Consider the following 72,089-nt stretch of genomic DNA (forward strand, 5'->3'; position numbering starts at 1 on the left):
TTGCTACAAGATCGAGAGTTAGGATAATGCAATATAAGCTTCAGTTTCAGACTCTGAAAAAGTGGGGTCTCAGTATGAAAGATTATCTGGGAAAGATGAAAAACCTTATGGATGTTCTGGAGGCATGTGGTCATCTTATTTTGGATGAGTATCAGATTCTCTATGTTATGAGGGGGACTTGGTCTTGAATATGATTCTGTAGTGGTTCATGTTACCTCCCGAGTTGATTCCCTCACTGTTTCTGATATAAGTGCACTTCTAATGGCATGAAGGAAGAATAGAGTCATATTCTGTTCACACGAAACCCACTCCTTTAGTGAATGCTGCTTCTTTTTCGTCTCAGCAAAAATCAGATTCATCTCCTCAAACCCCTCAACCATTTCATTGAAGAAGGGGTCAAGGGCGACATTCTCGAGGGAGAGGTCGTGGTTGGCATTATTCTTCTGGTCGTCCTGTATGTCAAATTTGTGGCTACAATGACATCTAGAAATCAATATCAACAAGGTCCAAATCAGTACCGATCACAATATCCTATTGCAGTCGTAGCATCCACCACAAATGGATCTTCTCCTAGTGATTGGTGGTATCTAGACTCAGGAGCCTCACATCATGTTACTAATGATCTGGGTAATCTCTCACTTTGTTCTGAGTATACTGGACATGGTACGGTTCACATGGGCAATGGAGAAGGTTTGTCTATCTCTCATATTGGTAACTCTAATTTTTTGTGTTCCTCTCGTTCTTTTCTTCTCAAGCATCTGTTACTAGGTCCTCACATCACAAAAAACCTCTTAAGTGTCAGTAAATTTGCTCAGGACAATAATGTTTTATTTGAGTTTCATCCTACGTTTTGATTTGTGAAGGATCGAGTCACCAATGCAGATCTTCTCAAAGGGATTTTGCATGAAGGCTTATACAAATTCATTATAGGAAAGTCATCCCCAACCACTGGTCCCTCTGCCACATGTCTTCATCTCAGTTCCTTTTCAATAAGTTCTTCAACGGACTCAGCTACTCTGTCATCTGCTCTTTTCAACAAATCTCCTAATTTCCTAAATAGTTGGCATCTTAGACTAGGACATCCTAATATGGTTGTTGTTAAGCAAGTTCTCATGCACTGTAATGTTTTTATTCCAAGAAATCAAAAAAATAATTTTTGTTCCTCTTGTCAAATGCGTAAAAGTCATGAACTTCCATTCCCCTCTTCCTCAACAACATTTATTGAACCACTTTAATTAATCTATTCTGGTATATAGGGCTCGTTTCATGTGCAATCTCGAAGTGGTTTTCGGTATTATGTTAGCTTTGTTAATGCATATAGTCGGTACACTTGGATCTACTTTTTTAAATTGAAGTCAAAATTGAGTCGTATATTTCCAATATTTAAGTCTCATGTTGAAAATCAGTTTAATAAGAAAATTCGAAATCTACAAACTGATTCTAGTGGAGAATTTAAAGATCTCTCACCATTTCTTCAACATCATGGGATGTAGTGACCCTTACCTGGATCACCTACTAAACAGAACTTAGGCATGCAATTAACTTAATTAAACAGATAACAGAATAATCTTGCGGAAACCATAAACAAATACAATCCCAAGGAAAGGAATCTGTAATTTATCCGAATAATATACAACCAAATCGAATAGCTGTATCAATCCAAAACAACAGAAATAAAAACCTAGACGAAGCTCCAGCTGGCCAACCACTGACTAGCCCCTCTTGGATCAACCCGCCTCGTCCAATCGCAAACCTGCCCCATGGAATAGGGTGTCCAAAACACAGAGTATGAGACGTGAGCATAAAACGCTCAGTACGAGAGTATGAGTATACATGCATGAAATAGTGAACTCCCTATAAACTCGAGGTCAAGGATCAGATAACAGAGACAGACCGGGCCCTGGTATGTAGCACGCTGTGCCGTCGCTTCAGGAGGTGGCTCCCATACCGAAATACAAGTGGATATGCCGGACCCAAATCGATGGAAGTCCAACCACTAACAGGATAGGAAAAAACCCTACTAACAGACATCTCGAAGGAGATAACTCAGTATGCAAATGAATGCAGCATAAATCAATGACATATAAACCATGCAGTCACATAATACATGCATACTCAGTCAGGATATCTCGAACAGTACTTTCGTACATCAAATCAGTGCAAGCTCTACCAACTCTAGGTCCACGCCTATAGTCTGCTCTACACTGCCAAATGATACTACTATCATTAAAGTGCTCTAAAAGCCTTAACTAAGCTATTGCATACTCCTAAATATTTATAGGAAGCAAAAGTTATACCTTCGTCCGTCGTTAGCCCTTTGATGTCGATGCCTCCAGAACTTGGGCACAACTCCGCTACGACTATTAAACGCCTCGACGACTCCCGAGTCAAGCCTAGGAAGGCTAGAACAACTCGAATACAACTAGAGTAGAGAAGAAATCCGGAATTGGCAATTGAAAATGAATTCTCGGACTTCTATTTATAGACAACGATCGGAGCCTCCGAACCTCGATCGGAACGTCCGAACCTCGATCGGAACGTCCAATCCTGCCATCGGAGCTTCCGAAGATCCTGATCTGGCGCGTGTCAAAATATCACTTGTTGACTTCGGATAGGGGTGATCGGAGCTTCCGATCTTGCCACACGTCATGCCTGACGTAATACCATCGGAGCTTCCGATCCTGCATCGGAGCTTCCGATCCTGTTCGGAGCTTCCGAACTCTACCCAAGTAATTATGATTAATTCCTTAATTATTGATTTTGGTTACGGGCTACTACATTCTCCCCCACTTAAGATATTTCGTCATCGAAATCAGATCTTAAGTACTGAATGTAATACAAAAATCAGAAACATTCTTTATTCAAATCAAATGTTTACAGAGTTTGCAACTGAATACAAATTTAAGAATGAAATCAAAACAACTCAGGATGGTCTTCACGCATCCTGTCCTCAAGCTCCCAAGTAGCTTCCTCAGTGCCTCGGCGTTGCCACTGAACTAAAACCAGAGGAATGACTTTGTTCCGCAAAACCTTATCCTTATAATCCAGGATACGAATAGGTTTCTCAACATAAGTCAAATCCTTGCTCACCTGAACCTCAGACTGCTGCAGAATATGAGACTCATCCGCCACATACCGTCGCAACAGAGATACGTGGAACACGTCGTGAATACTGGAAAGATGTGGTGGCAAAGCTAGTCGATAAGCCAAATCGCCAATGCTCTCCAAGATCTCAAACAGACCGATAAATCTGGGAGACAACTTGCCCTTAAGGCCAAATCTGAGAATCTTGTGGAAAGGTGACACTCTCAGAAACACTTTCTTCCCGACATCGAACTGCAAAGGTCTACGCTTGGTATTAGCATAGCTGGCCTGACGATCCTATGCAGTCTTAATCCGTTTCTTGATCTGATCAACAATGTCTACCGCCTGCTGGATAAGCTCCGGTCCCTCAGCCTGTCTCTCCCCCACTTCTTCCCAGAAGAGTGGAGTACGACAACGTTGCCCGTACAACGCCTCAAAAGGTGTCATCCTAATACTAGTATGATAGCTGTTGTTGTACGCGAACTCGATCAACGACAAATGATTCTGCCAAGCTGAACCAAAATCCATGACGCACGCTCTAAGCATATCCTCCAAAGTACGGATAGTGCGCTCTGACTGACCATCAGTCTCTGGATGATAGGCAGTACTCAAACTGAGAGTAGTACCCATAGCACGCTGAACACTCCCCCAGAATCTAGAAGTAAACCTGGGGTCTCGATCGCTGACAATGCTCACCGGCACTCCATGAAGTGAAACGATCTCCTGAATGTACAACCGAGCCATACGATCCACATTGTACTCCCGGCTATAGGCAATGAAATTCGCTGACTTGGTGAGTCGGTCCACCACAACCCAGATAGCATCACAGTTCCTCGGGGATAGCGGCAAATGGGTCACAAAGTCCATTGTGATAAACTCCCATTTCCATTCAGGAATAGGCAGACTGTGAAGCAATCCTCCAGGTCTTCGGTGCTCTTCCTTGACCTGTTGACACACCAAACATCTCGAAACAAACTGATAAACACTGCGTTTCATTCCCTTCCACCAGAAATGAGTACGTAGATCCTTGTACATCTTGTTGCTCCCAGGATGAATACTCAACTTAGTGCGATGTGCCTGAGACAAAATCTCCTCTCGCAACTCTTCATCCTGCGGAATCACAAGCCTACCAGACAAACACAGAAAGCCATCTGACTGATAATGAAATCCAGATGAGCTACCCTCGTTAGCTAGACGAGCTAAACGCTGGTTCTTCAAATCAGACATTTGAGCATCTCGGATCCGCGAATACAAAGCTGGCTCAGATAATATCGCGAACATCTGGATACTCTGCATAACTTTCTTATGCTTGAAGGTATATCCCGAAGTACAATAGTCACTGATCGCACTAGACATCGAACAAGTCTGAAGTGCGGATAGTCGCACCTTGCAACTCAAGGCATCAGCGGTGAGATTAGCAGCTCCCGGATGGTACTCGGATGGTAGTTAATCTCGCAATCATAGTCCTTAAGCAAGTCCATCCAACGTCTCTGCCTCATGTTCAACTCCGCCTGAGTGAACAAATACTTGAGACTCTTATGGTCGATGAAGATCTCAAATTTCTCGTCATACAGATAATGATGCCAGATCTTCAAAGCGAACACAATGGCTGCTAACTCCAAATCATGGACTGGGTAGTTGTCCTCGTGAAGCTTCAGCTGTCTAGAAGCGTATGCGATCACATGCCCATTCTAAGTCAGAACACAACCTAACCCCTGAAAAGAAGCATCAGTGTATACCACATACCCTCCAGATCCTGATGGTAATGCCAACACCGGCGCAGAAGTCAACCGCCGTCGAAGCTCACAGAAATTTTCCTCACACTCGGAGGACCACTCGAAGTCCACACCCTTGCGGGTAAGCTGCGTCAAAGGTCGAGCTAACTGAGAGAAGTTCAGAATGAAGCGATGATAATACCCTGCTAGACCCAAAAAAACTACGGATCTCAGCAACTGTCATCGGACGCGACCAATTAAGTACCGCTTCAATCTTGCTTGGATCAACAGAAATCCCTTCCCTGGATATGATATGGCCAAGAAAGACCACTCGATCCATCCAGAACTCACACTTGCTCAGCTTGGCGTACAACTGCTCATCCCAAAGAGTCTGCAGTACCAACCACAAGTGAGAAACATGCTCTTCCGTATTACGCGAATACACCAAGATGTCGTCAATGAATACCACGACAAACTTGTCCAAATACTCCCTGAAGACACGGTTCATCAGATCCATGAATATATCCGGCGCATTAGTCAAACCAAATGGCATCACTAGAAACTCGTAATGCCCATAGCGAGTACGGAATGCAGTCTTGGCTACATCCTGATCATGGACTCTCAACTGATGATACCCAGATCTCAAGTCAATCTTGGAGTAAACTGACGTGCCCTGCAGCTGATCAAATAAGTCATCAATACGAGGCAACAGATACTTGTTCTTCACAGTGACTCGATTCAGCTGCCGATAGTCAATGCACAGCCGCATCGACCCATCCTTCTTCTTTACAAAAAGAACAGGAGCTCCCCAAGGAGATACACTAGGACGAATGTACCCCTTGTCCAAAAGATCATGTAGCTGATTCTTCAACTCACGCATCTCTGACAGAGCCAGATGATACGGTGCTCGAGAAATAGGCGAAGTACCCAGCATCAACTCTATGCCAAACTCGACTTCCTTAACAGGAGGAAAACCTGAAATCTCATCAGGAAATATATCTGGGAATTCATCCACAATAGGAATGCTCTCTATCCCAATACTCTCAGTGGACAAATCAACTGCATAGATAAGGTAGCCTTCCCCGCCAGACTCTAGAGCTCGACAGGCTCTCAAAGCTGATACCAAAGGCATCGGGAGTCGCGCTCCCTCACCGTAGAAAAACCAGCTTTCGCTCCTTTCCTAATGAAAGCTTACTAATCTCTAATAGCAGTCCACTGAAGCTCGATAGGTAGTCAACATATCTATTTCCAGAATGCAGTTAAAGTCGTCCATCGCCAGGACCATGAGATTTGCTAACAAAATGTTCCATTCGAACTCTAAAGGGCAACCCATCACTAGACGCTTATCCAAAGCCGATTGGCCCGTCGGAGTAGAAACAGACATCACTACGTCTAGTGAAATGCATGGTAACTTATGCCTCTTAACAAAACGTGCAGAAATGAAGGAATGAGATGCACCAGTGTCAATAAGTACAAGAGCAGGTATACCATAAAGCAGAAATGTACCTACGATGACTTTTTCATTCTCCTCCACTGTCTGATCATGTCTCAGAGCAAACACCTGGCCAGAAGCTCGTGGCCTCAAATGAGAACTCCCAGTAGGCTGTCCCTGCGACCTCTGTTGTACGGTGGCCTGAGAACCAGATCCTGAACCAGAACCAGAACCGCCTCCCCCAGATAGTGGACAATCCCTCCGGATATGACCAGTCTCTCCACAATGGAAACAAGCTCCAGAAGCTCTACGACACTTGTCGGATGGATGGTTCTTTCCACAGTGATCACACTTGTCCTTCTTACCGAAACGGACAACACCAGCAGAGCCAGAGGAAGAAGAAGTAGATCCAGACTTCTTGAAAGATTGGGCATAGGGACCCAAAGAACTAGCAGGCCTCGACTGAGGGAAAGATCTGTTCCGCCGAATGCTGCCCTCCGCCTGGTGACAACGGCTCACCAAACCCTCGTAGGACATGTCGTCGCCAACTGCCACACGGTCATGGATCTCAGGGTTAAGGCCCTGAAGGAACAGATTATACTTCATCCCAGAGCTGTCAGCAATATCGGGGCAATAGGATAGCAGATCAAAGAACTTCTGCTGATACTCATCAATGGACATGGCTCCCTGTTGCAGACTCAGAATCTCACCTGCCTTCGACTGACAGAGTGCAGGAGGAAAATACAGCTTCTGAAAAGCTGTGCAAAACTCGGCCCAGGTGGCCACTCCTCTCGCCGCAACAAAAGGTGCAGAAGTAAACCTCCACCACCTGCGCGCACGTCCATCCAGAAGATAACCCAGGGTCTCCATCTTCTGCTCCTCGGTGCATTGGAAAGTCTGAAAAGTCGTCTCCATGCGGTCTAACCAGTTTTCAGCATCCTCCTGAGACTCACCTCCAACTAAGGGCTTAGGACCCATAGCTAAGAATCTACGCACAGTGAAACGCTCGTCGTCATGATGACGATGACGCCGTTCTCGACGATGCTCTCGGTCGGCATCGCCCCAACGACCGCCTCCACTTCCGTGGCTACTCTCATCATCGTAGTTTGCCATCTACAAAAATACCTCATGATGAGACTAAATCCCAAGAATACTTTTGCATGCTCTGATACCATAAATGTAGTGACCCTTACCTGGATCACCTACTAAATAGAACTTAGGCATGCAATTAACTTAATTAAACAGATAACAGAATAATCTTGCGGAAACCATAAACAAATAAAATCCCAAGGAAAGGAATCTGTAATTTATCCGAATAATATACAACCAAATCGAATAGCTGTATCAACCCAAAACAACAGAAATAAAAACCTAGACGAAGCTCCAGCTGGCCAACCACTGACTAGCCCCTCTTGGATCCACCCGCCTCGTCCAATCGCAAACCTGCCCCATGGAATAAGGTGTCCAGAACACAGAGTACAAGACGTGAGCATAAAATGCTCAGTACGAGAGTATGAGTATACATGCATGCAATAGTGAACTCCCTATAAACTCGAGGTCAAGGATCAGATAACAGAGACAGACCGGGTCTTGGTATGTAGCACGCTGTGCCGTCGCTTCAGGAGGTGGCTCCCATACCGAAATACAAGTGGATATGCCGGACCCAATCGATGGAAGTCCAACCACTAACAGGATAGGAAAAAACCCTACTAACAGACATCTCGAAGGAGATAGCTCAGTATGCAAATGAATGCAGCATAAATCAATGACATATAAACCATGCAGTCACATAATACATGCATACTCAGTCAGGATATCTCGAACAGTACTTTCGTACCTCAAATCAGTGCAAGCTCTACCAACTCTAGGTCCACGCCTATAGTCTGCTCTACACTGCCAAATGATACTACTATCATTAAAGTGCTCTAAAGCCTTAACTAAGCTATTGCATACTCCTAAATATTTATAGGAAGCAAAAGCTATACCTTCGTCCGTCGTTAGCCCTTTGATGTCGATGCCTTCAGAACTTGGGCACAACTCCGCTACGACTATTGAACTCCTCGACGACTCCCGGGTCAAGCCTAGGAAGGCTAGAACAACTCGAATACGACTAGAGTAGAGAGGAAATCCGGAATTGGCAATTGAAAATGAATTCTCGGCCTTTTATTTATAGACAACGATCGGAGCCTCCGAACCTCGATCGAAACGTCCAAACCTCGATCGGAACGTCCGATCCTGCCATCGGAGCCTCCGAAGATCCTGATCTGTCGCGTGTCAAAATATCACTTGTTGACTTCGGATAGGGGTAATCGGAGCTTCCGATCCTGATCGGAGCTTCCGATATTGCCACACGTCATGCCTGACGTAATACCATCGGAGCTTCCGATCCTGTTCGGAGCTTCCGAACTCACCTTCGGAGCTTCCAAACTCTATCCAAGTAATTATGATTAATTCCTTAATTATTGATTTTGGTTACGGGCTACTACATGGGATAAGTCATCATTTTTCATGTCCATACACATCAAAACAAAATGGTGTGATGGAACGTAAGCATCAACATATTGTCGAGATGCAACTTACACTTTTAGCTCATGCGTCTATGCCTCTACGTTTTTGGGAAGATGCATTCTTCACTGCCAATTATCTCATTAATTTGTTACCAACAACATCTCTTTCTGGAGATATTCCATTCACCAAACTATATCACAAAAGTCCTAATTACAACTTCTTAAATTTTTTTTGATGTTTGTGTTTTCCTTGTTTACGTCCTTATAATCGTTACAAGCTTGAGTTTAATTCAACTCCATGTACTTTTTTGGGGTACAGCTGACCGCTAAATTCGGTATCAACTAGCAAGTGAACTAGGTCAATTAATAGTAAGTGTACAATGAGTCCAAGTATCGATCCCACAAGGACTGTAGTCAATTCTCAAGAATTACTTATTTTACTTAATCTAAACAAAAATAATAAAGAATGAAACAACGATTTAAATAAAAATTTAATTACTAAAAATAATAAGAATTAAAATAACTAAAAAATAAATATAATTAAAACGATACAACCAAGACACACGCGGGTACCGAACAAATCATGTAACATGTAACTGATTCCGGACTCAGATTTAATCTTAGATTACGGAAATTCTCCTAACTTGTTCAAAAGTCTATTTCTAGAACAATCAAACCTATTCAAATATTGACGGATTAATCTTTCATAATTCTAATCAAATTTTAATGCATTAAATATTTGTGAAAAATCAGTTATCACCTAAACCGCACACTGAAATCGAATTATATTTCTAGTCGGTTTTACCATGTGTTGATTATCAAAGTGATCGAAATCAATACCTCATCTGTCGACTTGGAATCGATTAACATGCAAGCAAATAGTTGATCAGGCTATTTACAAGACAAATATAAATCTGATAATCAATAAAACAAAATCAAGTCTGAAAAATCCCAAATAAACATCCAAGTTTTCTACATAAATCTGTTCGGCCCAATCACGCCGTCTTGGTTGAATAAAAACTACACAATAATTGAAAACAATAATTCAAAAATAAAAAGAAGAAGAAAAGAAAAGAGAAATATTATCTCCCAAGCCTTGAAGTCGCCTCTCTTGTGTTGTCTGTGTTCTGGAACCCTTTATCTGATGATAAAAGGCCTATTTATATGCCCCAAATCTTCAAAAGATTGCATCCTTTGCGAATAAAAGTTTCGAAAAATAAAAAGTCTGCACGTCGTCTCGCTCGAGCGAGAGATCTTCTGTATTTTTTTTCTATCCATAATTCTCGCTCGAGCGGGCTCAAAGCTCGATCGAGCGAGCAGTTTTCTGCCTGAAAACTCAAAAATTTTGCGACATGCACGGACCCCGTGCCAGGTCCATGCCAGGGTTCGTGCCTATGTTTTTTCCAGCGCGCGGTTTTCTTAAAAAAAATCATATCTCAAGTTTTAGCCGTTGGATCGAGCTAAAATTTGGGTAGCAGCTTCAAAACATCTTGAATTCATTTTGAACGATGGAGATCGGATTTGGATCTCTCTAAAATTAAAATTGAATTTTTTACCAAGGCTGCTCCGTAATTCATTGTTCAAAAATCCATTTTCCTACAAAATTAACCCAGAGAGTAAAATACACACACATGCACTAAAACACATAAAAACAATATGAATGCACATAAAATAGACATAAAAATAGCACAAAATAATTCATACAAAATGCACTCATCAACAGCCCCATACTTAACACTTGCTCGCCCTCGAGCAAGACATGCAAAAACAAAATGCAAACAAAAACATAAGTAAGGACGAGTCATGTAAATTACAGCCTTAGATAAACACCACCTAAAACAAAATCCCACATGCTCATGATTTTCCATAATACACCATCAGTTTAGCGTGAAGTTATGTGTGCCATGTTATTCCAACTACATGCAACTTCAAAAAAATCCGTTCTACGACTGCTTAGCGACCTATGATAAACCAATGCAAGTGTCACAATCCAGTGCTCCTTTCTCCCAACGATCTCTAACAAAAACACGACTCTCTTGAGATAGATTACGCACCTCCGAATTTTGCACCCGGTTTTCTTAAGCCCCAATAATTACCCGCAACTTAGCCATAACTAAGATAGTATTTGAATTTCAATCCCCTCGTCTATAGCCCGGATGGAGCTACAATCTCATTTAACCCGCAAACTTAGCTATGGAAGAATGATTAAAATTTCAATCATTTTCCAAGCCCGGATGAAATTGTTATTTTAAAATTTCAAATGTTTAACCCCATGAAATCCACATACTTAGAGATGAACAGAGGATTAGGATTTTAATCCCTTGCTCGTAACCCGGATGGGGTTAAATTTTCATAAAAATTAATATCAATTAAAAATTTTCAAAAATTTTGGTGCGCCCAAGATCGTATATGCAATGTGAGAAAATCATTGAAACTCAAAAAACACAATCAAGATTAACAAGCACCTATTGTCGTGCAATCGTCAAACAAATACAATCATCATCCAATATATCGCTACATTTCACCGTTCTAACATGCGTGCTTAAAAAAATATTCATTACACAACCTACGGTTCTCATGTCTAATCAAGAGCAAATTTTTTTTTTCAAAAATCCATTTTTTTTAAATCAACTTCATCATCATTGAATATTATGACTCATCTTACTTAACACACATGCAAGACAACACAAACAACAACAAAAACAAACTAAATGCAAACAAACACGAAACATTAGTAATGCAACACAATCATGACATACAATAAAATAAACTAGTCTACCCTCCCATACTTATCCAAAGCATTGCTCTCAATGCTTTAGAAAAATGAACTGAATGCATGAACAAACACACATATACAAGACGAACAAAAACAAAATGAAAACAAAAACAACACTCCCCTGGTTTTTGATTCGTCCTCGTTCTTCTTGACAGTTGACCGCTTAATTCGGTATTTACTAGCTAGTGCACTAGGTCAAGTAATAGTAAAGTGAACAGAGAGTCCAAGTATCGATCTCACAGGGACTGTTGTCAATTCTCAAGAATTAATTATTTTACTTAATCTAGACAAAAATAATAAAGAAGGATGCAACAAATTAAATAAAAATTTAATTACTAAAAATAACAAGAATTAAAATAACTGAAAGATAAATAGAATTAAATTGAGACAACCAAGACACACGCAGGTACCAAACAAATCATGTAACATGTAGCCGATTCAGGACTCAGATTTAATCTTAGATTACGGGAATTCTCCTAACTTGTTCAAAGGTCTATTTCTATAACAATCGAACATATTCAAATATTGACGGATTAATCTTTCGTAATTTTAATCAAATTTGAATGCATTAAATATTTATGAAAATTCAGTTTTTGCTTAAAACCGCACACTGAAACCGAATTCTATTTCTAGTCGGTTTTACAATGTGTTAATTATCAGAGTGATCGAAATCAATACCTCCTATGTCGACTTGGAATCAATTAACATGCAAGCAAACAGTTGATCAGACTATTCACAAGACAAATATAAATCTAACCATCAATAAAATAATTCAAGTCTAAAAAATCCCAAACAAACATCCAAGTTTTCTACATAAATTTTTCCGGCCCAATCACGCCGTATTGGTTGAATAAAAACTACTCAATAATTGAAAACAATAATTCAAAAATTAAAAAAAAAATAAGAAAAGAAAAGAGAAATATTCTCTCCCAAGCCTTGTAGCCGCCTCCCTTGTGTTTTCTACGTTCTGGAACTTCGGAACCCTCAAAAATATGTTATATATTCTATTTATATGGTCCGGATCCCGTACACATTAATTCCTTCCGCAAAAAGTAATTTTCCGAACTCAAAATTCTTCCAAATTCGCGCTCGAGCAAGTAGAAATCTCGCTCGAGCGCACCATGTAAAGCAGGTTTCTGGATACGTAATTCTCGCTCGAGCGAGGGAAATTTTCTGCTCCGCATGATAATTGTGAAAAATTCATATCTCGAGTTCTAGCCGTCGGATCAAGCTAAAATTTGGACATCAGCTTCAAAACATCTTGAAATTTATTCTGAACGGTGAAGATTGTATTTGGATTTTTATAAAATTAAAAATTATTTTTCGACCAAGGCTGCTCCGTAATTCACTCTTCGAAAATCCAGTTTCCTACAAAATCAACCGGGAGAGTGAAATACACACACATGCACTAAAACACATAAAAACACATAAAAACAATATGAATGCACATAAAATAGACATAAAAATATCACAAACTAATGCATAAAAATGCACTTATCAACAGTATCCGCTGGGACGGCAGCAGCAGACTGGGTATATCGACAGGCATGACAAACTGGAATGAGAAATAAGCAAAAAATAAAATAAAATAAAATAAAGATAAAAATAAAACTAAACAAAAAGAAACGAAAAGTCAAGATAAGAACACTAGGTTGCCTCCAGTCAGCGCTAAATTTATAGTCTACAGCTCGACTATGGAGAAGCAACCATCAAAGAACGGCTCCCGCTCATAGTAGAAATCATACGACTCTACATATGGGTTTTGATTTCCTATGCCCTCAAGCTTGGCGTGATATTGGCATTGTAAGATTGTTGGTCCAGCAATACTCGGCATGAACTGATTAGTATAGAAGGAGAATCCGAATCTAGGCTGAAGCTCATAGAGGATGGAATACTGTGGAGTTGACGTTAATGACAAAAAAAGATCTTCAAGTGGTATACATGTAAAGTTCATTGACTAGGTCAAATATTTTACCTTGAATATTTCTTACTCATCCACTATCACTTTTGGCTCCTCTTCACATGAAGATTCTTCAAAAAATATTTCTTCTTGCTCTGGCTCAATTACTGCTTCAAGATCACATGCCCATGATAACTGATCAACACAACTAGCTTCAGTCTTTTGGAGAATCTCAGAAGATGGTTCTAAAATACGTGCAATAAGTTCATACAAAAGACTCAAAGAGTTGATGCGGCTTTTCAAGAACTGATTTATCTCTTTCTGTTGTCGCACAATGTTCTCCAACTGAGCCACATAATGTAGTGACCCTGCAAAGAATCACCTACTAACTGGCAACTAATAACATGCATTAAACTTAATAAATCAAGAATGCTTAACAGAGTAAAACGTGCGGAAACATAATCCATAATTTACACATCATCTTAGTTAAACATATCCAGGCTTATTACTATAGTAAGGCAACCATATCGAAAAGCTTAAATAAAACCGTCTAAACATTTATACAACTAAACAAATCCTGTTGTATAAAATCCCCTGAAAAACTCCGGCTCCCTAGTGCTACCTCGAGCTACCGGCTCCGTCCATCTTGCGATCTGCCCCATGCAATAGGGTGTCCAAGATAACAACTAGGATGTGAGCGCTAACGCCCAGTACATAAACATGAGTTAACGTATATATTTGATGCATGCAACGTGATGACTGGTAAAGGGTCAATTGGAAAGCCATGCTCAGTACCGGCGCCACATGAGTGCTGCCACCGCACGGATCAATCTCTGGGTGCAACCACACTCGTCTAGTACACTAGAGTAGTCAGACATATATGTCCCCGCCGTCGCGGTACTCTCAGTGACAGACTATCGAGTATAGAGCTGAGCGGCTCTATAATCAGGTATAACAAGATATAGGCTCAACGTGTATGTGCACATGATATATGAATATAGAAAGCGGTAAAACATACATCATGCCACATAATAATTCCAAATAAATGCAACATATAAACATGTATACTCGCTGGCAATCTCGGACAAAGTGTATGTATCTCTAGGCTAGTTCAAGTCTTAGTAGGATTCTAGGTTCCAAGCCTATATTCAAAAGTTCACCGTAACACTACTCAAGTTCTATAAGCCTTAACTAAGCTAATAAGTACTCACAAAACTTAAATAGATTTTCGGACCATACCTTCGTCCGTAGTAAGCCCTTTGAAGTCGCTAGTCCCGAAAGACTATAACCACACATTGGTTATTCCAGAAACTCTATAATAACCGATAGGGCCCTCAAGTGTATGTCTTGCACTATATAACTGAAAAAGGAAACTCGGGAATTCGTATCAAATTATGACTCCGAAGAGCCCTATTTATAGCCAAAAATCCATCGGAGTTCGGAGCCTCCGAACTGGGTTCGGACCATCCGAACCTGCATGTACGACACTTGTCAAAAATCGTGGATTAGTCATCTAGCATTGCTGTCTGAGGGAGTTCGGAGCCTCCAAATTGGGTTCGGAGTGTCCTATCCTGACTAGGTTCGGAGCCTCCTAAGAGCGGGGTTCGAATCCTCCAAACTGGGTTCGGATGGTCCGAACTCAGATACCAAGTTCGGACCATCCGAACCCAGTTCGGAGGATTCGAACCCCGCTCTTAGGAGGCTCCGAACCTAGTCAGGAGCGTGGTGCCTCCAAACTTTTCGAGATCCCCGGGACCCTTCCTACCATTTTCGGACGTCCCGGAGCTGATTTTCCACTTATTTTCACCAAATAAGGTCTCCTTAATCATGTTTTGCCACTTTTAAAATTATGTGTCATATCATAACATGTAAAGTGGAACTTGTCTACTATCTTTATATGTAGCGATCCATCTGGTAATTCTGAAGTTCGATTAAGCCCCGGAATTGGTTAATTACTAACCTTTAATCATGATTATCATATTATTATCTTAAAATAAAATCTAGGTTACTACACATAATCTTCAGAACGCCCTAGACACTCTTTTTGATACTCGGGTGGTTGGTTCGCCAAATTTTTGGGAATGAATTCTGGAGGATATTGGTGACTCCAATCCTACAGTGAAGGATCACAATGCCAATGGTAGTCGAAATCCGTCATATAATTTAACAGGTGCATCGCACTGTTATCATCTCTTCTGAACAAGTGACTGTCAGTGGCTAAAGCTCCATAATCCACCCAAATTCTTGTTATCTCATCCAATCCACCATAAAAAATCTGCACTAGAGTGTAATTCAAAAAATTATGGCATCGAAAGTTGTTCACCAAATCATTGAATTTCCCTCAAGCAGCATAGAAAGGCTCCGAGTATTGTTGGCCAAACCTTGTAAACACCTGTCGATGATCCATCTCCAAGTACCTCACAAGTAAGAAACAATAAAATTAAAATAAACAAATGCAAGAAAAAAAAATGTCTAGTCTCAAGCAAATAATCTATCATAATATTAACTAAACAGTCCCCGACAACGATGCCAAAAACTTGACCACTAAATTCGGTATCAACTAGAAAGTGCACTAGGTCAAGTAATAGTAAGTGGACAATGAGTCCAAGTATCGATTCCACAAAGACTGTAGTCAATTCTCAAGAATTACTTATTTTACTTAATCTAGATAAAAATAATAAAGAAGGAAGCAACGGTTTAAATAGAAATTTAATTACTAAAAATAATAAGAATTAAAATAACTGAAAAATAAATATAACTAAAACAAGACAAACAAGACACACGCAGGTACCGAACAAATCATGTAACATGTAGCCGATTCGGGACTCAGATTTAATCTTAGATTACGAAAATTCTCCTAACTTGTTCAAATGTTTATTTCTAGAACAATCAAACTTATACAAATATTGACGGATTAATCTTTCGTAATTCTAATCAAATTTGAATTCATTAAATATTTGTGAAAATTCAGTTATCACCTAAACCGCACACTGAAACCGAATTATATTTCTAGTCGGTTTTACCATGTGTTGATTATCAAAGTGATCGAAATCAATACCTCATCTGTCGACTTGGAATCGATTAACATGCAAGCAAATAGTTGATCAGACTATTCACAAGATAAATATAAATCTGATAATTAATAAAACAAAATCAATCTGAAAAATCTCAAACATTCAAGTTTTCTACATAAATCTGTTCAGCACAATCACGCCGTCTTAATTGAATAAAAACTACTCAATAATTGAAAACAATAATTCAAAAATAAAAAAAAGAAGAAAATAAAAGAGAAATCTTCTCTCCCAAGCCTTGAAGTCGCCTCCCTTGTGTTGCTTGTATTCTGGAACTCTTCATCTGATGATAAAAAGCCTACTTATACGCCCCAAATCTTCAAAAGATTGCATCCTTCGCGAATAAGAGTTTTCAAAAATAAAAAGTCTGCACGCGGTCTCGCTCGAGCGGGCTCAAGGTGCGCTCGAGCGAGAGATCTTCTGTATATTTTTTTTCTGTCCGTAATTCTCGCTCGAGCGAGCAGTTTTCTGCCTCAAAACTAAAAAATTTCGCGACATGCACGGACACCGTGCCTAGGACCGTGCCTATGTTTTTTCCAGCGCGTAGTTTTCTTGAAAAAAAATCATATCTCAAGTTTTAGCCGTCGGATCGAGCTGAAATTTGGACAGAAGCTTCAAAAATCTTGATCATCAATTTGAACGGTAGAGATCAGATTTGAATCTCTCTAAAATTAAAATTGAATTTTTGACCAAGGTTGCTCCGTAATTCATTCTTCAAAAATCTATTTTCCTACAAAATTAACCCGTAGAGTGAAATACACACACATGCACTAAAACATATAAAAACAATATAAATGCACATAAAATAGACATAGAAATAGCACGAAATAATTCATACAAAATGCACTCATCAACAGCCCTCAACACAAAGGATACAAGTGCTTTAGTTCTTCTGGTCGAATATATATCTCGAGATACGTCGCGTTCCATGAGACTTTTTTCCCTTTTGTCTCTTCTTCTCAAAATCAGTCTCTATATTCTGATAATAGTTCAGCATCTTCTCCTCTGTTTCTTTCTCAAAATCCACTCTTAGAACAATCCATTCCACATTTCTCTCCAGCTTCGTCTCCTTCCTCAAGTAGTCCTTCCATTTCCACTGTGTCACCTATTTCTAATCCTTCACCATCCTCTGTTGCCAGTGACGAAGATAGATCTTCTTCCTCTCCTATGAATACTCATTCTATGGTTACTCGGGCAAATCCTGGAATTTTTAAACCGAGAGTCTATGAAGCATCATTGTCTTTTTTTGAACCACAAACTGTAAAAGAATCTCAACAACATCCTGATTGGATCAATGTTATGAAGACATAATATAATTCTTTGATTCAAAACAATACATGGTCTTTAGTTCCAACTCCAGCTAATACATCCATCATTGGATGTAAATGGGTGTTCAAGATCAAGAAAAATCTGGGTCAGTTGCTCGGCACAAGGCCAGATTAGTTGCAAAGGGTTACTCTCAAACTGTAGGTTTGTATTATAATGAAACATTTAGTCCGGTTGTTAAACCAACAACAATTCGGGTGGTTCTAACTCTAGCTGCCTCTCGTGGTTGGCCAATCAAGCAGTTGGATGTCAATAATGCATTTCTCAATGGGGCTCTTACTGAAGTCATATTCATGCAGCCACCATCTGGTTTTGAAGTCCAACATGGTGATGTCCCTCTTGTATGTCGGTTACACAAGGCTATTTATGGTCACAAACAAGCCCCTCATGCCCGGTTTGACTTTTTTGTTTTTATATATATTAGTATTCCACCTGTGCGATGCACAGAATGTTATTTTTATATAATTAATGGTAATAATTAGTAAATATGAGTGTTTAAATAAATAATTAAAATATAAATAAATTAAGGTTGTGTTTGAATGGATGAAACTATTTGAAATCTATGGATTTAAATATTGTATCTTCAATATTATTTATATAACTAACAAAAAAATCAAATTCATCGCTATATTTATTAATTTACATTATACTCCCTTGATTTCATCCAAATCTTTGTTTACCACTATCTTGGTAATTTGGTATTTGGTAGATAGACATATTTCACCTTGAAATATTTTTGAGCGACACATTTGAATGATCATCAAAACAGGCTCTTCACCAGATTTGTCAAAGTGAGCCATTAAATCATCAACCAAACTCCCAGAGTGTACACGTCAATCGATTATTTCTAAAGAGAAAATAAAACTGAATTAGCATGAATAATAAGTAAGAAGTTAAAAAATATCAATATTTACTCTGTGTCTTCAAGGATGATATTGATGAGTTTTGTAACACGTCCATTTATTTTTTTATTTTGTGGATATTCTCTTGTCACCATCTTACCTATCACATCTGGAAAACAAAACAAAATAAACAATAAGATTTGAAATTTTGTTCGATAACATTACATAAAAAAAATTAATTAAAGAATAAATAAATGTGACTAACGAAGAATTATTTTCTCATCCACCACTTCCTGGTTTTTAAGTTTTCGAAATGATCTGAATTCGTACATATAAAACGGAAATGTATCTTCAAAAAACTCACAAACTTGAGTCTTCTTAACAACAATAAATTTGTATTTATTTTGTGTTGTTTTAGTACATGTGATTATCAGCAATTATAATGTCTTTAAGAGCAAACAAATGCCTCTATTTAAGAATTGGTCTAAACTTGTCCACAACTGAATTTGTGATCGTCCCATGAATGCGTGAACCCTGAAAAATATGACAATTGCACAGTTTATAATAATATTTGTAATGTTTCAACAAGAAAACAAAAACATGTTACATTTACTTCACGGTCGTGGAAGACACATTCAATGCTGAAAATTTCGTTCTTCTTTGACTTAGATTCATATCGATGAACCAAACAGAATTTCATTGCACATAACTTCATGGACGGAGAAATCTCACAAATTGAGTTGAAGATGGGTGTCATTATTCAAATTTTCGACTGATTTAAAACGTGAAATGGAAATGAAAATTGTGTTGCTTGTGTTTTTTTTGGTAAAGCTAATATTTAGATTTATATTAATCTATTAATTGATTACAATTTTAAAAATTTTTAAGGCAACGTGATCTCGGAAAGATTTTTTATTTATTAAAAAATTTTAAATTTTAATTATCTTGTTAAATGGGTTTTTCAGTTTTTTTAAATGTTGATATCTTTGGAAGTTTTTTTTTTCTCTCTTTAAAGACATATTTTAAATTTATTGCTGTCTCGAAACTATTTTTTTTAAAATATTTTTTATATATGTGGTTGGATAAATTTAACATTACGTCATAATATAATTTTTAAATCTCACTGATCAAATTTATTATTTTTTAGAAACGATTTTTCTTTGAAAGGAAAAAATCTCAAATAATTGTTATCTCATAGATGAATTAATTTTATATCATAATAGATATAATCTTGAAATGAATCTAAAATATGTGGATGGATTTATCTTTATCTCACAATATAATCCTTAAATAAATCTTCTCCTTGTTTTTTAATGTCACAGATCAGATTTATTGTCATCTAGCAACGATTTGTGTGTTTTTTTTAAAAAATAATAAATTTCGATTAATAATTTATCTCATAATACTTCATTTTAATATTTTCAATACAAATATTAAGCATTTTTCTATATTTTGTGATATGCTTTGGGCTTGAAAAATGTAGATACAATCTTGAAATGAATCTAAAATACGTGGATGAATTTATCTTTATCTCACAATATAATCCTTAAATAAATCTTCTATTTGTTTTTCAATTTCACAGATCAAATTTATTGTCATCTTGAAACGATTTGTATTTTTTTGAAAATAAAAAATATCGATTAATAACTTATCTCACTAATCAAATTTATTATTTTTTAGAAACAATTTTTCTATTTTTTGAAAGAAAAAAATTTCGATTAATTGTTGTCTCATAGATGAATTAATATTATATCATAATAGATATAATCTTAAAATGAATCTAAAATATGTGGATGAATTTATCTTTATCTCACAATAATCCTTAAATAAATCTTATGTTTGTTTTTTAATATCATTGATCAAATTTATTGTCATCTAACAATGATTTGTCTTTTTTTGAAAATCAAAAATCTCGATTAATAACTTACCTCATAATATTTTATGTTCATATATTTCCAATACAAAGATTAAGTATTTTTCTATATTTAGTGATGTGCTTTTGGCAGGAAAAAATGTAGTTTTCAGTTTTAGGTTGCCTTTTTTGTTTATATATATATATATATATATATATATATATATATATATATATATATATATATATATGATAATGCTAAAAATACAACGATATTTACTACAATAATATCATGAGATTTCATATTTTATCGCGATATTTTTAAATTTAATGTATTGTGAGATTTTGATATATTAAATTCTTGTATTGAATTTTTTTGTGTTGTAAGATTTGGTATACAAATTTCGTTCTACCTGACAAAACAGCCAACATTAAGATCAAAAAGTAAATTTTAATTCATCACGATAAAATATATTTTAAATTTTGTTTAAATTAAATTGTATTTTTATCTATAATTCTAAAAATTTTAGATCAAATAATTTATCACTTATAATATCATCTTATTTTTTGAATATTCAATATTATCTATATCTACAATTTTAATTTGAATAATATATAATTTTTATTTTTAAATTTTATTATATTTTTACTATTTTTGAAAATGTGTTTTGGGCGAAAAAATGCTTTTATTTTTATTTTAGGTGACTTTTTTGTTTTTAAATATATATATATATATATATATATATATATATATATATATATAGAGATAGATATAGATTATAGAAGTACAAATTAAAATAAAAAATTGATATAAAAAAAATTAGAGTGTATAAAAAAATAAAAAAAGAAACAAAAGTCAAAGGAGGTAAACAAATGAATTTAAAATATATAAAAAAAAACTTTAAAAAAAAAAAAAAGAAGAAGAAGAAAAATGTGATGTGGTAGTTTCACACAACAACACTCTCTAATATGGCAAGGGATCCAATTCCCATTATTAGCGGATAGATTTTCTATAACGCAAGAAAGGAATATTTTGTCGTTGGTTTGTTAAGATTTCTATGCGATCTGGCTTTATCTTATAGGATTTAGGATTATAAATATACATAATTGTAATTACTTTATTTCCAATTCTGCATTTTCCTATTTGATAGATTTCTATGCGATTTATCTTATAGGATTTAAGATTATAAATATAGATAATTGTAATTACTTTATTTCCAATTCTGCATTTCCTATTTGATAGATTTCCAATTCTGCATTTTCCTATTTGATAGATTGGCACAATAATCGATGGATAGAAACTCGGTGGAGTATAAAATTCCCAAATTATTAGGATTATACCTTCACACTGTGGTCTCTGCATCTTTAGGGTGGTTGATTTTCATTCAAATGTAAGAATTGCATTCGTCGCAAAATTTGATCTTTTGATTGCAGGCAAGTTTGTATCTGTTGTTTCTGTGAGCCATTTTTATGCCTTTCGATATTTGTGGTCGTTTCGAAATCTGATTTAATTAAACCATTCTTCATCCACAGAAAAATATCAAGAATGTCCAAAGAAGATGCCTGTTTAAGAACCGGGTGGAACAAGGAATTCGTCCAGCATTTTTTAACCATAGGACAGAAAAACTGTGCATGAGAAGTTGAATCAAAACCGTAACGGCATAAAGGGCAGAAGCCAATTACTGGAACGTGATGCTTCATCAAGTTAGCTTGCGTCGGAATAATATTCCATATCGCTCGCCACCAAAATATACGGACTTTTGGAGGCACCGACATAGACCATAAGAACTTCCACCAACCTTTCGAAAGCGAAGTTGAGCTATTTTCGTGAGAATCATAAAATCCAATTTCAAGTTTATACCCAACCTTAACTGAGTAAATCCCAGAATCTCAAGTCCTCATTCAATGACAAAGAGATAGGGATTTCCAATATATTTTGCACAATATAATCAGGCAAGATAGTAATTAATATATTAACATTCCAAGATCCATCTAAAATAAGAGATTTTACAGATTCAAAGTGAAGCTGGATACCTTGGGGCCGCCGCAAACAATGAATGCCCGGGATCCAGTGATCTTGAAATGTTGCAATTTTCTCCCCATTATAGACTTGCCATCTAAGTCCTTTGTTCAAAAGTTTTCTGCTCCACATCAAGGAACGCCAAATATACGATGGATTGGTGCCCAACGAAGCTTGCATAATGTCTTGATGCTTGAAATATCTCGCCTTAAAAACCCGAGCACGATGGATTGGTGCCCAACGAAGCTTGCATAATGTCTTGATGCTTGAAATATCTCGCCTTAAAAACCCGAGCTACAAGAGAGCTAGGATTTCGGATAATCCTCCAGAGTTGTTTTGCAAGGAGTGCCTTATTAAATGCCTCTAGCTGTCTAAAACCCAGACCTCCCATACATTTTGGCAAACATAAAGATTTCCAAGATTTCCAATGAAGTCATCTTCTCCCATCATGCATTCCCCACCAAAAATTAGCACACTCCCTCTCTATAGCCGCACAGACAGATTTCGGAATATGAAAACATGACATTGCATATGTAGGGATCGATTGAAGAACCGACTTTATCAATGTTTCTTTTCCTCCAGCCGAGAAAGTCTTATTCTCCCAACCATGTATTCTTTTAACCACATGCTCAATAAGATATCGGAATTGAATCGTCTTACTTCTAATAGAGAATGTCGGTAACGTCTTACTTCTAATAGAGAATGTCGGTAAGCCCAAATAGATCTCATGTTCATGAGTTGATGAGATAGAAAGTACTGATTTGATAAGATCAATCGTGACAACATCAGTGTTTGGGCTAAATGATAAAGAAGATTTTTGAAACTTTATGAGCTGCCCCGAAGCCTGTTCATATAACCTCAAACAGTTACGAATACCATGACATTCCTGTACAGTAGCCTTGAAGAAAATAAGGCTATCATCGGCAAAAAATAGATGAGAGATTTGAGGACAAGAATTAGCAAGACGGACTCCTGTGATCAATTTTCTGGATTCGAAAGAACTGAAGATGGAAGATAATCCTTGAGCACACAGTACAAATAGAAATGGAGAAAGTGGATCACCTTGACGCAATCCTCTGCTAGGAGTCACCTTACCAACAATCTCGCCATTAAGCACAAAAGAATGCCTAACAGAGCGAACACACCGCATTACTAATTCCACCCAAGAAGAAGCAAAACCAAGTTTCATCATCACATGTTCCAAAAAGTTCCATTCAATTCGATCATATGCCTTACTCATGTCAAGCTTTAATGCTGCAAATCCTTTTTTCCCCGACTTCTTACTTCGAATCCAATGCAAAGCCTCATAACCCAGCAAGATATTATCAGTTATCAAGCGCCCGGGAACAAAAGCACTCTGAAAATCATCAATAGAAATGTTCATAACAGGACGAATTCTGTTTGTCAGTGCTCTAGAAACAATTTTATAGCACACATTGCATAGGCTAATCGGCCGGAACTCCGTGATAGTCAGTGGATTTTTTGTTTTCGGGATAAGAGTTACCAAGGTTTCGTTCCAGTCCAATAGTAGCATGCCATCATTTAAAATTCCCAAAACAGCAGAACTAACTTCTTTACCAATGATATTCCAATATTTCTGAAAGAAAAAAGTGGGCATGCCATCGGGTCCTGGAGCTTTATCTGGGTGCATATCAAACAAAGCTTTCTTCACTTCATCAGCCGAAAACTGAGTACACAGTTGTCGGTTCATCGCATCATCAATTTTGGTCTCAATATGCTCAGTCACATGATGGAGCTCCTGATTCGAAGGATTATTAGATAAGAAGAGATTTGAGAAATAACTTACCACAATATCAGCCATGCTACTTTTATTAGAACACCAGTCGCCATGAGATGATAATAAGCCATGGATAAAATTCCGGACCCTCCTACTGGAAGCACAAGCATGGAAGTACTTTGACTTTCTATCTCCATGAGACAACCAATTAACCCTACTCATCTGTTTCCAGTAAATCTCTTCTTTAGAAGAAAGTGTTTCAATTTCTTTCTCCAGCCTCTGAATAAGATCTATCGATTTCTGCCATTTCTCATGAGTTTTCAGAATATTCAGTTTGGCTCTACTGTTTTTGATTTGCCTTGGAATGCATTTAAAACGGCTCCCTGCCCAATTTAACAAGACCTGTTTACAATGAGATATGCGTTCCGAGAGACCCAAGGAAGCATCATGCAAGCACCACCCTGCTGATATGACATCTGAGCAGTCAGCTTCAGATGCCCAATGATTTTCAAATTTGAAATTTTCTGCATAAGAGAAAAAAGGAGAAGCTGACCGACCCAATTCTATAAGTATTGGTCGATGGTCGGAATGGAAAAATTCCAGAGATTGAGCTTGTGCAGCTGGGTATAACAGTCTCCATTCAAAATTTCCGAAATAACGATCAAGACGGTCAAAGATAAGGCCATCATCAGAACGCTTATTAACCCAAGTGAAGAACTCACCACTTCCATGCAAATCTTGTAGAGAACATACATCAATTGTATCACGAAACATTTGCATTTGATGGAGGGGTCGCAAGTTACCACCGACTTTCTCCCGGTCATAGCATATTTCGTTAAAATCCCCTCCAACTAGCCACGGCACCCTTTTAAATTCCTGAAGATTATGCAACCTAAGTAGAAGATCCCATGAGTGATGACGTTTGTTAGAGGCCGGGTCCCCGTAGAAACCTGTAAATCTCCAATATTTCCCTGAATGTTTGACAGAGCAATCAATATGACCAATAGAATAAGAATGGATTTTGACATCAAGCGGCTCTTTCCAAAACAATAATAGCCCACCACTTCTACCAACACAGTTAACAATAAACAAACCAGAGAAACCAAGAATATGTTTCCAGCTTTTACATTGATAATCCCTCGTTTTCGATTCAGAGATAAAAAGAAGGGATGGGTCCTTTTCAGCGACAAGGCGCTTAAGTTCTCTGAATGCTCGTTGGTTCCCAAGCCCTCGAGCATTCCACACTATACAACTCATAAGGATCGGCGGGGTTGCTTAGCAACCGCCGCCGTTTCTTTGATATCAATGCTATCCTCTGATAAAACTAAGGCTCTCTTATTTGATTGTGGATGAATACCTGGAGCAAGGCTTGAATTACCTACTGTTTCATCCATAGGCTGAGTAATGGGGTTAGGATTAAAGTCTGAAGAAGAGCCCATCTCCCTAATCTGTCGTCGCCAGCTCTTTACAGCATAGGCATTGTCATTCGTTTCTTCTCTCTCACAATCAACGTGAGATCCTTGATGAGATCCAACGAAAGGTGTCTTACTATCTTGAAGACAGTCCTGTAAAGTGTCTTGATTAACCAATGGAGCATGTTCTACAGGAGACGAACACCCATTCACTACCACCACATTTTTTCCTTTAGAAAGCAAACTTTCCAGCTGATCAGTAACAATTTTCCCCGAATTCTGATAATGCGGTTCCCCTACAAATTCATCAATTTGTAATTCCTCTGAATCTTTATGTGATCTTACTGATGAAATACTCTGTTTATTCATGAGGGCATTCGGAGAAGAATATGGGGAAATTTTAGGCCTTCCTCCCCCTCTCGGATTTGCTTTTAACCAGCTCCCAAAATTTAATTTGCCTTTCTGTTGAATAGGTATATCACAGTCACGGAACGAATGTCCAATAAGGCCACAATTATAGCAAAAGTCCGGTAATCTTTCATAAGACAAGATCACTATAACCTCTTCTTGCTCACTGCTAACAAAAAGGCGGATATGTTGCTTTAAAGGTTTTGTAATATCAATACGTACCTTCACTCGAGCATACCGACCCATAACAAAACCATTATCTTTCGTATCAATTTCTTCCACTTCCCCTATAAGCCTGCCCAACTTCTCGAGAAACTGTTTATGCATAAATATCAGGGGAAGGTTATAGCATTGGACCCAAATGGAAATTTCTTTGAATGTCATCATTCTTGGTGTCTGAAGGCCATTCGGTTCCCCAAAAATAACCAGATTTCGAAAGATATTCCAGGGGCCACCAGTTAATGCACGCCTACGATCCTGTAGAGAAGTGAATTCCAGTAAAAACATATTATCTTCCAAGGCTCCGATCTCAATATGTTTTTGGGCTTGCAAAATGCGAGGGATTTGAGAAACAAATGCATCCCTATTCACAGCTTTTTGAGAGAAGACCTTAGCCACTAGACAATAACCAATTCGTTGTTCTCCATCAAGTACTGACTCAGCATCAATCATAATTGGTGGAGCATCAGTGTTTGTAGACAGCAATTTGAGTTCCTTGACCAGACGAGAAACTTCGTCTGAATTCATAGATAAGAGAAAAGTGGAGAACTGAAGAAGAAGGCCAGGCAAATTTAATAGCAACAGCAATTGATCACAGAGAACCTACACCAGGGTAGGAAGAAAGCTCTCACTAGCGGAGTCACAGAAACCCTAGAAGAGATTTTTTATTTATTGACATTAGTTCTTAAAATGGCAAAAGGTTCGGATCTTTTGTTAACCTACGTCGATCGTGATCCATGAAGTAGATCCATCGTCTTCGATTCAATATGGATGGATGGATTTGATTCGTGAAATTTGTCCTCGTTGTTCATTATTGTTTCCGTTGGTCATATTCAACTTTTGCTTTCAGAAAAGCTGGTTTTTACGAGCTGGGAAAGAATTTTGAACTGCTGTATTGGTGCAAAATCCAGTTGAGATTGTTTTAGCGTGTATCTGCATTTCTTTTAAAACGTATTTTAGTTGTTCCGAAGCCGGAAAGTTAATTTTTCCAAGTTTTTTATTGGTATTAAATCGTTTCAATCCGGTAATTGTATTGTGCTAATACTAGAAATAGATCCATTCGGTAGTGGGTGGATCCGCTATAGCGGCAAAGATGTGCAGTTGCTAGCGAATTAGGGATAAGACTGGCAAACCATTCATAATAGCTGTTGTGAGTTATGGATCTAAGCCTTATAATTGTATGAGTCGAAGCAATGGAATACCATTGGGATGACGAACCGAAAATTTTTACTATCCCCTGCTGGTCGATCCCGATTTACAGCATTCCTTTGCTACATTATGATATATAATATGGTTTGTGTTGTTTAAGAAAATGCATGGCTGAACTATATAGCATTCTTTCCTACAATGATATCTGTTGCGGTTGCTTGCTTGTGTTTTCAGGGGAACCCATGGCTTCCGTAGCAATTAGTGATGCTTGTGATGCGAATGAATCACTTATTGAGAGTGGTGATATTCGAATCCTGCCCCCTATCTTCCAAATATATGGGAAACGTCGAGTGTCAAGGTATTCGAGGACAATGTATTGGTTAGAGAGTTTCTTGAAAGCAAAGGCAATGGTAGAGTTCTTGTAGTAGATGGTGGGGGCAGCATGAAGTGTGGTTTGGTTGGAGGAATTCTAAGCCAAATAGCACAGAATAATGGTTGGGCTGGAATAGTTGTCAATGGTTGTATCCGAGATGTGGATGATATCAATGGTTGCGATGTTGGGGTTAGAGCATTGGCAGCACATCCCAAGAAATCAAAGAAAAGAGGCGCCGGTGAGAGGCACATCCCGATTCATATCGCAGGGGCAGAGATTCATGATGGAGAGTGGTTGTATGCAGATGGTGATGGTATTATCATATCCAAAACAGAGCTTTCTGTCTAGATCTTGATCGAAATCATAATGTGTTCGATTCATTGTCCATGCAAGCTTTCTGGATCTCATTTTTACTGCGCCTGTAATGTTATTACCCTGAGAAACTTCGATGAGCATTGCATGCGCTTGTGAGGCATGATTAAGATGTGTGTTTGTTGGATCATGTTGCTGTTGTTATTTTGTTCCCCCCAACCTCCCCCAATTTTTTTTTTAATAATCTAATTTGGTGAGATAAAGATAAAGTTGATAATGTTGGTTTCGGCGTTGATCATTTCATCATAAGGTGTGATAACTTCATTTCTTGGTTGTGGCCTGTGAGAGGGTAAGATATTAGTTTTTTATTTCATTTAATAACTTTATTTTAAAAGTGAAAATGCTAAAATTTCACATACTTAAGTGAACATACAATTACACATAATTAAATCACATGATTATATTTAAAAATTACACATAACATAATTAAATTTAAAAAACACACATAATTAAAAATATGTATACATAATTAAAAATGATACATGATTAAAACACACATAAAAAAAAAATTTAATCCAAATGTAATCATAAATCATAGTGTGTTTGTTTTACATTATTTTTTTTGGTCTTAAATCATAGTGTGTTTGTCTGAAATCATAGTGTGTATGTCTTACATTTTTATACGTATATATTTATGTATACACTAACATTCCTTTTTTTAAAATAATCATAGTGTGTATGTCTTACATTTTTATACGTATATATTTATGTATACACTAACATTCCTTTTTTTAAAATAAATTTAATAATTTCATTTTTAAAATATGCCATATATGTTTTAATGTAAACATAATTTTGAAGAATATTTTTATTATTATTATTATAGGTAAACCAAGTTTGGTTTTCAGTCTTTCTTGAATATTATGATTTGGAAATTTAGATAATTGAATTGACATGACTTCTATAATTTCATTATTTTGATTTAATATTAGTTTGACTCTTTTTGTTTTGTTTTGTTTTTGTTTTGTTTTGTTTTTTTTTTTTTTAAAGAGTTTGACTCTTTTTTCTATATAACGTTGTGATTGAAAGCAATGTTAATTAATTTTAAATAATTTATAATTATTGTATAGTAATATATAACATAGGCGGTATTGAAAATGCATATACCTTATGTGTTATCTGACAGGCTATCGGGTGGAAAAATATGCGAACGGACCCGCATATACAATTTAGGGCTTGTGCCAAAATTTAACCTGACCCGATGATCAAATTCGAGTTCACCCGAAAAAATCAAATTAAGGTGGCGGGGTTTTCGGATCGGGTCATGACGGTCTGACCCGATGGCTGATTTGAAAATTTTTTTTTGGGTTGGGTTGAGATTGACCAGGGTTGACCTGAAATAAAAATCAAGTCACCCGTCAATCCAAACCCATCCGATCCATTGTTAAATTTTTTTTAAATTTTTTTTTGTATTTATGGACGAAGTAACTAAAGAACCCAATGGCTGATGGGCCCAACTAAGTAACCTTCCGGACTCAATTTCTGTTCCAGTCCCTTTACGTTGCAAGATTGTGAAGGTATGCTAACCATTTTCACGGATTATAATACCAAACAATCAACATCATTTTTTCTGATCTATTCAGAATTCGGCACAAATCAATGCAATCAAAATGGCGTAACCTACAACTCCCAATTGCAGATTATCAAGGATTTATTTCTCCCAACATCCTTAATTTTTGCCTAATCCGCAAGTATTTTTGTATTCCTTTTCGTAGATTGATCATTCAGCCCAAAAAATAATCTTAAAAAATTTACCGCATTTTACGTGGGGGTGTTACCTTGTAACTAAGCACGCGATTCTTGTAAGTTGTATGCAGGCGCCTATGGAGGATATTTGCATGAGAAGTACTATGGAGGATTAAACACGGCATATTTTGTTTATCAATTGAAAAAAAAATAAAGAAAAAATCGGAAACTTTTTTGTTCTGGAGGTTATTGATTGTAGAATATCCTGGAATTGGATCGAATGTTGCATTCAATCCAGAACAAAGATACATCAAAATGGGGATGGGAGTGCAAAGATTAGGGCCATTTTAATCTTTTTGGCATCAAAATTTAGGGAAAACTATGCATGGAGGGGCATTTTTTCGTGGCAAAGCTCATTTTTTTTTCCTTCTAATTGTGGAAGTGTGTGTTATCGAGATGTATATCAAATTTGGTATGTTGATGAAAGATGCTCTATGTTTCGGTTTTATAATTTGTATATTTTTCATTTTTCATTTTTGATTTGATTTTGTTATCGATCAATTCATAGTTTTAGTTCAAATTTTTTTTTTTTATTTCATAATTTACACATCTCAATATTTGTTCTAAAAAAATGTTGTTATCAATTTTATTTATATAATTCAATAAAATAAATCATTTTCAACAATTTATTTTTATAATAATTATATAAAATATATTAATTTATTTATTTTTAGGGTTGGTTCAGTTTGCTTGATGAGATTGTGAGGTGACAAATAATATAGTGATTTGTAAAACACCTAGGAAGAATGTGAAATAGTATTTGATAAATAATGATTGATTAAATGTGAGATACTATAATGAATTAAAATTTTGTAATTCACAATAATCAATGAATATAAATTTAATTGTAATTTTTTCATTCTCTTATTTTTTTGATAAATTATCGGTGTTTTGCATACCATTCATGTATTGAATATATTTGGCGTTGATCTTCTATATCAAACGTCAAAATTATTTGATCGACTGATAAACAATATTATTTTTATATCAATTTTTTTATTAATTGTAAATATAAGACAAACCTACCTATCTCAGAGAATATAAATTTGTGGAACTCTTTCGCAAAAAAACCTTATTATTATTATTATTATTATTATTATATGTCAAAGAGGTAAATATCAAATATGTGCATTATTATTATTATTATTATTATTATTATTATTATTATTATTATTATTATTATTATTATTATTATTATTATTATTATTATTATTATATGTCAAAGAGGTAAATATCAAATATGTTGCACACGATAGGTAAATATGAAATCTCGATAAATAATTAATAATTTAATTGTAATGATTGTTTGGTTTAGTTTCGATTAAATTGATGGGATTTGATTATAATCAATTGAATCATTGTTTACTAATCAAACATAATTTACTTGTTCCAGCTTCTCAACACTAGACCGCAAGTGGATGGCACAATAATCGCAAGTGGATGGTACAATAATCGATGGATAGAAACTCGGTGGAGTATAAAATTCCCAAATTATTTGGATTATACCTTCACACAGTGATCTCTGCATCTTTAGGGTAGTTGATTTTCATTCAAAGGTAAGAATTAAAATTTGATTTTTGATTGCAGACAAGTCTGTATCTGTTGTTTCTGTGAGCCATTTTTATGCCTTTCGATATTTGTGAGTCGTTTCTTTTATTGACATTAGTTCTTAAAATGGCAAAAGGTTCGGATCTTTTGTTAACCTACGTCGATCGTGATCCTTGAAGTAGATCCGATGGTCTTTTGATTCGATATGGATGGATGGATTTGATTCATGAAATTTGCACTCGTTGTCATTATTGTTTCAGTTGGCCATATGCATATTCAACTTTTGCTTTCAGAAAAGCTGCTTTTTACGAGCTGGGGAAGAATTTTGAACTGCTGTATTGGTACTAAATCCAGTTGAAATTGTTTTAGCGTGTATCCGCATTTCTTTTAAAACGTATTTTAGTTGTTCCGAAGCCGGAAAGTTAATTTTTCCAAGTTTTTTATTGGTATTAAATCGTTTCAATCCGGTAATTGTATTGTGCTAATACTAGAAATAGATCCATTCGGTAGTGGGTGGATCCACTATAGCGGCAAAGATGTGCAATTGCCAGCGAATTAAGGATAAGACTGGCAAACCATTCATAATAGCTTTTATGAGTTATGGATCTAAGCCTTTTGATTGTATTAGTCGAAGCAATGGAATACCATTGCCGAAAATTTTTACTATCCCCTGCTGGTCGATCCCGATTTACAGCATTCCTTTGCTACATTATGATATGTAATATGGTTTGTGTTGTTTAAGAAAATGAATGGCTGAACTATATAGCATTCTTTCCTACAATGTTATCTGTTATGGTCGCTTGCTTGTGTTTTCAGGGGAACCCATGGCTTCCGTAGCAATTACTGACGCTTGTGATGCGAATGAGTCACTTATTGAAAGCGGTGACATTCGAATCCTCCCCCCTATCTTCCAAATATATGGGAAACGTCGAGTGTTCTCTGGCCCCATCGCCACTCTCAAGGTATTCGAGGACAATGTATTGGTTAGAGAGTTTCTTGAAAGCAAAGGCGACGGTAGAGTTCTTGTAGTAGATGGTGGGGGCAGCATGAAGTGTGCTTTGGTTGGAGGAAATCTAGGCCAATTAGCACAGAATAATGGTTGGGCTGGAATAGTTGTCAATGGTTGTATCCGAGATGTGGACGAGATCAATGGTTGTGATGTTGGGGTTAGAGCATTGGCAACCCATCCCAAGAAATCAAAGAAAAGAGGTGCGGGTGAGAGGCACGTCCCGATTCATATCGCAGGGGCAGAGATTCATGATGGTGAGTGGTTGTATGCAGATGGTGATGGTATTATCATATCCAAAACAGAGCTTTCTGTCTAGCTCTGGATCGAAATCATAATGTATTCGATTCATTGTCCAATAACTTGTCAATGCAAAGCCTTCTGGGTTTCATTTTACTGCGCCTGTATTGTTATTAACTTGAGAAACTTTGTTATTGTAATTTGTAGCTGGCGGATGAGCATTGTATGCACTTGTGAAGGCATAATTAAGATGTCTATTTGTTGGATCATGTTCCTGTTGTTATTTTGTATTTTGTTTCCCATGTGTTGTCTAATTTGGTGAGATGATAAGGTTGCTCGTGTTGGTATCGGCGTGTTGATCATTTCATCATCTGGTGAATGGTGACAACTTCATCACATGGGTGTGAGAGGCTAAGATATTAATTTTTTATTTCATTTAATAACTTTATATTTAGAAGTGAAAATGCTAAAATTTCACGTAATTAAGTGAACATACAATTACACATGATTAAATCACATAATTAAATTTTAAAATTACACATTAAATAATTAAATTTTAAAAAAAACACATAATTAAAAAAAGTATACATTATTAAAAATGAGGGAAAATTGCATTTTTTGTCCTGTAAGTTGGTCTGATTTTGGTTTTACTCTTATAACTTTTCAAAGTTTTAGTTTTAGTCAAGTAACTAACTTAAATTTTTGTTTGGGTTTTGACCCTTTTTTTAATTGAAAGTCACTAAATCAATCGAATATTATTTGGTTGGCTTCGACGTTCTCCTATAAGACTCGTGATTAGAATTAAGTTTATATTATACATATTAAAATATACTAATCAAAATAAACAAAACGACAAGTTTTTTTTTTATTTGTAAACCTTGGGTGTCGTTTTTTTTTCTCCTTTATTTTTGCGTAATATATTTTAATTTGTATAACATATGATTAATTCTTGTCAAATAAGTCATGCAGGATATTATCGATGTTACATAAGTAATATTCAATTGATTTAATGATTTTCAATGAAAAAAATTCAAACAAAAATCCAAGTTATTGGACTAAAACCTAACTTCGAAAAATTATAAGATTAAAACCAAAATCAGACCAACTAACATGACTAAAATTACAATTTTTCCTAAAATCATACCTGATTAAAAAACACGTAAATTTTTTTTAATCTAAATGTAATTATAAATCACAGTGTGTTTGTCTTACATTTGTGTACGTATATATTTATGCATATAGTAACATTCCTAAATTTATTTAAATAAATTTAATGATTTAATTTTAAAAATATACCATATATGTTTTAATTTAAACATAATTTTGAAGAATATATTTTTTTATTATAGGTAAACCAAGTTTGGTTTTCGGCTCGCCTTTCTTAAATATTATGATTTGGAAATTTAGATATATAATTGAATTGACATGACTTCTATAATTTCATTATTTTGATTTAATATCAGTTTGACTCTTTTTTCGATATAATGCGTTGTGACTGAAAGCAATGTTAATTAATTTTAATTAATTTATAATTATTGTAATATAGTAATATATATTATAGACCGTAATAAGAATGCATATAACTTATGTTGTATCTGATAGGCTATCGGGTGGAAAAATATACGAACCGACCCTACATATATTTAATTTAGGGCTTGTAATATCCGAACTTTACTTTTTTAACAAAAAAAGCATATATAACCCGACCCGATCAGATAGGTACCCCTACCTGATGTCTACTTCTAATAGTTATTTCATCAATTTTGAATGGGAATTGTCATTTCTCTCAACATTATTATATTTTCCAAAAATTTTCCTATATTTAGTTTGCTCTAATCTAATAATAACAATTTTTAACCATAATATTATATATATAAAACAATGATTTATTATTGTGTAATAAATAATAATTTAATATTATATATTAATTATAATTATTAGTTAAACTAAATAAAAATAATTTTATGATAATTGACAAAACATCAATAATTATTATTTGATCATATAATAATAATAATAATAATAATAATAATAATAATAAAACACTTTCTTGAGTAAGCTATTGTTTTGAATTTTTATTTAAAATATTTTATTATTAAAAATAATTTCATTTCAAAGTTGATTTTATTTCATTCCAATATTTCCATCATGGCTTAATTTGCATACTAATATAAAATTAACTCCTGATAATTTTTTTTATGTTAAAAATGATATTAAGCTATTCACTACTATTGATAATCTGATAGAGACAAATATCAAACATAATAGTTAATTTAAGTATTTAACATAGTTCTTTCAAAAAAAAAAGTATTTAACATAGAATTGGGCAATCAACACGTTTTATTATATATATATGTTGGTCAAATTAACGGTTTGTGGTTTATTATCAATTCTCTTTATTATAATTTATCTATAAAATAAAACATTATCAACAGTTTAACTGCGGTGGCGAGTTCCCACGTGAAAAACAAAGGAAAAAAAAAAACTGATAGAGAAATAAATAATAATTTATTTGATTGATTTGTGACAAATAACCAACCAGAAAATTACATGCAACCAATCGGTTTTAATTGAATTGCATTGAATAATTAATCAATTCACCCTGGCCTATTTGCCTACCAACCAACCCCAAAACCATGAGTATACTTTGTACCACCTACTCAACACTCGTCGGTGGACTATATGTCTCTGTATATATATATTATATACATATATAATTCCCAAATTGTTGGGATTCTATACCTTCACACTCTGATCTCATCAGCATCTCTTAGAGTTGTTGACTGATTTTCATTCAAAGGTAAGAATCACAATATTCGTCATTATGATATATATATATATATATACATTTATATATTATGGTTTTGTGTTGTTTATGGAAATGCATGCATGCATGGCTTATTCATCACCATATAATATTAATATTTGTTATCGTTAACGCAGCTTGCTTTTGTATACAGGCTTGCATGGATTCCTTGGTGATCACCGACGCTTGCGATGCAAACGAACAACTTATCGAAAGCGGTGACATTCGAATCCTACCCCCGATCTTCCAAATGTACGGGAAACGTCGGGCGTTCTCGGGACGCATCGTCACGGTCAAGGTATTCGAGGAAAACGTACTGGTGAGAGAGTTTGTTGCGAGCAAAGGGCATGGTAGAGTTCTGGTGATAGATGGCGGGGGCAGCATGAAGTCTGCTTTGATCGGAGGAATCCTAAGCAATTCGGCTCGGAAAAACGGTTGGGCCGGAATAGTGGTCTACGGTTGTATCCGAGACGTGGAGGACATCAATGGTTGCGACATTGGGGTTAGAGCATTGGCGGCACATCCCAAGAAGCCGAAGAAAACCGGCGCCGGCGAGAGGCACGTCACGATTCGTATCGGGGGTGCGGAGGTTCGCGACGGGGAGTGGTTGTATGCCGATAGCGATGGTATTATCGTGTCCAAAACGGAGCTTTCTGTCTAGCCCGGCCCGGCCTTTGTCGTTCGATAAAGTGACAAGTGTACGTCGATGCATGCTTTAATTTGTGTGTTTCATTTTAATTACTTGGTTTTTTTTTTTTGTAATTTGTACGTAAGTGGTGATGTGATGAGCGTCTTGTATCTTGTGTGCGCTTGTAATTGATTGAGCCTACTTTTATTTATTGTTTTTGTATCTTTGTGGGTACAAGATATTTACTACATTAGATAGATTAAATAGATTATACTTTTCAAACGAAATTAATGATTATATAAATTATATGAACGCATATAATATATAAATAATTGTAAATAAATAAATTGAGCATACATATATATATAATAGATTAATTAATTTAGCTTAAATTTTGTGGGGAAATTTTTAATAATAGCCTCCACCACAATACTGTAATCAATTTTGGCCTCCAATTAAGCTAATTTTTATGTCTATTGTATTTCTTCGAACAAAACATGAGTTGGGGTTGCTGGAGTTATACGGAACCCGGATGGAAACTTAGTGATCGCTTTTGGGCAACGGATTTTGAAGCCACTATCAGTTCTACATGCCGAACTATTGGACTTAAAAATTGGGGTGAAGCTGGCTCGTGAAAGAGGATATCAAAATGTGTGTGTTTACTCAGATTCTCAGATGACAGTGCAGGCAGTTACTAACCCATTTGATGATCTAACATATGTCGGAAATTGCGCACGGGAAGTTGAGAACCTTTTTATGGATTCAACTATGGTTAGCCTAAAGCATATGCGGTCGGTCAATCTAGTTATTCACTTTTTAGCACAATTTATTATTTCTTTTCCCATATTTTTTTGTTGGGTGAATGAAGAATTTTCTTCTTGGTTGATTAATTTTGTATTTATGAACAATCTTTTTTAATAAATGTGATACGAGATTATATTTTTTTAAAAAAAGAAAACATGAATTTTGTTGAAAAAAATATTATTATTAATATTATGTTGAATATTGAATGTTGAATGTTGAATATTGAGTTGTAAAATATGAAAAATTAGTGTGTGATGATGTAGATGATGATGTATTTATTTTTGGACTAATCTCAAATGTGGATCTATAAATAGGTCTTCATTTGTGATGAAAAATACAATTGAATTGAGAGAAAAATATTTGTGAAGTGTAGAGTTTGATATATTTTGAGTTTTGGAGTTTTTACTTTTTACCATAAATTTTTACTTTTTCACAACACGTTATCAGCACGATCGTTCGAAGGTTCTCTATAATTTCCGATGCTCCAAAATACAAGAAGAAGTCAAAAATATTCAACAAATAAGAATTTTTATTTTACTGTTTATATATCTTTATTGTGTATATATTAATATATAATATCATGTTATGAAAAAAAAATAAGTTTTTTTCAAAACTTGTTATAAATCCTGGGATGATGTTAAGACGACATCCCACACTCCCGCTAAGGGATACGACAAGTATAAAAGCCTCTAAGGTTTTTAAACAATATAATCATATTTGTATAATTTCATGTTATTATATAAAAGGTTGTCTATGACACCGATCTTATAATAATGTGATATGATATACTATACCTGTCTTTATACTAACTATATTGGTATAATTTCACAATATTATATAAAAGGCTGTCTACGACACTGACTTTATAATAATGTGATATGATATACATAATTATTTAATTTTGATTATCATTATATGCATTGCATCATTATCACGAATTTTTATTCAACATATACTCGATTTTTTCTTTACCCTCAACGGTCACAAACGGCTAGTTTTTGGCCTATAAATATGTTCACTCAAACTTATTTTCAATCACACCAAAATTCACTCTTTCTCTCAAAATATTTTTACTCGATTTTTCGAAGATGGAGATGATGGCATTTATAAGGCTATTTTTCATAACTATTATGATCATCATGCTCACGAGTCTTGTACTCACCAGCGATTTTCCACCACATACTTTTTCTCTATTTGTATACGCACTTGTAATCTTCGTTCTTCCATTATTTTGTATTGTCATATTAATGGAAATTAACTAATAAAATGCATTGTTATTTTTCTAGTACCACCATGTATAATTTGGCAAAGATTGAATTCGTTGCTCTCGATATCACTAGAAAAGAACAAAGAATTGTTAATGAGAAATCATAAATCCCGACCCAATGTATCTACGGCATTTCCAGAAGCAAATGTCGTAAGTAAAAATGAAAACCAAAATCAAAGCATAAACTATATTTTGGTTGAGGTCGAGGATGTGGTCATGAACGTGGACGTAGAAATGATCGCGGTCGTGGTCACGGCCGTGAATATAAAAATAATCGAGATAGTTACTTCAATAACTAATCTCAAAAGAACGTCACGAACCACCCAAAAAGGCAGCATGAAAATATGAGTGAAAATAAAAATCACTCAAAAAAATATGAAAGTGCTTGTTATAAATGTGGCACTCCAAGACATTGGTCACGTACCCCTGAGCACTTATGTAAGCTCTTTAAAGTATCGATAAAGGGGAAAGAAAAAGAGACCAATTTTGTTGAAAACAGTAACCATTTAAGTGGTTCAACTTATTTCAATGCTGCCGATTTTTTCAAATGATTTCGAGAACATTGATTAATATATTGGTGGGACTGAAATGTAACATGTTATATTTTTCATGCATTCTTATGAAACATGCTATATTTTGCATATATATATTATCCTTGATTTTCTTTATTGCATTTTTTTGAAGTATGAAAAATGCTATGAGCAAAGATAAACTCATGGAAGTTTGCATACCCGGTAGTGGTACAACGCACACCATTCTCCGAGATAAAAGATATTTCTTGGAATTAAAACCAATAAAAACAATGGTGAATACAATATCAGGTCCTGTAGACTTGATTGAAGGTTGTGAAAAAGAACATTTTTTTTGTTACCTAATGGTACAAAATTTTTGATAAATGATGCTTTATATTCACCAGGATCAAAAAGAAATTTGTTGAGTTTTAATGACATATATTCTCATGAGTATGATACTGAGACGATAACTGACGGAAATAAAAAATATATGTATCTTACCACATATAAATCAGGAAAGAAATATGTGGTTAAAAAATTATCAATGCTCCCTACTGAATTGCATTATACACATATAAGACAAATTGAATAAAATATGGTGGTTAATAGTTCTTCAATATTAATCAATTGGCATGATCGATTGGGACATCCTGGTTCAATAATGATGCGAAGAATTATTGAAAATACGCATGGTCATCCATTGAAAGACCAGAAGATCTTTCAGAATAATAAGTTTCAATGTAAATCATGTTCTCTTGGAAAACTTATTATAAGACCATCGTCAGCTAAAATCCAAACATAATCACCCATATTTCTTGAACGTATTCAGGGTGATATTTGTGGGCCAATTCATCCACCATATGGACCATTTCGATATTTTATGGTATTGATCGATGCCTCCAGCAGATGGTCACATGTATGCTTATTGTCAACTCGGAATGTGGCATTTGCAAAACTAATGGCTCAAATAATAAAATTGTGGAATCAATTTCTCGATTATACAATCAAGAAAATAAGACTTGATAATGCTGGAGAATTTACTTCCCAAACTTTCAATGACTATTGTATGTCAATGGGAATTACTGTTGAACATCCTGTTGCTCATGTTCATACACAGAATGGATTAGCTGAATCATTGATTAAACGTCTACAACTGATTGCTAGACCAATGATTATGAGAACAAAACTCCCTATTTCTATATGGGAACATGCAATTTTACATGCTGCGGCATTAATTCGCATCAGACCAAGTGCATATCATAAATTCTCCCCATTGCAGCTTGCATTTGGTAAAGAACCAAATATTTCTCATCTGAGAATTTTTGGATGTATGGTGTATGTGCCTATTGCACCACCTCAACGATCAAAAATGGGTCCTTAAAGAAAAATCGGTATTTATATCGGTTATGATAGCCCATCAATCATTCGATATCTTGAGCCTCAAACAGGCGATTTGTTTACCACGTTTTGCTGATTGTCATTTTAATGAAGAAATCTTCCCAATGTTAGGGGGAGAAAAGAAACACATCGAGAAAGAAATCACATGGTATGTACCTTCATTGTTACATTTGGATCCAAGGACCAAACAATGTGAGAAAGATGTACAGCAAATTGTGCACCTGCAAAAAATTGCAAATCAAATGCCAGATGCATTTGCAGACACAAAAGGGGTAACAAAATCATATTTACATGCTGTAAATGCCCCTGCTCGAATTGAAATTCCAAAAAAACAAATTGAAGACACTCATGATGTCATAAAACGCTTGAAGCGTGGAAGGCCAATCGGTTCCAAAGATAAAAATCCTCGAAAAAAAAAGGCATAGAGAAACACGATGATCATAAAATAGAAAATGGTGTTCCAAAAAAAACACCTGATGATGAAAATGTTCTGTCAGAACCACAAGCTGACGAAAATCGTGAAATCTCTATCAATTATATTAATACTGGAAAAATATGGAACCGAAAAGATATAAAAGATAATGATGAGATATTTTCTTATAATGTGGCATGTGACATCATAAATGAAAACGAGGATCATGAACCAAAAACCTTTGGTGAATATAAAACTCCTCATGATTGGGTAAAATGGAAAGATGTTATCCAGGTTGAATTGGATTCGCTGAATAAACGTAATATTTTTGGACCTATAGTCCTCACACCTGAAGGTGTAAAACCTGTTGGATACAAATGGGTTTTTATTCGAAAGCAAAATGAAAAAAATGAAATAGTCAGATATAAAGCTAGACTTGTTGCACAAGGTTTTTCTCAAAGGCCTGGAATTGATTATGAAGAAACGTATTCTCCTGTTATGGATGCAATTACATTTCGATATTTAATTAGTTTGACAGTGTCTGAAAATTTGGAAATGTGTCTTATGGATGTTGTTACAGCTTACTTATACGGATCACTTGATAGTGATATATACATGAAAATCCCTGAAGGATTTAAGATGCCTGAAGCACAGAGTTCAAAACCCAGAGAATTTTATTATGTAAAATTGCAAATATCATTATATTTGTTAAAGCAATCTGGCCGAATGTGGTATAATCGGCTAAGTGAGCACTTGATGAAAAAGGGATATTTAAATGATCCAATATGCCCTTGTGTTTTCATCAAGAAAACAACATCCGGATGTGTAATTATTTCTGTATATGTTGATGATTTAAACATCATTGGAACGAATAAAGAAATTCAAGAAGTTATGATGTACTTGAAGGAAGAATTCGAAATGAAGGATCTTGGAAAAACCAAGTATTGTCTGGGTTTGCAAATCGAACAAAAAGAATGTGGAATTTTTGTTCACCAGGCAAATTATACAGAAAAGATCCTTAAACGTTTTAATATGGATAAATCAAATCCATTAAGTACTCCAATGGTTGTAAGATCATTAAACATTATTAAGGATCCATTCCGTCCATGTGGAGATGATGAAGTTATTCTTGGTCCAGAAGTACCATATCTAAGTGCCATTGGTGCCCTTATGTATCTTGCAAATTGCACTAGACCTGATATATCTTTTGCTGTAAATTTATTGGCAAGATTCATTTCATATCCAACAAAGAGGCACTGGAACGGAATTAAACATATATTTCGTTATCTACGAGGAACAACAGATTTGGGACTTTTGTACTCAAAAGACACCAATCAAAGTATCATTGGTTATGCTGATGCTGGATATTTATCTGATCCACATAAGACACGTTCTCAAACCGGATATGTATTTACTCGTGGAGGCACCGCAATTTCTTGGCGTTCACAGAAACAAAAACAACTTCATCAAATCACGCTGAGATTATTGCGCTACATGAAGCAAGCCGTGAATGTGTTTGGCTAAAATCAATGACACAACATATCCAAACTTCTTGTGGATTATCAGTGTACAAGAAGCCTGTGACGTTGTATGAAGACAATGCTGCATGTATTGCTCAAATGAAAGAAGGATACATCAAAAGTGACAGAACAAAACATATACCCCCAAAGTTCTTTGCCTACAGTCAAGAGCTTGAGAAGAATAAAGATATTGATATCTGTTATATTCAATCAAGTGAGAACTCATCAGATCTCTTCACAAAGGCACTTCCCACGACGATATTCAGAAAGCATATATACAACATTGGGATGCGCAATCTGCGGAATATGTGAAGAATCACTCATGTTAACATGAGGAGGAGTTTACGTGGCTGCACTCTTTTTCCCTTACTATGGTTTTTATTCCACTGGGTTTTTCCTAGTAAGGTTTTTAACGAGGCAGTATAAAACACGTAATGAAGACATTCATCATATCACGATCATCATCACAAGGGGGAGTGTTGAAAAATATTATTATTATTAATATTATGTTGAATATTGAATGTTGAATGTTGAATATTGAGTTATAAAATGTGAAAAATTAGTGTGTGATGATGTAGATGATGATGTATTTATTTTTGGACTAATCTCAAATGTGGATCTATAAATAGGTCTTCATTTGTGATGAAAAATATAATTGAATTGAGAGAAAAATATTTGTGAAGTGTAGAGTTTGATATATTTTGAGTTTTAAAATTTTTACTTTTTACCATAAATTTTTACTTTTTCACAACAAATTTCATTTTTTTGTCAACCAGTTCTTTACACAAATAGTAATTGCTTATGTTTATATTATGATGGTAAATGCATTGATACATGGCAAACCATTTTTGTTCCTGTCACATCGTTGAATATACGCGCTGCCTCCAATTTATTGCTTTGATTTTGATGTTTTTTAATTTTTATATTTGCCTTTATTATTGTCATGATTCCTCCCATAATTTTGAAGTTTTTTAAATTATGAATTTTTTTGAAGTGGAAATATGTGGCCTTTGTGAGATTTATTCAAGTTTTGTAACTATATATCTATAAATGTTTTATTTTTATTTATTAGATCAGATATACAATTTATGTGTTTTGAAATAAAATAATTCATATAAAGCAGCTAGCAATTTATGTGTATATTTTTTTTGAAGCAGCAATTTATGTACTAGAGTATAATTTTCACAAACTTAATTTTTCTTTGAATATGTTTATCGATGTTAAAAAAATTAATATATTATAAATTAAATGCAACCAAACGAAGGTTACAATGAACCGGTTACAAGGGTTTGTGAAACGTTCTTAACTATTAAAAAAAAAAAAGGATTTGAACACATAGAAAAGAGTGATGTAGGGTTTTTTGAATTATATTTTAATATATACTCATGCGTGCAAATTATTTATAAGCAAAGAAAGTCATTTTTAAAATATGACTGTGAAATGGGATAGATTCCCCACTTTTTTTTTATTTGTATACATATTTTTCTCATTAATAATTAATAATTTTCAAAATATTCCTTTTTAAAGGTATAATCTATTTAATTTATATAATATAATAAATATTATGTATACAATGCCTAATTAAAAATAACAACTAATCTGTAATTTTTTTTAAAAATAAAAGGCAAACGACATGCTTTACTTAAATTTTACTGAAAATTGGTCGGAATCCGGTGATACATGTATTAGACCATTAAAAAATGGTGTCAATTTGCTAACCATTAATAATTCATGTAGCAAATTAATTTTTACTATTTTTTTAATCATATTTCATTTATTCTACATTCAGTTTTATTTATTTTGTTAATTTATGATTACGTTTTAGTGATTTTATCATCTCATTGGTTTATATATATATATATATATATATATATAAAATCATAAATCAAAGTTTTTTTGTCTTAAATTTTTATAAATATATATCAATGACATACATTAATCTTCCTAATTTTGTTTGATAATATTTTTATAAATTTTATCGTCTCATTTTTTAAAATACAATATATATACATATATATATATTCAAAAAATATATATATTAATAATATTAATTTTAATCTTCGGGTTTTTGTGGACGACCACAGAAATCCGGTAGTGTGTTTTAGGCTAAGTGTTAAAAATTAACTCTAGGTTTTTTTAACACTTGGCCTAAACATATTATTGTGTTTCTATGATCGCAAAAACTTGCATCTTATCCTTATGCAGGGTTGAAGACAGTTAATTTTTATAGGATTTAATTAACTAAATAACCTTCGTTTGACCATGATTTGGAAATATAATCTCCTCAATTTTTTTCTTTGTTTTGGTTTTTGCATTTTCTTTGTATTTGAAGGTTATTTTGCAAAGTTTTTTTTAAAAAAAGTCATAAATCAAAAAATTTGGTTGACCAAGGTCATTTTTCAAACTCTCCCATTTGTGGGAGTATAAGGGTTTTGCATGTTTTTGACTCATGAAACATACTTGCCTTGGCATCCTTCCATCACTTGGTCCTCCCGAGGGGAAGAGATCAGAGATAGAGTGGTAGCACCGTAGAAGGCAGGTCCGGGATGGGGACGGAGTTCGGACCAAAAATGGGAGTGAAAGTGGGAAGATATTCCTTGATTCGTCGAATATTCCTATGCCATAATTCTCAAAAAAAGAAAAGAAAGGGAAAGAAAATAAAATATAATATCTGTATGCCAGCTATTCCGTCAATGTGGCAATTATTGTCCAACATGTGAAATTAATATATCAAATATTTGATCCATGTGGCAAGTGGGGTATAACACATCCGAGTAAATTTCATCATAAATACAAAAATTTTACATGATTTCAAAGATAAATTTTGTGAGATGAATTTTTTATTTGATGTGACCCATAAAAAATATCATTTTTATGCTAAAATATATAACTTTTCATTGTAGATGTAGGCTGAGTCAACCCATCTCACAGATATAGATCCGTTAGACTGTCTTACATGATACATACTCTAAGATATATAATAGCCTAAAGATGCATTTAAAGATAAATATGTTGTTAGAGTAGATGCTCTACAAGTCAACATTTAACTAGAGATTTTATTGACTCAAGTATAATAAACAATCTTTATTTGTATATATAAAATTACGCTTTCATGTATTTTGGTATTTACTTTATCTGTATACTCATGTAAGCTATATATATATATATATATATATATATATATATATATATATATATATAAAGACCTTGAATATACTATAGTAAATAAATATGATGATTGTCGATCTCGAGACTAGAATTTGTAATGTTGTGTACCATGTTTTATTGGTATGGTAATGGAGATGTTCAAACATACATATTAGTGCTCATACGATGAGTTCACTGAACTACCCTCTCTCGGACTTTCAAAGTGGTTATCATTGATCGAGTAAATAAGTCTATGGTTATGGTTGTACACCAATAATCTATACGACCCGGGAACAACACTGATGCTTTACATGTTAAGACTGTACTTTTACTCGTTTACCGAATTTGTGAGGATCATCAGGTGGCGATATTTGGTGCAATTGCGAGACATGTAGAAGCCGCCACATTGTATTCAGGAATTCACCGCTCGCCTACGGATGTGAATATCCTATGTGATATTACGAAATAAAAGTGAGGTTCTATAGATTCAGGAAGTAATGATATACTTTGGAACATTTGATGATCGAAATTGATGTATTATTTGATTAAAATATAATATCTTTAAACTTTAATGTTATATATATATATAATAAATATTTGATATTTCTTACCTTCACGTCCAGTTTTTTTGTTACGTTATAAATCTTTCTTGCATCCTCACGACATGATCCCTATGATAGAGAACATGATGTGGGGAAAATTTCAAAAATTTCCCGCACTTATGATATCGACAGATATCATAAATACCTACAAGAATCGATATTGGTTTGAGATTTGTAAAATTTCGGTACTTTGGTAATATCGAAAAAATTTCTTATTACACACACACAAAAAAACTTTTGTAAGATGGTTTTACATGTCAATTTTGTGAGACAAATTTATTATTTAGGTCACCCATGAAAAATTTATTACTTTGTATATTTTTTATTGTAAATATGAAAGATTCGATCGGTCTCACAAGAAAATAAGGACCTCCATATTAGATGACAACAATTTCCTACTCATAAATATATATGGGATCTCGGATTTATGTTTGTAGGGGCTGCATATTAGATGAAGACAATTTGCGGCAGTGTCGGAGCTACCAATTTTTTGTGGGGGTTGTCAGTTTAGCTCTTTTGACTTGTGGCCTCTGTTTAAGTGTGAGATATATAAAAAGGAAAAAATAATAAATAAATGACACAAACATTGAGTCTATGTGAAAAAGAAACGAGGATGTCACCACGAATAAATATGTATTGAAGTGCCAATATATATTACTAATCCGTTGAAGATGAACTAATTAATCAACTGAGCCCATTACAAATGCAAATAAATAAACATGTTAAAAAATTCTTGAAATGAGGGTTATAGGAATTGAACTTGATGATACCAAAAGTTTATTGGGGTTCGATCTGATAAAGCGGATCTTCTAATCTTTCAACACACAAGTTGGGTTGGGAGAATAGCGCCGAAGGTGTGTCCGACGTGATTTTTTCGATGCCCAAGTCAGTGTTCAAAAGACGAAGAGCGTAATAAAATTGAGAGAACAAGAGAATATATGTAGTAATCGTATCCGAAATTATTGATTAATGGTAATTAATCAAGTGATCATGTTTAAATTAAGTCAAACATGATTAAGAAAATTTCATGGATTAATGGAGTTCGAAAATGGATCCCGAACTCCCGAAAATAGGCTGGTAGGATTTCGAGCCAAAGCAAGATCGGACGGTCCGTTTTCAAGATCGGACGCTCCGTTCTGCTAGGGTTGATGTCATCCGTGATGTCAGCATGTTGACGTCACTGCTTACGCATGCAAGGTGACATCGGACGGTCCGATGGTTAGGATCGGACGCTCCGATCGTACGTTAGGACATGTGTGTGGTTGCATGCGATTGGATGGACGCGTGGTGTAGATTGGACGGTCCGATGGGGATCAGACGCTCCGATGGCATGATCGAACGGTCCTATCGCTATCTATAAATATGGGATCCGAGGCTTACTTTAAACTCGCCCCTTTCCTCTCTTCTTCCTCTAGCTATTTTTAGGCTTTCTAGGATTCCTATTGACGAGCCTCAAGTGGCTAGGCACTGCGCGGCTAGTAGCGGAGCTGTGCCTAAGTTTTGAGAGAATCGTCATCAGCGAGCTGACGAAAGACGCATGTATAGCTTTGGCTTCTTAAAAATAATTAGGAGTATGGAATAGCTTAGTTAAGGTTTTTAGAGTTTAAATAATGATGCATGAGTATTTGCATTGTAGACGCAGTATAGTGGATTTGTAGGCGTGAGATCTAGGCCAGTGGTGCTAGGATTTGCCTGCAGTATTAGAGATACGTAAGTACTGACCGAGATAGCCGGCATGATTGATAAGTGCATTTTATGCGCTTATATTTCTTAGTATTTAGCTTGAATCTTGTGTTTGATTGGTAGGTATTATGTGATGTTATGTTGTTTTTGTTGGATGAAGACAAGAAGAGCCTTGGATTTGATTTGATGGATTTAAGCTAGAAAGAATGGAAGAAAAATCAAAGATCAAGACTTGAAAGATGAAGATAAGAAGAAAATACGAAGCGAAGGCGCGCCCGCGCAACAATATCGCGCGCCCTCGCCGCTCTGAATATTGTGAGAAGCGTACATCAGGCGCGCCCGCGCCATTCCATTGAGCGCCCGCGCCATCGTGCGCAGACTTATTTTTGGAAGAGTTTTATGTTTTAGAAACTCTTGTTTTAATTCCTAGGCTTATCTTTGGACGATTTGTTGCCAAGATATAAATCTTTTATGAAGTTTAGGAAAACAAAAACGCAGACTTGGAGTTGGAGTTGAAGATTTATCTCTTGCAAAGACTAGGTTTTTTCTGAGAATTCTAGAATTCCGCTTTTTATTATTATTTTTATTTTGTTCTTCATGAATTGTGTTGGCTAGTTCTTAATACTTGGTTAAGGAAGACGAAGCCCTTGATTAATTTATTCGTGATATTTATGTTTTACAGAGCTTGATTATTGTTGAGTATCAATAATTATTCTGATTTATTTCATGATTGTATATTCGATTATTAGCTTGATCACCTGATAATTATTATATAAAATCTACTGCTAAATTGGAGTTTGAATCCGTAATTGTTTGAATTATCTGATTTGCGAAGCAACTGCAATTAATAATTGTCCGCTTGTGAGATTAGGAATTGTAGGGATAATAATTGACTAGGTTAAATTCACCCGCTTGTGTATGAGTTGTCTAGATTTATCAGTTTTACTAGTTTGCATGCTATCGTGGGTTTAAATCTAATTGCTTGTATTAGGTTAATTCATTGGTAAGAGTTATCTTAGAACGCTTGTGTCTAGTTAACTACAATTAAGGTGAAACAGGAATTTAATTTTCAATGATGAATATTCAACAGGATTAAATATTTTTAGATAATCGATGATCGAACGATTGACATCAAGGGTGTAGTTGACCAAAACCAAGGCTTGTCTCTTATTGAATTTTTCGTTGTGATTTAATTGTACTTGGTAATTGATAGAATTGCATTCATAATTGTTTTTGAATTTTAGTGGATAGATTTCAAACCAAAAAAACCCCATTTTTACTATTTTCGTATTTTTAAAGAACACGAAATTTTACCTTTCCTCGTGGGAACGATCCCTACTCACACTACTGCATGTTTTTATTTACCTAAGTAAGTCGGGTAATTTGGGAGTACACGATAAGCGCTACCAAATTTTGGCGCCGTTGCCGGGGATCGGTGTTAAATTTTTTTTTTTGTGTTCTTTTTAGTTTTTTTTTGTTTATCTCACTCTCTGTCTTTTCTTTATCTCTAGTTCCTCTCCCATCGTTCATGCTATCAGGTGATTCTTCGTCTGAAGAAGAACTCCCCTACGACCCGGAAATTGAAAGGACTTTGTACAGGCGTAGGCGAGAAGCTCGTAGAAGACAAAAAGAAGAAGAGAGATGGCTGCTAATGCGAACCTGAGCCTCAGACAATTGGGCACTCCAGATTTGAATCAGCAACCCTTATGCATTACTTTTCCCCCCTTAGAAAATAATGCTACATTCGAATTGAAATCTGGATTAATTCACTTGTTGCTTTCTTTTCATGGTCTTGCAGGCGAAGATCCTCATTAGCATCTGATGGAGTTCCATGTAGTGTGCACTAGCATGAAGCCACATGGAGTAACAGAGGAGCAGATCCAACTTCGAGCCTTTCCTTTCTCTTTGAAGAATGCTGCTAAGGATTGGCTATACTACTTGCCCTCTGGATCGATCACAGCCTGGACTGACATGAAAAGAATTTTTCTCGAAAAATATTTTCCAACGTCGAGAGCAGCAAACATCAGGAAAGAGATCTATGGAATCAAGCAGATGATGGGGGAATCACTTCACGAGTATTGGGAGCGGTTCAAAAAGCTATGCGCTAGTTGCCCGCAACATCAGATAAGTGAAAACCTCTTAATTCAATATTGCTATGAAGGTTTGCTACCTCATGACAGGAGTATGCTGGATGCGGCTAGTGGAGGAGTTTTTGTGGACAAAAATCCGGTGCAAGCAAGGAACTTAATAGAAAATATGGCTGCCAATTCTCAGCAATTTGGCACCAACAGAATTGATCATGCACCCAGGAGAAACAACGAGGTAAATGTCTCTTCCCTTGAGCAGCAATTAATTGAATTAAAGACTCTTGTGCGTCAGATGGCTGCAGGGAATGGACAGACTGCGAAGGCATGTGGCATATGCGCTGCAATAGGACACGCCACTGATATGTGTCCTACACTTCAAGAGGACTCAGTTGAACAGGTAAACACTACTGGCGGATTTCCTGGACCACCACAACGGAAGTATGATCCATATTCCAACACGTACAATCCTGGTTGAAAGGATCATCCCAATCTTAGATACGGGAATCAACAAGCAAATCAACCTGGACCTCAGGCTCCACCGCAAAATCAAGCTTTTAGGCCACCCTTTCAACCACAACAGCAGCGCCCTCAAATTCCTACACCAGGTGAGTTTCTTGAAAATATAGTTAAGGATCTTGCAACTAACACTTTGGCTTTCCAACAGGACACCCGGGCAAGTATCCAAAACTTAACTACTCAAATGGGACAGCTCGCTACAGCAATCAACAAGCTGGAAGCACAAAATTCCAGCAGTCTACCATCTCAAACTGTGGTGAACCCAAGAGAGAACGCAAGTGCAATAACTCTAAGAACTGGGAAGGAATTGAAGGTGAAGGAGAAAGAAGTTGAGGTTGAGCCTAAAGAGAAGCAAAAAGAAGAAGAAGAGCAAAAGGTAAGTGAAGAAAAAACATCCAAGGATGAAGCGCCAAGAGTTAAGTTCCCTCCTTTATCTGAATATAAACCTGTTGCCCCTTTTCCCTTAGCACTTAAGGACTCTAGGAAAGGTGAGGGGATTAAGGAGCTCTATGAAACTTTTCGTAGATGTGAGATTAATATTTCATTGCTAGATGCTATTAAACAGGTACCTCGATACGCAAAGTTTTTGAAGGATTTGTGCACAACAAAGAGGAAACAGACATTGAAGGGTTGTCAGAAAGTAGAATTAGGTGAGAATGTATCTGCAGTGATCCAAAGAAAATTACCCGCTAAATGCAAGGATCCAGGTATGTTCTCCATCCCATGTACTATAGGAAATATTAGACTTGAAAAATCCATGTTAGATCTAGGAGCATCAATTAATGTTATGCCATACTCTATTTATGCATCCTTGAAACTTGGCCCATTGAATAAGACTGGAATTGTCATACAATTAGCTGATAGGTCTAATGCATATCCTAGGGGAGTAGTCGAAGATGTGTTAGTGCAAGTGAATGAGTTGGTTTTTCCTGCCGATTTTTATGTGCTAGACATGGAAAACGGTGATCATAATAGTCCTATTTTGTTAGGCAGACCGTTTTTGAAAACTTCCATGACAAAAATTGATGTTCACAGTGGCACACTCACTATGGAATTTGATGGTGAGGTTGTGAAATTTAATATTTATGATGCCATGAAATTTCCTGATAATGATGATTGTGTGTTTTCTGTTGACATTGTGGATTTCTTGGCACAAGATTTTTGTGAGCATGCAGGAAAAGATGATTTAGAGGTGGCTATTACAGCACCCATTATGCAGACGGAAGATGGGATTCGATGCAGTCAAGAAGTGGAAGAGATTGAGAAAATTTTGAATAGTTCACCTGAGCTACCTTAGTCAGGTAATGTCTCTTACATATCTTTACCAATCTCTAATACTAGGCGTCTTCTATCTGTTTTGCAGGCGCCAGTGATCGAGCTAAAGACACTTCCAAACCACCTTAAGTATGTTTTCCTTGGAGAAGGAGAAACACTACCTGTCATCATCTCCAACAGCTTGGAAGCCGAGCAAGAAGAACAACTGGTCAAGGTTCTGAAGGAGAATAAAACTGCTATTGGGTGGACCATAGCAGATATCAAGGAAATTAGCCCGTCTACATGCATGCACCGAATTCTGATGGAGGATGGGGCGAATCCCTCACGTCAACCGCAGAGGAAGTTGAATCCACCAATGATGGAGGTGGTCAAAGCGGAAATTTTGAAGTTACTTGAAGTTGGGTTCATCTACCCAATTTCTGACAGTCAGTGGGTCAGTCCGGTTCAAGTGGTACCCAAGAAAACCGGAATTACTATGGTAAAAAATAAGGATGACGAGTTGGTTCCCACCCGTATTCGAAATGAGTGGAGAGTTTGTATTGATTATAGGAAGCTGAATGCAGGAATCCGAAAGGACCACTTCCCTCTTCCCTTTATTGATCAAATGATTGAAAGGTTAGCATGTTATCCTTACTATTGTTTTCTTGATGGTTATTCTGGTTATTTTCAGATTGCGATTGCACCGGAAGATCAGGAGAAGACGACATTCACATGCCCATTTGGAACTTTTGCATACCGACGCATGCCCTTTGGTCTATGCAATGCACCGGTTACTTTCCAACGGTGTATGGTTAGTATATTTTTTGATTTTGTAGACACATATTAGAAGTCTTCATGGATGATTTTACTGTCTATGGTGACAATTTCGAAGATTGTCTGTCTAATCTTGCTCTAGTTCTTAAGAGGTGAGTCGAAACCAACCTGGTTCTTAATTCTGAAAAATGTCATTTTATGGTTGGGCAAGGTATAGTGTTGGGTCATGTCGTCTCATCTAAGGGGATGGAGGTAGATAAAGCTATAATAGATATTATTCAGTCTCTACCTTACCCCGTAAGTGTGCGGGAGGTGCGCTCTTTTCTTGGCCATGCAGGTTTTTACAGGAGATATATTCAGGATTTTTCCAAGATTGCATCCCCTATGTGCAAACTGCTGCAGAAGGACGTGTCGTTTGAATTCAATGAGCCATGCAAAACTGCTTTTGATAAAATCAAGGTCTCATTGACTTCAGCACCAATCATCCAATCACCGGACTGGACCAAGCCATTTGAAATCATGTGTGACGCCAGTGACTATGCCGTAGGAGCGGTATTGGGACAAAAAGTTGGGAAGACATCGCACGCTATCTACTACGCTTCGCGTATTCTGAACGATGCCCAACGAAACTACTCCACTACTGAAAAGGAGCTTTTAGAAGTAGTTTTTGCTTTAGAGAAATTTCGTTCATATTTACTTGGTGCTAAAGTTATTGTTTATTCTGATCATGCAGCTCTTCGTTTTCTGATGGCGAAGAAGGAGGCAAAACCAAGACTGATAAGATGGATACTACTGCTGAGCGAATTTGATGTGGAGATTAAGGACAAGAGAGGGACCGAAAATCGAGTGGCTGACCACTTGAGTCGATTAGTTCATGTTGAAGAAGAGCTGAAGTTACGAGAAGAATTCCCTGATGAGCAGTTATTTTCAGTCAGCATGGAATTACCATGGTTCGCAAATATTGTGAATTATTTAGTTACTAATGGATTCCCTTCTGAATTCTCTAAGACACAGAAAGATAAGGTCCGAAGTGATGCTAAATATTATGTGTGGGATGATCCATACTTGTGGAAGCACTGCGCTGATCAAGTCATACGACGATGTGTATCTGCCAGCGAGGTAATCCCAATTCTCACATTTTGTCACTCATATGCTTGTGGTGTCCATTTTGGAGCAAAAAGAACAGCTAGGAAGGTATTGGACTGTGGATTTTTTTGGCCATCCATATTTCTAGACGCATACATGTTTTGTAAGTCATGCGCTCAATGCCAAAAGACAGGTAATATATCCCAATGTAAGGAGATGCCTCAGCAACCCATTTTAATATGTGAAATCTTTGATGTATGGGGCATCGACTTCATGGGGCCTTTTCCTAGTTCATATGGATTTATTTATATATTACTTGCTGTAGATTATGTCTCGAAATGGGTGGAAGCCAAGGCCACCCGTACTGACGATTCTAAAGTGGTTGCAGAATTTATTCAGCATAATATTTTCTCTAGGTTTGGAATTCCAAGATCCCTCATTAGTGATAGAGGAACGCACTTCTGCAACCGGACTGTGGCTAGTTTATTAAAGAAATATCATGTGACGCACAAACTCTCCACTGCGTATCATCCACAATCGAATGGCCAAGCCGAGGTCTCAAATCGAGAAATCAAATCCATTTTGGAGAAGACAGTGAATCCTACTAGGAAAGACTGGAGTTTGCGCTTGGATGATGCACTGTGGGCATACAGAACCGCGTTCAAGACACCGATTGGGATGTCCCCATATCGATTGATTTTTGTGAAACCATGCCATCTGCCTGTCGAATTGGAGCATCGAGCCTACTGGGCTATTAAAAATTTCAATATGCAGATGGATGAGAGTGGAGCGCATAGAAAGCTGCAGTTGCAATAACTAGAAGAGATACGCAATGATTCATATGCGAGCTCAAAGATTTACAAGGAAAAGACAAAGGCGTTCCACGACAAGATGATCTCTAGAAGGGTGTTTGAAGTCGGTCAAAAAGTTTTGCTCTATCACTCACGACTTCGATTATTCCCAGGTAAGTTGCATTCTAGATGGATTGACCCATTTGTTATCACTGATGTCTTTCCTCATGGTGAATTGGAAATAAAAAGCTTGGAAACTGCGAAAACATTCAAGGTGAATGGCCAACGATTGAAGCATTATTTTGAAGGGGTCCAAGCGAATGCGGAAGAGGATGCGCATGATCTCACACTCAATGATCCACCACAGATTGATTAAATTCACAGCATCCAGTCGGGCTGACGACTATAAACCAAGCGCTGTTTGGGAGGCAACCCAAATTTTTATTTTTTTTTCGTCTTTGCACCTCTGTTTCTTTCGTTTCTTTTGTCATTTTTTTTTTAGTTTTTACTGTACTAATGTTGCGTGATTTGAGAATTGATTTGGTTTTACTTTTCCACAGGTTTTGTCACAAAAAATTGGGCAGATTCAAAGCCCAGGCGCGCGCACCCCACTACACTGGGCGCCCGCGCAACTTCAAAGTCAGGAAACATAATTTTTGCGAAGGCCAGGAGCGGGAGCCCGACCAAACCGCGCGCCCACGCAATTTCTCATTTCCAGAAAGTATAAAAAGACGTCAAGCAGGAGCGCGCACACCATTATACCAAGCGTCCGCGCGAGTCCTGGACACCAATTCGGGGAAACTTGATGCGCAAGCGCGCGCGCCTCACTACACTGCGCGCCCGCGCGATCCAACCTCTCGGAATAAACATTTATGCGATGCGCAGGCGCGCGCGCCCCACTACACTGAGCGCCCTCGCGACGGGTTTTTAAACAATCCTAGGATCGATACAATCTTCACTTTCTCATCTATCCTACATGCTAAAGCCCTAAATCCCTAAAAACCTCCCACTCTCACTCAATATTCCTCTCCAAATAGTTTCATTCTTTGAGAAATTGTCTACTACATCCCACATCCCTATCACCAAATTATTTCCCCAATTTCTCTCAACCCATCGAAGACGCGTGAATTTGGGTTGCGTTGCTCATCTCGTTCGTGGGAATTATTTGGAGCTTTTCAAAGTCGAACATCGAGTTTTATCTTCTATTGGGTAAGTGTTGGCTTTCATATCCGGGTTTGAAGCTCTTCTTCAATCCGAAATTAATATTGTGAAGTTGTGAAGTGTGGATTTTGTTGAAGTTTGGGGGAAATATTATTTGTGAATTCTTTGGTTGGTGATTGTGGTGAAGTTATATTGGTGTGTATTGTTGAAGTTTAGAGGGAAGGATAGAGTGGTATATTGGCATATTTGAATACGTTTACAAGAGTGCACCCCAAGTGTTTGATAGATGGCGCCCAAGAAGAAAACTAAGTTTGGTGCTTCTTCTTCTTCTGCTCCCGCTCCTACCAAAGCTAATAGGCGTTTCTGGAACGCCCAGGCTGCTACATATTATCAAGAATGTCTTGGGAAGAACATCCTAGCCGAGCGAGGATTCGACGCATCTGTTGGTTTTGAGCCAAGTGCTTTTACGACGAGTATTGGTCGGTAAATTGTTGCCCGACAATGGCAGGAGTTTGCGAAGCAACCTCAGGACGCAGTTGTTCCTTTGGTTAGAGAGTTCTACGCCAACCTAAAAGTGAAACATGTTCAGTTGAAGGGACTCGTGCGTGGGAAGATGGTCTCATTTGACTCTTACTCCATCAATACTCTTTTTAAGATTCCCCCGGTGTATCACGATGAATATCTGGAATTCAAAAATAGTGACATTGATTACGAAGCTGTTATTCGTCGCATCTGTCGATCGGGGGCTGAGTGGCGCTATGGGCGTGATGGTATGCCATCAAAGTTAAAGAAGACTGAACTGCAATATGAGGTCAATCTGTGGTATAACTTTATTTGCGCTCTCCTGAAGCCGACCGACCATGAGCACGAGGTTACACGGGATCGAGCTCTATTGCTCTATTGCATTGTGGAGGGGAAGTCCATTGATTTGGGACTAGTTTGTCAGAAGACTATTCTGCACGTGGTGTAAGGAAAGACGAGTGGTGGTCTTGCCTTGCCTGTTATTATTTCTGACCTTTGTGAGGAGGCCGAGGTGGATTGGAGCCCCACGGAGGAGATTTTGAAGCACATCGCCGCCATTGCATTTGACTGCAACACCCGCTTGGTAACTCCAGCGCAGCAGCAGCAGAGAGAAGAGAGAGCTGCAGCACGTAGAGCACAGGCACCCCAGCATCAGTCGGCTCCTTCTGCGACTGATCGATTGACTAGACTAGAGGAGGAGGTACGACTATCACGACAGGAGCAGCAGCAGCAGAGAGAGGAGATTCGAGCTATGCAGCAGACGTCTGGCATCTTTATGAACTATATGATGGACCTCTCTGCAGCTGTTCTCCCACACTACTTTCCTGATGGTGCCAGCTTCCTACCTCCGCGACCATAGTGGCCTCCGATGTTTGGCCCCACTGACCCTCCTACTGATCCACGTCCTAATGGTGATGGTGGTGACCATTGACGGTCATCACCCGAGGTACATGTCCTGTTTCTGTTCTTTTATACTGTCATATCATTGAGGACAATGTATGTACCTAAGTTTGGGGAGAGTTCAGTAGGTTGTTGGATTTTATTGTGTTTTGTCTTGTTTATTTGAGTGTCAGTGTGGTTGTTTTTATGTGTCGAGTTAGTTAGTTTGTTTGATTGAGTTGTAAGAGTTGCATAACTTTTGAAAAAAAAATTAAGAAGTAGAAATATAGCCGATGATGATTTTTAGTTGTGTTAATTGAAAAAAAAAAATTGACTCCTTGAATATCTGCCTCCCTACGAAATTTTTTTTGAAACTTTGACCAAGTGGACTTCAAACTCCTATATACTCTGTGAATTTTGTTTGATCCTGAGTTTGAAACAGACAGATATAGATAGGATTAAGGCGTTGTTTGGATCATTTGGGCCTTTACTGATTAATTCATGCAATATCCTTAGTTGCCCTTTGAGCTTTCACATATACATGAGCACATGAGGTGCATTTGTTAAGTATTTGTTGTGCAAAATCACCGTTTACTGTTGGTGATTCTTATTTTTCTGCATTGTTTGAACTCATGTGAGTTAATTGTGGAGAAAGATTAATCTAGAACTAGCTTGAACATCCCTCGAGGCGTAATACGGGTATACTGTGACTTAGGAATGAGATAGAAAATTTTTCTGAATTAAATTGAGCCTTTCAAGCCACCCTTAATACATTGTGTCCTTAGTATCTCTTTTGAGCCTAATTGAAAACGAATGGCATGCGTGAAAACGTGTGATAAACCCCCATTCGACATTATTTCAAGGTCCTACAACTACTACCTGCAGCTTAAACACTATTTCCTACCCTTAGGGAGTAATTGCATGTTTGATTTTTATACTCTTGATTTGAATGCTAATAAATGGATAGTGTGTTGAGAAGTGCAGCGAAAAAATTGAAAGAAGTGTAGTAGTGGAGGGGATGAGAATTAAAAGAAAGAAATAGATTGGGTGGAAGGAAGAAATCTGAAAAAAAAAAAAAAAAAAGAAAGAGAGAGAGAAAATTGTGAATAAAAGGCGAGTTGAAAATGGAAAAAAAAAATGGAGTTGAAAGAATGAAAAAAAAAAAGTTTGCCATGTGAATGAAAAGGAGTGGATTTAAGGAATAAGATCATATTTTACTTCCTCTTTGAATTCTTTTCTTCGTTTGTAGCCATAAGCCCAGTCTTACATTATAAGCCGAATAAGACCTATGGACCGAGTCACAGTCACCTAATATACTAGTGGAGAGGGGTTGTGAGAGTTTAGCTTATGGATTGTCGATTGACATTTTTGATGAATATGAATTTTGATCAAAACATGCACACACTATATTCTTTCTTGAGCTAATTTCATTGTGAGCATTTTTGATTGAATATCCTTCATGTTGATCCCGAGTTACCTTGAAAGTCCTCATGATCTATAGATGTTTGAATTGAGTTTGGGGGAGAATGTTGTGAACGTGAGTTGCGGAGTCTAAAGGTCTATGAGGTTGAGCTATGTTTCATGCTTAAACAATTTTCCAATGTTAGGAGGATGTGATGTGATTGGAGTTGAAAAATTGTGATTTCGTTGCTGAGGCTATTGATACACGATAATTATTGATGATTCTCTTATATTGTGTATACTTATTTTTATTAGGTGTTTTTTTTTGTTCGAGACGAACAATAGTTCAAGTTTGGAGGAATTTGATAAGTGCATTTTATGCGCTTATATTGCTTAGTATTTATCTTGAATCTTGTGTTTGATTGGTAGGTATTATGTGATGTTATGTTGTTTTTGTTGGATGAAGGCAAGAAGAGCCTTAGATTTGATTTGATGGATTTAAGCTAGAAAGAATGGAAGAAAAATCAAAGATCAAGACTTGAAAGATGAAGATAAAAAGAAAATACGAAGCGAAGGCGCGCCCGCGCCGCTCTGAATATTGTGAGAAGCGTACATCAGGCGCGCCCGCGCCATTCCATTGAGCGCCCGCGCCGTCGTGCGCATACTTATTTTTGGAAGAGTTTTATGTTTTGGAAACTCTTGTTTTAATTCCTAGGCTTATCTTTGGACGATTTGTTGCCAAGATATAAGTCTTTTATGAAGTTTAGGAGAAAAAAAAACGCAGACTTGGAGTTGGAGTTGAAGATTTATCTCTTGCAAAGACTAGGTTTTTTCTGAGAATTCTAGAATTTCGCTTTTTATTATTATTTTTATTTTATTCTTCATGAATTATGTTGGCTAGTTCTTAATACTTGTTTAAGGAAGACGAAGCCCTTGATTAATTTATTCGTGAGATTTATGTTTTACAGAGCTTGATTATTGTTGAGTATCAATAATTATTCTGATTTATTTCATGATTTTATATTCGATTATTAGCTTGATCACCTGATAATTCTTATATAAAATCTACTGCTAAATTGGAGTTTGAATCCGTAATTGTTTGAATTATCTGATTTGCGAAGCAACTGCAATTAATAATTGTCCGCTTGTGAGATTAGGAATTGTAAGGATAATAATTGACTAGGCTAAATTCATCCGCTTGTGTATGGGTTGTCTAGATTTATCAGTTTTACTAGTTTGCATGCTATCGTGGGTTTAAATTTAATCGCTTGTATTAGGTTAATTCATTGGTAAGGGTTATCTTAGAACGCTTGTGTCTAGTTAACTACAATTAAGGTGAAACAGGAATTTAATTTCCAATGATGAATATTCAACAGGATTAAATATTTTTAGATAATCGATGATCGAAAGAATGACATCAAGGGTGTAGTTGACCAAAACCAAGGCTTGTCTCTTATTGAATTTTTCGTTGTGATTTAATTGTGCTTGGTAATTGATAGAATTGCATTCATAATTGTTTTTGAATTTTAGTGGATAGATTTCAAACCAAAAAAACCCCCTTTTTACTATTTTCGTATTTTTAAAGAACACAGAATTTTACCTTTCCTCGTGGGAACGATCCCTACTCACACTACTGCATGTTTTTATTTACCTGAGTGAGTTGGGTAATTTGGGCATACACGATAAGCGCTACCAATGATATATATGCTTATATGTTGAATTTGCATGTGCTATGTTTTTTTCATGCTTTACTACTTTAGCACATGCATACTTTTCACTAGACTGCATCTCGTGAGAGGTGAGTCATTGACAGTATCCATAGGGAACTTGCACCTTATTTTGGACTCGAGTCAGGTATTGACAGTTTTCATATGAGACTTGTATCCTGTTTTGGATTCGGGTCAGGATTGGGGAGGATTAGCCCCTGGTTTTGCTATCACTAGGAGTGACCACGACGGTGGAGTAGACGCTATAGTTGATAGGGGAATATACGAGTACCCCGCGGAGTCGCTCTCTTAGCATGTTACTGTGTATTCATGACGCCCTGAGTAGATTGTTTTAACCAGGATTTTAAAGCCATATGTATGCTGCATATTTTTCTATATATCATTGATTTCTTATTGAGCGTAGTCACTCATGCCCCTCTATTTTGGTGTTTTTGGGATACCTTATGGCGGGGCAGGTTTGAGGCTGGACGGTCCCAAAGCTTCGCACCAGGGTGAGACCGGTGCCAGTAGCAGTGAGAGTTTAGTGGTAGGGATTGTTACCCTAGAACTTTCGATTTGGTTGTATAAGAATATCTATACACTTTTTACTGTCGTCGGTTGTATTCTGTTGATTGGATTTGTTGTATTTAATTATCCGCTCTTTACATTTTAATTATTTTAAGCATGCGCTAATAACTTTTATTAGGTAGTGGATCCAGGTAGGGTTGCTAAAATATGAGTGAGTGAATGCGTGAGCAAAAGTAAATGTGTAAAACCGTAAGAGATACCTGATATTTATAGATGCAGAAGGGGTTGTTACCTCGTATGAGTAGAATTCTTGTTGGAGTAGAACTCCGTACGAGGTAGGAGACTGATATTAGTAGGACTCAATTACCATGTCAGTTATGACTTCGAGCCTACTTGATAGTCTCATCGTAATCCCGAGTTTATCGGGATCTTCCATTATGTCGTGGAGATCTCCAAGTATTTCCAATATTCTCACGTTTTTAACAAGATTTTCCTTGCTGGGCTCGGGTCGGGCTTCTTCCCTACCCAGAAAGGGCTCGGCCCAATGGGTAGGGGTGCAAACGAACCGAATCGAGCCAAATAATGGTAAAATTTTAAGGCTCGAATTCGGCTCGATAAGAGGATATTCGAGTTCGAGCTCGATTCTAAGTTTGATAATTTCAAATATTTTGGCTCTGGCTCGAGCTCGTCTCAAAATGAAGTTCGAGTTCGGCTCGAAATATTTGAACCTATTCGTGAACTATTCTGATATTATGGTTCGAAAAGCTCGAAAAGTTCGAAAAAAGTTCGAAATGTATATATATTTATTATATAATTATATTATATTAATTAAATATTAAGGTTCAAGAACTATTCGCGAACTATCGAATAGTATAATTTCGGCTCGATTTCGACTCGAAAAAAAGTTCAAACATGTTCGAATTCGGCTTGAGTTCGATAAGCTCGAATACGAATCAAATATTTATTGAGCGGGCTCGTAAAGCTCACGAACAGGTTCAGTTCAATTGCACCCCTGCCAATGGGCTCAGAAGCTTGAGATTTAACCATTAACCTACCTTTTGTATTGGTTGGGCTTTTATCCCATTTAAGTTTTCCATATATTAGGGCTTAGTGAATTTTGGTGCAATTTTACCTAGGTATGGGCTTTCGGGTTCCGGTCAGACTAGGCCCAAATATTTTTAGGGGCATCAATAGTACCTCTCCCTTCTAGTCTAAATAAAGTATGAAGTTTAAACCATGTGGTTTGGTCGGATTTCGAGCCCAGCCCATTAGGGTTGCGTCGCATGTGGTAAAATAATGTGTCATGTTGAAAAGTCCAAATCTTAATCCGCGTCACCTCTTGAGCGGACGACCAAGATTTTCTTTCAGTACGGCTCTCGAGGAGAACAGTAAAGCATCGTGGCTTCCTCCGGGCCCTTGATCAGTTCTTTAATCCAACAGTCAGGATTCAATCCCTACTTCTATAAATAGGCGGTAAAAATTATTTGTTTTCAATTTTACAGCTCACAGCTCAAGTCTTTACTCTGTTGCATTGTCGAGAGCATTCTCGACCCGAGCTTGGTGATTTACCCACCTGGACTGAACTTTCTCGAGCCTTTCACGTTCTATCTGTCCTGACTACAAATTATCCCTCCCGTTCTTGCTTAGTCAAACTTGTTTCTGTCCAGACGTCTCTTTTTAATTTTTTCCTTTTATCCTTGTAGATATTAGGATAAAATTTCCTCTACAGATGAGTCGGTAGTTAGGGAGTTATCAGAATTAGTAGAATCCTCCACTTGTCTTTTAGAGATGCCCGAACCATCTAACCCCCAGGTTTTGGAGTCCGACCCGAGCCCTTCTGAGTCTCGGGAAGCTAGAAGGCTGGGATTCCATAGGCTTAGAACTGACGAGGCCCGATTGAGAGGAGAGGGCCGCCCATGGTATGAAGTCCTGGCTTCTTACCTTGGTTCAGATATGGGCCCGACCATCAGGGTTAGCTCGGGTATGCTCGATACCTTTGACTTGCTGATTCTGAAGCACCGGGACCGGGCCCATAAACCCCCGAGGGTTTCCGTAGTTTCAGTGTAGACCAAGTAGGAATGGGTCTGAGGTTTCCCATCCCTGATATTGTATAGTCTGTGTGTGAATATTTCCATGTGTGTTTGAGCCAAATTTCCCCTAAATCTTTCAGTTAAATTCTCTCCTTAGGCGTTCTTTTTAGTTTTTTTCGGATCCCCTTGGACGTAGGGAATTTTTTGAAATTTATCCAGATAAAAAGGACTGCCCCGGGTTGGTTCTATATATCCATCTGACTCGAGAACCAATTTTTGAAAGGGAAATCGAGCTCCTCTAAGGGTTGGACAAACAAGTACTTCTTTGTTCGGTCCAACCAACTATGTGGGATGAACTGGTCTATGAAATTAAAAACCCCATCTGTTCCAGCCCAGCCGACCAATGATTTTACCAACTTCCTTGCCATCATAAGTGTAAAAACCTTCAACGTTGAGAGCTTGATTGAAGATAACCTGCTCTGCAAGTATGGCTTCTGTAGAAAAAATGGATAGAAGTTCGAGGAGATCTGGGTAGGAACTTCTAATCTTCCTAATCCTTTACTCCTTTATGTTATGTACTTTTACTGACTCTTTCCTTTATGTTCAAAAATTTTCACAGATGATAGAATAGGCAGAGCTGAGATGCCGACAGATGTACGAGCTATCATGAAGAGGTTGAAAAGGAAGAAGCCCGAGGTTTCCTCGAAAACTATCGAGTCCAAGTAGTCTTCCTCCGAGCAACTGGTGCGAAATTCTTTGAAGAAGGCTCGGCAAGAGGTTGGCTCGGGCAAGCAGCAGTCCTTCCTTCCTGGTGATTCTGAGGCCTTGTCCCGAGGGAAAGGAAAGTCCCCTGTGGTGTAGGTCGGCATGCTTCCTGAGGATTTGTCCCAGAGATAACCCAATCACCCCTACAGTCCGGGGATCTCCTTATTTTCCCGACCAGATGTGCCCAAAAGCCTCAATATCCTCCCATACATGATCTCTAACCGATGATTTCGGTTGAAAAATTCTAGCAAGTGTACTAGGTCAAGTTATGATATAATTGGATTGAGTCCAAGTCGATCCCACAGAGACTATTGTTTAATTACTAAGATATAAATTATTTAATTTAATCTAGGCAAATCAAAATGAGAATTTTTTTTTGAATTATTTAACTAATGAAAATAAAATAAATTATTATAAAGCAAATAAATTAATTAAACTTAAGAAACAATGCAAATTCCAGAAGAATTCAAATTTTAAGAAAATGGTCAGGAACACACAACGGTATGAGACATCAATTATTGTCACATATTGGATTTAATCAATCAAGAATTATTCACAATCACGATTGAATTCCCTAGAATAATTATTAATTAATTTTTAGAATTAACAATCTTATTTTTATTTAACAGTCCAATTGTGAGACCTCGTTTCTAATCAACTAATATCAGACAACAAGCGATAAGTGATCAAGAACCCAATTTTTTTTTTTTTTAAAAGGGAGGCTCGCGCGCCCGCGCTGACATCAGCGCGCCCGCGCCTACGCCCCGCAAATCCCAGCGCGCCCGCGCCAAAGGAAGCGCGCCCGCGCCGTCCCCTCGCCCAGAAAGGTTAAGGCACTGAAATAAACTCAATCAAAACCTAAACACTTGCATTAAGAGTATTTGACATTCCAATAACAATACAAGAAAGGTTTAGGGAAGAGCAACATTCAATTCAATAGCACCTACATCGTTTCTTGCTTACAAAACATATACGAGAAGTTCGAATGACTAAACATGATCGCAAAACATAACTAGGTTGACATGCTGATTCGACTTCTAAACGAGTCTCACTTCTATCTCTTGCTCTGGACGCTAACCAGGTCTATGCTGACTTGATCCTGCCCTTCCTGTTGCCAAGTACACATACAAAACAAAGCAACAGCCGGATAACCGGTGAGAATGATAATCCCAGTAAAAGCAACATATCAAGTAATGAATATACAAACATGTTATCAAACCACATATTCAAGTCGAAGTTAATGATATGCATGTCTTTAAAAACCAGGATATCGATTCTGATAAACACGGGAGTATTGCTCTGCTTTTGGGATCCCGAGGATGAGATCACGTAACGACTCACCGACTCTCCCAATCGAGGTAGTGCCACGTATCCCACTCCTCTAGACTTTGAGCAACCATAATGAGTATGCTAGCACTAGGCGAAATACTACAACCTAGGCCACTCAATCATAGTTCCCAAACGTCTAACAAAAAGGGCGGTTCTGCCCGCTGAAATCAAAGTAGGCTCAAGATGAATGCATAACAGAAACATAAACATAAGCCACATAACAAAAACTCAATCAATCAGCAATTACAAGTTCCACGTGCTAGAACAAGTATCAATGCAATATGTGATTTAAAAAGGGGAAACTCGAGAACCAACAGTCCCGAGTATGCTATCCTGCTACGATGACTGCTTTTACCTTTCAATGCAGTAGTTCCAACTCTGGATAAGCTACAACAAAAGGTTTAATCAACAACTAAACAATCCAACAACAAAGGCAACGGTTCAAGGTAATCTCTTTACCGTTCTTCGTCCAATTCTCAACGACCAAATGCTGCTAACACAGGGCTTGACAACTCCAAACGAATCTGTTCAGATATAATCAAAGATCAATTACCATGATCGACTTACAAGCCAAGTTCAACAACTTCAAAAACGGTTCAAATCTTCCAAAACTCAAACCGACAGCATAACAGCTATAACTGAACAAACCGACAATGCAGACAGCAGTTCAATAGAGATATAACCTCATAAAAATTCTAAGACAACCAAAACAAAGCAAACCCATCAATCTCAAAATCCACATTTTCGAAAATGGCTTCCAAAAATCATAACAAATCCGAACGTCGCTCTAATTCAAAACCGACAGATAATAAACGATCAGAACTCTGTCTAGAACAACATACTCGAATCTAGAACGATTCTAACAACATCCAAAAACTAGAATGTATCCGATCGTAGAAAAACTTACGATATAACAGAGCTCTCACTGGAGTGATCGATAATCTGCCTTCAGAAATAAATTCCAACGGCCGGATCGAGCTCGGACTGAAATCTGGAAGCTTGGAAAAGGTTGGAGGCGTCTTCAATGGAGCTCACGGTTTGGAGGAGGAAGAAGAAGACTTTGTCAACCAATTTCTAAGAGTAGATAATATATAAAATCCACAATTTGCGTTTTAGTCCCTGAAAAATCTAATTTTTGCAAAAAGGACCCTGATCAAAATCGAGTCGGCTCGTGAACTCTGTAATCTCCGATTAACTCAAATAAACTCATTTAAGACAAAAATAGGGCGTTACACCAATTATTTTTAATTGAATTTAATTAAACAAAAACGCATTCGCAAGTCGCAACTATAGAATTTCAGCTTTTGCCTAAAATCTCACACTGAAACCGAATATTTAATATTATTTCTAGTCGGTTTAACCATGTGTTGATTTATATTTTTGAAGCTATTTTCAATTTTTTTTTCAAGTCAAGATTGAACAACAAACATGCAATTAATTGGCCAGATTAAAAGCAAAAATTTGTGTAAATATTAATCAATAAATATGAGATAATTCTCAATTTAGTCCTTCATTTTAGGTCTCTCTCCTGATTTAGTCTTTTATTTTTTTATTGACCCAATTTGGTCCTTCGATTTTTACCGTCTTTCCACAGTAGGTCCTTCCATCCAAATTAGGTGTCAAAACTAAAGACATTAACCGACTTAACCCATTAAAAGTTTACATTTCACCTCTTTCAACCGGTCAACCCATATTTCCATTGAAAGTTTACTTGTTACTTCCTTCAATCGGTCAACCCATGTTTTCCAATTTTCCACCGACACTCTAAACCTAATCTACTCCTCGTTTCTGTATTCTTGGTGTGGCTCATCAGTTGCAACAGTTTCTCTCCACGGGCGGCCAACTGCAATGGTTACCCTATTCCGATAGCCGTAGACTGATTTGTATATGAGCTGTTGTTGTGAAAATTGCTCACAAGCGTACGAGTGTCAAATTTTAATATAGTGATAAAATCAAGTATCGATACCACAGAGAGTAAATTGAAAATATTCACTTCTTGTATTTAAAATAGTCCAAAATTTATCTAGAAAATCAATATTTGAGAATTTTGCAGAAAAATAAAATAATCAATGAGTTTGTTTTTTATAGCATGCACACAACTTTCAGATAAAAATCAATCAGAGAAAAATGGTCTAGAGGTATAGATTTCACCTGGTTTCAACAACAATCAATCCTAATTAATTAATCTTCATGAATTTCAATCAATTAATAGCCAAGAACACTTAAGTGTATTATTCCCTCTCCCGAGTGCCGAATAAAATATATCAACTACAATTCAATTCCAACATCCCTATTAAGAATCTACTTGCAGTGATCAATTCAAAACAATGTTCTTTTTAAAAGCTCTGTTAAAATTATACACTCTCCCGAGTTATATAACTAATTAACAGTGTGTTTTCTATTGGTTCTATTCAAAATCTCCTCTCCCGAGTGCCAGATTTCAAATAAATATAACAAATCAATTATTGATCAAGTAATTGAAAAGACATTCAATTCTAGAAAAAAAAATTAATCTAGAAGAAACTCAATTCAATAAAATCAAAAATTCATAAAAGCGTCTACACCAGGTTCCATCCGACCTCTAGACTATAAAAATTAGTTCATAATAAAATTCTGAATAAAACAATAATTCATAAATCCAAACATATTTAGAAATAAATAAAAAGTAGAAAACAAATCTGTCGTCGACGCCATGTCCGGTCGATCAAGCTCCGTCTTTGTTCTTCAAGTACGCCCAAAATCCTTCAAAAAATTCACGATCACACCTCTGATCTGTACGTATTGTGGCGGCTCTCCCCCAATCGTCTGATAAGAAATCTTTTTATATCGTCACACAAAAGCCCAGCAAAAATCCCAAGAGAATAAAAACTTTCCTTCCCGACAATTTTAAAATCCTTAAAATCTCTTCACGCGCAGGCGCTCTAAGAATCCTAGGCGGGCGCGCATAACGTTCTGTCAAAATTCTCTCGCCTTCAACACATAGCACGATAGCTCTCTTCCTCCTCTTCATTAGCGCTAAAGAGCAGCGCTGAACATAAGCCCACTAAGAAGCCCAATAACTTTCCTTCTCGTTTCTTGTCTGTTCTTTTCTTTTCTTCTTTTTATTATTTTCTTTTCTCAAATTCTTTTAATTCCTTTCTCCATTTTCTCTCCTTAAATCTCATTTTTCAACAACACTTCAATAATTCATACAATCACAAAAACAACAAAACACCCACATAAATCTACTCGAAACCAACAATTAACAATTAAAATCATATATAAATTAAGTGTATAAAATACACTTATCAAATACCCCCAAACTAAGACTTTTGCTAGTCCCGAGCAAAACTATTCAAAATCAAATTCCAAAAACTAATACTCACCAAAAAACAACAAGAATAGCCAAGAAATATCATGGAGCAATGGCCTCAAAAATAATTTCAAAAATTCAAATCCAATCTCATCCAACCTACTAACACTTGAAAATTTTAATCATAACCAAATAACCACATAAACTCACAATCTCCGCAACTCACGTTCAAAACACCCTTATCCAATTTCAATTCACACATTCATAGATCATGAAGACTTTTCAAGGTAGCATAAGATCAAATATAGAATATTAATAAAAAAACACTCATAATCAGGTAAACGCAAAGAATAATAGTGTGTGCGTGTTTCGATCAAAAATTCATAATCATTAAAAGTATCAATCAACAGTCCATATGCTAAATTCTCGCAACTCTTCTCCACTAGTATATTGGGTAACTGAGACTCGGCCAATAGGATTTAATCAACTTATAATGTAAGGTCTGGCTCATGGCTACAAATGAAGGAATAAGAATTCAAAATAAGGAGTAATTTATATTTATGCTCAATCTAACTTCAACTCCTTTCACTACAAGAAAAATACTTATCAACAACGGTTAAAAACCGTTGTCGTAGGCCCTAAAAAACTGTTGTTAAAAGCAGTGTTGTTAAAAGGGATGCTCAAAGACAACGGTTAAAAACTGTTGTATTTTAATTCAACGACAACGGTTTTACAACGGTGAAAAACCGTTGTCTTTTCCTTCAAAGACAACGGTGAAAAACTATTGTTTTTGGGCATGTCTTTTTAATAACTGGACATACAACAACAGTTTTAAAAAACCTACAATGACGGTGAAAATCCGTTGTCATTTTTCAAATAAAAAACAAAAAAAAAATTAAATTTAATACACAATTTTCTAGTATTAGAAATCATTTAAGATACAAAATTCAAAATAAAAATTTAATATACAATTTTCCAACATTCGAAAATAATATTACAACATTGAGATATGTAAACAATCAATAAAATGACAAAGAACGACACTAATAAAATATAGGTAAAACAATACAACATGTGATAATATTTGCTTAGATGTTGGTGAAGAAGCTCTTCTCCAGCTCCTAATGCTCCTTAATTTATTGCAGTATTTTCATTTTTCTCGATTTTCCGGCGTTCCTAATGCTCTTGGAAATGAAAGCTAACTTATTTTGAGCCTTACAATGAAGGCGTGGTAACAGACTATGGCAGTACCTTCAAAGAGTACATCCATTTTCAAGAAAATATGTTGACTAATCACAGATAATTCATGACAGGGGCTTACCAGTTGGAGTAATTACAGCTTACAAACTTCTATGTGAAGTGCAGATGTCCAAGACCATGTTCAACAACCTATTTGACATGTGGAAGAAAGGCAATTAAGTCCATATTGAAAACAAAATTGGCTAATAACGTAAACAGAAAATCCTACCAAGCGAATCAACCAATCAAAATACAATACAATATCGTGTTTTGTTGCTTCAACATCACGTATCAGAGTGTACATGCCACGTATCTAGATTAGATAATAAGGATTTTAGATTATCAAATGTCAAAAGTAAATAAAAATATTAATATGTAACATCACAACTATATTCAGAAATCATATTCATTTCGTAGAACCAAAGGATGATCGACTTGATAAATATCAACAAGTGTTAATCTGATCCATATGGAATTTTGAGTAAGAATATAAAGGCCTCCAATATCACAAAGCAATATACACTCTATAGCAAGTGATCTCCACCAACAAACTAAAATACCTTCACCAAAAAAGGAGGCGGATAGAAATTTAAATCGAGGCTTTAAATTCCCATTTTTGGGCAGCCCCTATACCTCGGACAAAAATTTGGAAATGCCGATTGGAAGCTGAAAATGAGCCCAAATATTATCCATAATCCAAAATAAAGTGGGCTGGAACAAAGTAAAACGAATTGGAGATGTAGGAGCCAAACCTTGCTGGAAAAGGGGACTGGAACGTGCTGGAATATCCCATAAACTCAAAGCAAACAAGCTGTAACCACGAAGGAGGTTCAGGGTGGTGCAGCGGCAGAGAACAGCCAAAACGATGTTGAACTGAGGTGGAAGAGTGGCTGGATGGTAGATATCAGATGAAAGCCCTGCACAATTAAATTTGCAATTCAAATTTCAGCAAACACGCACCCAAGTAGAATATAAGGAGAAATCTTTGCGGAACTGAATTCCTAGGTGGATGTCTAGTGTTTTGGCTTTGTGCTTTTGTTCAAACTTGCATAGGATTCGTGAGTGTTCAAATTCAGATTCGACCATGCGATATATGTTTTGCCTTGAATGGGTAGTCAGATAAATATATTTGCTTAATTTAGGTAAGAACATCGAATCTATTGTCCTACACCACTCACTGTCTCTTTTATAGTGGAGTATTAATTGATCTTATTATGAAATACACATGGCAAATAGATATTCAGGCAGTAATTGAACAAAAACAAGATGAATAATAAAAGCAAATTACATGTAATATAACAAAAATGGAACATGGATGGAATCTTGTTTACTAAGTAAACATGATATACTTTTGGACGCAAAAAATATGTCATATAAGCAACTTCTGATCATGGTCACAGAAGAACACTTCTAAGTCACCAATAAAATGGTTAAGTGGTGATAAGTAAATGGTGAGAAGTGAAATTATATAAAGCTCCTGAGTTTTTTGCTCTACTACTGGTGTAGCCATTTAAAGCGTGAATTGGTGTGGATAAAAGACATTAACCAAGACAAATCTTGACCTACCACATCATTCTGCGTTTTAATTGATTCTAGAAACTCCCATGTTCGAACTTTACCAACAATTGCAAGAATACACAGAAAACCACTATAAAACTAAACCCTCACCTTCTCAGCACCCTTGATAATAAACTAGCCTCCATTGTCGAATTCAAAATTAATTTTCTCGGTTTCTTTCTCAGAGCACAAATCTGATTTCACCATTACCGGGAGGCTTCCAAATCGAATGTCGCTCTGATGCACACTTAGCATCGTCTTTTCAACTTCTTGTTGTACACCGGTCTTGAACTTGTCACTGCTAGCAAGATTTTTGGTAAAAACCTAAAAAGTTAAGAAACAATAACAAGATATTAAAATATGTTGTATAAATGCTTTAGAAGGTAGAAAACTCTGTCTGCATCATTATCTGACACTAAATTTATACAGGTCTTGGTTCTCTTTGTTTCAAAAACCTCATACACATACATGAAAATCACAAACATGTCTGTATATTTAGATGGGTCGTGCAAGAACCTTATCTGAATTCAACTATGGCATCACATGAGTCAAGAAAAAAATAAACAGAAAAAAATTTAATACACAAAGGCAGATAACAATAAAATGCAATATACCTCCAAAGGCAAGAGACCGGAATTTCCAAGGTCTAAAGTCTGTTTCAACTCACCCTCTGGCCAACTATATACGTGCAAATGTCTTCCATAATGACCATCCGAAATGTGCTGAAGGTCAAAACCTTTGGTGAAGGCAGCAGGGGCTCCCCATGAAGTGCTGATCATGGTCTTATGCCGAGGTTGGTACCAGAAATCGTAGCCGAAAAGGGGGTTGTGACCTGGCTTCTCCCACCCATCATGAAAAAATCAAAGTCATTTACCAGTTCACGATGTCATTCGACATTCAGTTAGCAAGAGACAATTTTTTCAGTGATGGTTGCACAAAAATTCACATCAAACAAAAAGATGTGAATCTATGAAGTTTGAAGAAATGCCAATGAAATACTAAGTCTATATTTAGGACACGGGTCATAACAAAGGTACTTTCCTTTGAAATTGAAATCTGAGTCGAGCAGAATAAATCCATTTCCTTTGGCCTTTCCATCTTTATCTCCAAGACACCATGATCTCACCTAAAGCAAGACAGTGAGCTGTGTGGGGGAATGCTAATCCAGTTTTTTGTATTATATCTTTGGGGTCAACAAATTTAGGTAACTTAGAGCCCTTGGATCCTTTAGGGTATCGACCGCATAAATACGACCAGACCTGAGATAAAGGCAATAGAGGCACATGTTAAAAAAATGAGTAATAACCTCTGTTGTAAAAAAAACACTCGCAGCAAACAAACATCTTTCATCACTGCATTAAGGTTTCTACACAAAAACACAGGAACAAAACTCAAATGTGGATGTGGCATGAATGGCCCCTTGTACCTTTTTATACATAGAAAGTTGACAAAGAAACCATGACACAAAATTTTCCTAAAATGTTTAAGGTAAATGTTTTGTGATGCAATCGATTTATCTTCGACAAATTTGACCACTCACACAAGTGAAGGTAGGACAAGAATGCGGCGCGCAACAGATGCATCACCATGGCAAGAGCTGCATGAATTCTATCCAAAATGATGCAGCTCATCACCAATGTAAGGCATATGCAGCCTA

At 36.4% G+C, this 72,089-nt stretch overlaps 2 protein-coding genes, 1 long non-coding RNA gene and 1 pseudogene across 6 annotated transcripts in view; 3 read left to right on the forward strand and 1 right to left on the reverse strand.

Annotated features, from left to right (window-relative positions):
* The first annotated feature begins 26,989 nt into the window (after window positions 1-26,989).
* LOC140884085 (putative 4-hydroxy-4-methyl-2-oxoglutarate aldolase 3) lies at window positions 26,990-28,226 on the forward strand (annotated as a pseudogene).
* A 3,085-nt stretch (window positions 28,227-31,311) lies between these two features.
* LOC140882193 (putative 4-hydroxy-4-methyl-2-oxoglutarate aldolase 3) lies at window positions 31,312-33,005 on the forward strand. 2 transcript variants are annotated; one of them, XR_012150152.1, is made up of 3 exons: window positions 31,312-31,498; window positions 32,307-32,881; window positions 32,920-33,005. XR_012150152.1 is itself a non-coding variant. In XM_073288014.1 (2 exons), the coding sequence occupies exon 2, from the start codon at window positions 32,315-32,317 to the stop codon at window positions 32,813-32,815; it is 501 nt and encodes a 166-aa protein (XP_073144115.1). In that variant the 5' UTR covers window positions 31,312-31,498; window positions 32,307-32,314; the 3' UTR covers window positions 32,816-33,005. The 2 variants fall into 2 exon arrangements, 1 of the variants encoding a protein (XP_073144115.1); XM_073288014.1 differs by having other exon boundaries at window positions 32,307-33,005.
* Window positions 33,006-35,421: 2,416 nt separating this feature from the next.
* On the forward strand, window positions 35,422-36,381 carry LOC140884065 (putative 4-hydroxy-4-methyl-2-oxoglutarate aldolase 3). The gene is made up of 2 exons (XM_073290729.1): window positions 35,422-35,536; window positions 35,697-36,381. The coding sequence occupies exon 2, from the start codon at window positions 35,703-35,705 to the stop codon at window positions 36,201-36,203; it is 501 nt and encodes a 166-aa protein (XP_073146830.1). The 5' UTR covers window positions 35,422-35,536; window positions 35,697-35,702; the 3' UTR covers window positions 36,204-36,381.
* Window positions 36,382-68,568: 32,187 nt separating this feature from the next.
* Window positions 68,569-72,089, reverse strand: part of LOC140883598 (uncharacterized) — a 5,009-nt gene continuing 1,488 nt past the window's right edge. Inside the window, exons 3-9 of one of the 3 annotated variants that reach the window (XR_012150426.1) lie at window positions 71,047-71,691; window positions 70,544-70,756; window positions 69,628-69,792; window positions 69,436-69,541; window positions 69,105-69,188; window positions 68,958-69,025; window positions 68,569-68,887 (exon numbers count right to left, since the gene is read on the reverse strand). This is a non-coding gene — a long non-coding RNA (uncharacterized lncRNA). The remainder of the gene's footprint in view (window positions 68,888-68,957; window positions 69,026-69,104; window positions 69,189-69,435; window positions 69,542-69,627; window positions 69,793-70,543; window positions 70,757-71,046; window positions 71,692-72,089) is intronic. The other 2 variants (XR_012150425.1, XR_012150424.1) reach the window with 2 other exon arrangements.

Source organism: Henckelia pumila, chromosome 2, assembly GCF_033568475.1.
Source record: "Henckelia pumila isolate YLH828 chromosome 2, ASM3356847v2, whole genome shotgun sequence".
In the NCBI taxonomy this organism is placed as follows: domain Eukaryota; kingdom Viridiplantae; phylum Streptophyta; class Magnoliopsida; order Lamiales; family Gesneriaceae; genus Henckelia; species Henckelia pumila.

Coding starts and splice junctions, on each gene's coding strand:
- LOC140882193 (XM_073288014.1), top strand. CDS start 32,315: ATGGCTTCCGTAGCAATTACTGACGCTTGTGATGCGAATGAGTCACTT.
- LOC140884065 (XM_073290729.1), top strand. CDS start 35,703: ATGGATTCCTTGGTGATCACCGACGCTTGCGATGCAAACGAACAACTT.